General features: G+C 42.9%; 4 protein-coding genes across 14 annotated transcripts in view; 1 reads left to right on the plus strand and 3 right to left on the minus strand.

Moving 5' to 3' along the window:
- The window catches only part of si:ch211-129c21.1 (semaphorin-4E), a 29176-nt gene extending 1957 nt beyond the window's left edge, over window positions 1-27219 (minus strand). Inside the window, exons 1-14 of one of the 8 annotated variants that reach the window (XM_020492520.2) lie at window positions 27039-27153; window positions 12650-12826; window positions 11563-11695; window positions 9780-10165; window positions 7790-7932; window positions 7515-7577; window positions 4108-4206; window positions 2720-2819; window positions 2234-2344; window positions 1801-1952; window positions 1471-1643; window positions 1045-1201; window positions 685-907; window positions 146-258 (exon numbers count right to left, since the gene is read on the minus strand). In XM_020492520.2, coding sequence (XP_020348109.1) covers window positions 146-258; window positions 685-907; window positions 1045-1201; window positions 1471-1643; window positions 1801-1952; window positions 2234-2344; window positions 2720-2819; window positions 4108-4206; window positions 7515-7577; window positions 7790-7932; window positions 9780-9888 — 1443 coding nt within the window. In that variant the 5' untranslated portion in view covers window positions 9889-10165; window positions 11563-11695; window positions 12650-12826; window positions 27039-27153. Of the gene's footprint in view, window positions 1-145; window positions 259-684; window positions 908-1044; window positions 1202-1470; window positions 1644-1800; window positions 1953-2233; window positions 2345-2719; window positions 2820-4107; window positions 4207-7514; window positions 7578-7789; window positions 7933-9779; window positions 11696-12649; window positions 12827-27038 lie in introns of those variants that run through there. The other 7 variants (XM_020492519.2, XM_031833286.1, XM_020492522.2 and 4 more) reach the window with 7 other exon arrangements.
- Window positions 27220-29674: 2455 nt separating this feature from the next.
- Window positions 29675-35138, minus strand: LOC109897479 (uncharacterized). Of its 2 annotated transcripts, none has more exons than XM_031833287.1 (5): window positions 34520-35138; window positions 32609-32992; window positions 32417-32455; window positions 30553-30696; window positions 29675-30018 (listed from the first exon to the last, which is right to left on the minus strand). In XM_031833287.1, exons 1-5 carry the CDS (start codon window positions 34560-34562, stop codon window positions 29690-29692), a joined length of 939 nt encoding a protein of 312 aa, XP_031689147.1. In that variant the 5' UTR covers window positions 34563-35138; the 3' UTR covers window positions 29675-29689. The 2 variants fall into 2 exon arrangements, with proteins under 2 accessions (XP_031689147.1, XP_020347559.1); XM_020491970.2 differs by having other exon boundaries at window positions 29675-30072; window positions 34520-35125.
- A 634-nt stretch (window positions 35139-35772) lies between these two features.
- Window positions 35773-43441, plus strand: LOC109897480 (fibronectin type III and SPRY domain-containing protein 1). The gene is made up of 12 exons (XM_020491971.2): window positions 35773-36190; window positions 37125-37220; window positions 37402-37533; window positions 38907-39008; window positions 39456-39478; window positions 39913-40034; window positions 40542-40751; window positions 40952-41050; window positions 41208-41361; window positions 41451-41785; window positions 42083-42171; window positions 42305-43441. Exons 1-12 carry the CDS (start codon window positions 36176-36178, stop codon window positions 42413-42415), a joined length of 1488 nt encoding a protein of 495 aa, XP_020347560.2. The 5' UTR covers window positions 35773-36175; the 3' UTR covers window positions 42416-43441.
- A 75-nt stretch (window positions 43442-43516) lies between these two features.
- LOC109897481 (signal-transducing adaptor protein 2) lies at window positions 43517-59570 on the minus strand. 3 transcript variants are annotated; one of them, XM_020491973.2, is made up of 14 exons: window positions 59437-59570; window positions 59133-59317; window positions 51827-51898; window positions 51570-51689; window positions 51439-51495; window positions 49158-49309; window positions 48931-49062; window positions 48635-48704; window positions 47778-47880; window positions 47510-47611; window positions 47074-47145; window positions 46889-46966; window positions 44670-44813; window positions 43517-44534 (listed from the first exon to the last, which is right to left on the minus strand). In XM_020491973.2, the coding sequence occupies exons 2-14, from the start codon at window positions 59223-59225 to the stop codon at window positions 44479-44481; spliced, it is 1251 nt and encodes a 416-aa protein (XP_020347562.1). In that variant the 5' UTR covers window positions 59226-59317; window positions 59437-59570; the 3' UTR covers window positions 43517-44478. The 3 variants fall into 3 exon arrangements, with proteins under 3 accessions (XP_020347562.1, XP_020347563.1, XP_020347564.1); XM_020491974.2 differs by having other exon boundaries at window positions 59133-59560; XM_020491975.2 differs by lacking the exon at window positions 59437-59570 and having other exon boundaries at window positions 51570-51646; window positions 59133-59204.
- Window positions 59571-67716: the final 8146 nt, after the last annotated feature.

The following is a 67716-nucleotide window of genomic DNA, read 5'->3' on the forward strand; positions in this document are numbered from 1 at the left end:
AATAAAAAGTTGGTATGTTTTGTAAAATGGTGCTGCACCTTGATTGGGTGTTTAAACCAGAGGGGCTGATAAGTACTCGGTAACAAATTTGTTTAAAAGAGCTATTTAAAATCAAGTTTTAATTGATTGACTGGGTGATTGTTACCGTGCTGGAGAGACGCAGGGTCCTGATAGCCTCTGGGGTCTGGTACAGTTGTATCTCTTCAATGATGAACATCTCGCCAGCATAGTTCACTGCCTTCTGCACATAGCCGTTCTCTGTGGGGAGAGAAGGCCCATGTCATTGTCAGATCTATTCAAGTCAAATGTGCCGAAGACAACAGGTGTAGACCTTACAGTGAAACACTTACTTACAAGCCCTTAACCAACAATGAGGTTTAAGTAAAAAATAAGAAATAAAAGTCACAAATAATTAAAGAGCAGCAGTAAAACAACAATAGCGAGGCTATATACAGGGAGTACCGGTACAGAGTCAATGTGTGGGGGCACCGGTTAGTCGAGGTAATATGAACATGTAGGTAGAGTTAGTGACTATGCATAGATAATAAACAGAAAAGCAGCAGGGTTAAAAAGGGGAGGGGGGAGGGGGCAATGCAACTAGTCTGGGTAGCCATTTGATTAGCTGTTCAGGCGGGAGTCAGAAGAACAAGTCTGTTTTGGGGATGTGTATGTTCTGTTCAGTACCTGTGCCGATGAACATGACTGCGTATGTCTCCCCATCCAGAGCTAGCACGCTGTCCACCACCAGGCGTGTGAACAGGTCTCCCCTTTTGACCAGCAGCGGACGGCCGGTCAGCGGGTGCACGGCATCGTCCATGAGGGGCCGGTCCCTGATGAACTGCAGGGTCTTATCTGGCAGGTCCAGGGAGCGCTCCATCCCAAGGGTCCGTGCTGCGTTGTTAATGCACTGAAGAAAATAGATTTATGAGTGGTAATAATACATTTATTACTGAGTTAGTAGCTGAACTGTAAAAAAAGTAGATACTTTCCTTTTGTGGCCCTAAACCATTTAGATCTTCACAATTATATTAAAATGGGACATACAGCTCCAGGTCTTGGGGTGGGCACCTCTCCACTGTACATGACCCACTTCACATGGGAAGTCTCCACAGTCACTGGCGTCTTAAACTTCCCCTTATCAAACACGTCTCCGATGGCCGACACACTGTACGCACACACTGCAGACATGTCGGACGAGCTCCTAGTGCAGACAGTCAGAAAAACATGTTTGATGTTTTCAAACCTGAAGTATATCATGGTTAGGGCCCTATGTTTTTCCTGAACACGTGGGAAATACCCTAGGCCCTAGTTAGAGTTAGCCCGCCTGGGGTTTTTCCTGGTCAGGAAGGATTATGGTAAACATGTGCTTAAAGCAACCAAGTCAGAATATCACGCAGATTAGAAACAGTCCATTTCCCACTGAAACAATGTTGTCAACTCTAAAACCACTGGATTCTACAGACTACTCACGACTGGGGAGTGAACACTGCATAGAAAACACTTTTGCGCCAGTCATCGTTTTTGAGCAGGAAGACATCCTGTACAATATATGGCAGGCTGGGCTCTGGCAGGGAGCAGTCCAGGCGAGCCTTCAGGAATGACGTCCACTTCCTCTGGAGCGTCCGCTGCCCACCCATATCCCCCTACACAGTGTGAGAGACAACATTGGTTCTAGTCAAACAAGTGAATACTTCTGGAGAGAGGACACATGCACACATTATACACCTGCACTGTTTAAACAGGGTACACATACTGTCCTTTATATTTAAAAACCCATGTACATTTGGAGCAAGTTGCTACCTTGCAGACACGAGCAACTCTTGACACGGTGAGCTTGTTGTAGAAGTCATACTCCATGGCGTTCTCGCTGAAGAACAGGTAGACCTTATCATCATCCCCCTCTGGGTTGTTATTGCTCTCGGGGACAAGGTCCATGTATACAAAGTTGGGCTCTGAAATCATAAACCATAATGAGCACTTATTACGCTACCTGTCCGGACCTGTTTAACAGCAGCAGTTTAAGTTCAATTTCATAATTCAAAACACAGGGACCTATAGGATCTAGGCTATTACTCAAGGCAAAGATGTAAAATGCTATGGATACATTTAGCCATTTTAACTTCATATTCAAGTGTTAGTAGATCTATATACTATTCACGTGTGCACCATAAGGCATGGTGTATAGTAGTATACAAGTTTATAACACAAGTATGAACAGAGAGGGTGAGGTGACCGTTGAGCCAGGAGCTCTTGAACTCAGTGCGAAGCGCAGAGGAGGAGCTGCGGAGAACCACAGGCTCAGAGCCCAGGAAGTTGATGGAGGTAGCAGAGTAGAGGTCATTCCCTGGCAGACCAGAGACATGACAAGAATCACAACAGAGGAAAATTGATCTTCTAGCAAAGTAAATAATATTGTAAATATTAGTCAAACAAAACTCATTTAGAAAATTACATGTGCAATCTCTTTCATTGTGCCACTGGTAACTCAAGCTACTAGCAACACATTCAGCCAAAAAGCTAAAAAATAATAAAAAAATATATTTTTAAACTGTTCAATTCACAAAGACCCAACCCCCTCACTTTACAAACAAGTCCCATGGCAGCACTTATAGCACAACCCCACTTTGCAGTTGATGAACTTTGAACTTCACTGGGTGCACTGTTCTGTCCTTGTGTGAGAGCAGATAACTAGAGACAGACAGACAGTCACAGTACATACCGACCATGATGGAGGAGTATTTCTGGAAGGGATCAAAGGGGCATTTCCCTTTTCCCTCCTCCTGCGCTTCTTCTAGTCTCAGCTGTCCTTCAGAGTACGTCTGTCAGAGTCACAAACAAAGCAACTATTTAGATGTATTCATTCACAGCTGTTTCAGTGAGAGAGAGGTAGGAATATACTTTATACTAAACTCCAAAGGGCAAAATGAGTTACACGCAGCCACTAACAGTAGATATAAAGAGTGCAGGTGCCTGTAGTATGCATACATTTCACACTCACAGTAAATATTCAGTGTGACAACTGCCTGACTACAGCAGTCACATGATAGTTTCAAACAACAGAGCTATTCTTACACCGAGATGTCCTAGCTGTCCTGTTCAGGCCAAGCTATACCTATGCAATAAGGCACAAAGTGTTGTGGTATATGGCACGGCTAAAGGCTGTTCTTACACACAACGCAGAGTGCCTGGATACAGCCCTTAGCCATGGTATATTGGCCATATACCACAAACCACCAAGGTGCCTTATTGCTATCATAAACTGGTTACCAACGTAATTAGGGCAGTAAAAATACATGTTGTCATACCCATGATATACAGTCTGATATACCACGGCTGTCAGCCAATTAGCACTCAGGGCTGGAACCACTCAGTTTATAATGAAGCAATAAGCCCCAAGGGGGTGTGGTATATTGCCAATATTTAGATTTTATTTAACTAGGCAAGTCAGTTAAGAACAAATTCTTATTTACCAGAGAACAGTGAGTTAACATCCTTGTTCAGGGGCAGAACGACAGATTTTTACCTTGCCAGCTCGGGGATTCGATCTAGCAACCTTTCGTTACTGGCACAACACTAACCACTAGACTAACTGCCACCCCACACTATACAACACTAAGGGCTGTTCTTAGGCATGATGCAACGCCGTGGTGTATATTGGTCATATACCACAAACCCCCAAGGTTCCTTATTGCTATTATAAACTGGTTACCAACGTAATTAGAGCAGTAAAAATAAAATGTCTTACCCGTGGTATACGATCTATTATAAACTGGGTGGTTCCAGCCCTGAATGCAGATTGGCTGACATCTGTGGTATATCAGACCATATACCACGGGAATGACAAAACATTTATTTTTACTGCTCTAATTACTTTGGTAACCAGTTTATAATAGCAATAAGGCACCTCTGGGGTTTGTGGTATATGGCCAATATACCATGGCAAATGGCTGTGTCCTAGCACTCCACATTGCATCGTGTATAAGAACAGCAATTAGCTGTGATATATTGGCCATATACCACAAACCCCCAAGGTGCCTTATTGCTTAAATATACCACGGCTGTCAGTCAATCAGCATTCAGGGCTCGAACCACCCAGTTTATAATTACCATGTAATCACAGGTGGGGCTGAAAGCATTTGTCCCGCACACATACATTGTGCTGTCATCCACTTTATGCAGGGTCCGGATGTAGTTACGGCATTCGATCTGCAACAGGACAGGAATGAGAAATGTCAAGGTTGGTATAGTAATGTACAGATTTCAATGTATGCACAGTTGAAGTCATAAGTTTACATACACTTAGGTTGGAGTCATTAAAACTTGTTATTCAACCACTCCACAGATCTCTTGTTAACTATAGTTTTGGCAAGTTGGTTAGGACATCTACTTTGTGCATGACGAAAGTCATTTTTCCAACAATAGTTTACAGACAGATTATTTCACTTATAATTTACTGTATCGCGATTCCAGTGGTTAAGAAGTTTACATACACTAAGTTGGCTGACTTTAAACAGCATGGAACATTCCAGAAAATTACGTCATGGTTTTAGAAGCTTCTGATTGGCTCAAATGATGTCAATTAGCCTATTGGAGGTGTACCTGTGAATGTATTTCAAGGCCTACCTTCAAACCCAGTGCCTCTTTGCTTGACATCATGGGAAAATCAAAAGAAATTACCCAAGACCAAAAAAATGGTAGACCTCCACAAGTCTGGTTCATCCTTGGGAGCAATTTCCAAACGCCTGAAGGTACCACGTTCATCTCTACAAACAATAGTACGCAAGTACATTGCTCAAAAAAATAAAGGGAACACTAAAATAACACATCCTAGATCTGAATTAAATATTCTTATTAAAATAGTTTTTTCTTTACATAGTTGAATATGCTGACAACAAAATCACATAAAAATGAGCAATGGAAATCAAATTTATCAACCCATGGAGGTCTGGATTTGAAGTCACACTCAAAATTAAAGTGGAAAACCACACTACAGGCTGATCCAACTTTGATGTAATGTCCTTAAAACAAGTCAAAATGAGGCTCAGTAGTGTGTGTGGCCTCCACGTGCCTGTGTGACCTCCCTACAACGCCTGGGCATGCCCCTGATGAGGTGGCAGATGGTCTCCTGAGGGATCTCCTCTCAGACCTGGACTAAAGCATCCGCCAACTCCTGGACAGTCTATGGTGCAACTTGGCGTTGGTGGATGGAGCGAGACATGATGTCCCAGATGTGCTCAATTGGATTCAGGTCTGGGGAACGGGCGGGCCAGTCCATAGCATCAATGCTTTCCTCTTCCAGAAACTGCTGACACACTCCAGCCACATGAGGTCTAGCATTGTCTTGCATTAGGAGGAACCCAGGGCCAACCGCACCAGCATATGGTCTCACAAGGGGTCTGAGGATCTCATCTCGGTACCTAATGGCAGTCAGGCTACCTCTGGCAGGCACATGGAGGGCTGTGCGGCCCCACAAAGAAATGCCACCCCACACCATGACTGACCCACCGCCAAACCGGTCATGCTGGAGGATGTTGCAGACAGCAGAACGTTCTCCACGGCATCTCCAGACTGTCGCATGTGCTCAGTGTGAACCTGCTTTCATCTGTGAAGAGCACAGGGCGCCAATGGCGAATTTGCCAATCTTGGTGTTCTCTGGCAAATGCCAAACGTCCTGCACGGTGTTGGGCTGTAAGCACAACCCCCCCCCTGTGGACGTCGGGCCTTCATACCACCCTCATGGAGTCTGTTTCTGATCGTTTGAGCAGACACATGCACATTTGTGGCCTGCTGGAGGTCATTTTGCAGGGCTCTGGCAGTGCTTCTCCTTGCACAAAGGCGGAGGTAGCGGTCCTGCTGCTGAGTTGTTGCTCTCCTACGGCCTCCTCCACTTCTCCTGATGTACTGGCCTGTCTCCTGGTAGCGCCTCCATGCTCTGGACACTACGCTGACAGACACAGCAAACCTTCTTGCCACAGCTCGCATTGATGTGCCATCCTGGATGAGCTGCACTACCTGAGCCACTTGTGTGGGTTGTAGACTCCGTCTCATGCTACCACTAGAGTGAAAGCACCGCCAGCTTTCAAAAGTGAACCAAAACATCAGCCAGGAAGCATAGGAACTGAGAAGTGGTCTGTGGTCACCACCTGCAGAACCACTCCATTATTGGGGGTGTCTTGCTAATTGCCTATAATTTCCACCTGTTGTCTATTCCATTTGCACAACAGCATGTGAAATGTATTGTTAATCAGTGTTGCTTCCTAAGTGGACAGTTTGATTTCACAGAAGTGTGATTGACTTGGAGTTACATTGTGTTGTTTAAGTGTTCCATCATCCCTCATACCGCTCAGGAAGGAGACGCGTTGTCTCATAGAGATGATAGTACTTTGGTGCGAAAAGTGTAAATCAATCCCAGAACAACAGCAAAGGATCTTGTTTCCTCTAGCATCTTCACAGGTATAAAAGTATCTGTATCCAATGTAAAAAATAAATAAAAAAAGAGTCCTATATCGACATAACCTGAAAGCCGCTCAGCAAGGAAGAAGCCACTGCTCCAAAACCGCCATAAAAAAGCCAGACTACGGTTTGCAACTGCACATGGGGGACAGATCGTACTTTTTGGAGAAATGTCCTCTGGTCTGATGAAACAAAAATACAACTGTTTGGCAGTAATGACCATCTTTATGTTTGGAGGAAAAAGGGGGAGGCTTGCAAGCCGAAGAATACCATCCCAACCATGAAGCACGGGGGTGGCAGCATCATGTTGTGGGGGTGCTTTGCTGCAGGAGGGACTGGTGCACTTCACAAAATAGATGCCATCATGAGGAACAAAAATTATGTGGATATGTTGAAGCAACATCTCAAAACATCAGTCAGGAAGTTAAAGCTTGGTCACAAATGGGTCTTCCAGATGGACAATGACCCCAAGCATACTTCCAAAGTTGTGGCAAAATGGCTTACGGACAACAAAGTCAAGGTATTGGAGTGGCTATCACAAAGCCCTGACCTCAATCCTATAGGAAATTTGTGGGCAGAACTGAAAAAGCGTGTGCGAGCAAGGCGGCCTACAAACCTAACTCAGTTACACCAGCTCTGTCAGGAGGAATGGGCCAAAATTCACCCAACTTATTGTGGGAAGCTTGTGGAAGGCTTCCCAAAACGTTTGACCCAATTTAATGCTACCAAATACTAATTGAGTGTATGTAAACTTCTGACCCAATGGGAATGTGATGAAAGAAATAAGAGCTGAAAGAAATCATTCTCTATTATTATTCTGACATTTCACATTCTCAAAATAAAGTGGTGATCCTAACTGACCTAAGACAGGATTAAATGTCAGAAATTGTGAAAAACTGAGTTTAAACGTATTTGGCTAAGGTGTATGTAAACTTGCAACTTCAACTGTGCATCTGGTTGTTTGTTTTGTCTTCATTGAGTGTCTTCATAAACAACTGGCAGCATACCACTTCACAGCTGTCTGTGGGGAGAATTGTTTTGTGATTGATGGAGCCACTTACTTCGGCGTGTTTCCCTTTGTATGTGCACTCCCTCTGTTTCTCCTCAGTGACCCGCCAATACACCTGACACAACAGAGAGCTGCACATCAAAGTCTGTACTTGGTAATGGTTTGATGGTTCCAAGGCATTGGTATTAGGTCACCACAAAGAAGGTACAGCAGACCTTTTTATTGTAGTCCATTTGTGATGTATTCAAATCATGTAGGCAAATAACACAGGATAACTTATAAAGTAAACACAATAACTGAATAGCCGTAATAAACAGAGGTCCCTACCCCAGACTTCTTGATGGAGATATCATTGATGTCCAGGGCATAGACAGCCTCTCGAGCCCCGAGCAGCAGCAGGCCCAGATCCTCTCGAACCAACATAGTGGAGTAGTTCCAAATCCCTTCCTCTCGGAACAGTTTCAGATTGTCTAAAACAGGAAAGCATTAGACAACTCAATGAAAATGAAGTATCAAACGGTGTGTGTGTGTGAGATCTCATATATACAGTGCCTTGCGAAAGTATTCGGCCCCCTTGAACTTTGCGACCTTTTGCCACATTTCAGGCTTCAAACAAAGATATAAAACTGTATTTTTTTGTGAAGAATCAACAACAAGTGGGACACAATCATGAAGTGGAACGACATTTATTGGATATTTCAAACTTTTTTAATAAATCTAAAACTGAAAAATTGGGCGTGCAAAATTATTCAGCCCCCTTAAGTTAATACTTTGTAGCGCCACCTTTTGCTGCGATTACAGCTGTAAGTCGCTTGGGGTATGTCTCTATCAGTTTTGCACATCGAGAGACTGACATTTTTTCCCCATTCCTCCTTGCAAAACAGCTCGAGCTCAGTGAGGTTGGATGGAGAGCATTTGTGAACAGCAGTTTTCAGTTCTTTCCACAGATTCTCGATTGGATTCAGGTCTGGACTTTGACTTGGCCATTCTAACACCTGGATATGTTTATTTTTGAACCATTCCATTGTAGATTTTGCTTTATGTTTTGGATCATTGTCTTGTTGGAAGACAAATCTCCGTCCCAGTCTCAGGTCTTTTGCTCCATCAGGTTTTCTTCCAGAATGGTCCTGTATTTGGCTCCATCCATCTTCCCATCAATTTTAACCATCTTCCCTGTCCCTGCTGAAGAAAAGCAGGCCCAAACCATGATGCTGCCACCACCATGTTTGACAGTGGAGATGGTGTGTTCAGGGTGATGAGCTGTGTTGCTTTTACGCCAAACATAACGTTTTGCATTGTTGCCAAAAAGTTCAATTTTGGTTTCATCTGACCAGAGCACCTTCTTCCACATGTTTGGTGTGTCTCCCAGGTGGCTTGTGGCAAACTTTAAACAACACTTTTTATGGATATCTTTAAGAAATGGCTTTCTTCTTGCCACTCTTCCATAAAGGCCAGATTTGTGCAATATACGACTGATTGTTGTCCTATGGACAGAGTCTCCCACCTAAGCTGTAGATCTCTGCAGTTCATCCAGAGTGATCATGGGCCTCTTGGCTGCATCTCTGATCAGTCTTCTCCTTGTATGAGCTGAAAGTTTAGAGGGACGGCCAGGTCTTGGTAGATTTGCAGTGGTCTGATACTCCTTCCATTTCAATATTATCGCTTGCACAGTGCTCCTTGGGATGTTTAAAGCTTGGTAAATCTTTTTGTATCCAAATCCGGCTTTAAACTTCTTCACAACAGTATCTCGGACCTGCCTGGTGTGTTCCTTGTTCTTCATGATGCTCTCTGCGCTTTTAACGGACCTCTGAGACTATCACAGTGCAGGTGCATTTATACGGAGACTTGATTACACATAGGTGGATTGTATTTATCATCATTAGTCATTTAGGTCAACATTGGATCATTCAGAGATCCTCACTGAACTTCTGGAGAGAGTTTGCTGCACTGAAAGTAAAGGGGCAGAATAATTTTGCACGCCCAATTTTTCAGTTTTTGATTTGTTAAAAAAGTTTGAAATATCCAATAAATGTCGTTCCACTTCATGATTGTGTCCCATTTGTTGTTGATTCTTCACAAAAAAATACAGTTTTATATCTTTATGTTTGAAGCCTGAAATGTGGCAAAAGGTCGCAAAGTTCAAGGGGGCCGAATACTTTCGCAAGACACATATATATATATATATATATATTACACACACAAGTTATAAATGAAGCAAAACAAACATGTCAATTAGCTAACGTTTTAGTATTTGAGGAAACAGATGCAGTTTACTGCACTGTTATGTGAAAGCAGGAGAGGAGACAGAAGGGCTTACCCTGGTAGAGGACACTCTTCCGTGGGATACAACTGTGAGTGTTGTATTCACCGAGACACATAGGAAGGAACAATCCACTGAAAACACCCAGGGCAGAGAGAGGAGACATGGCTTGGTGCCCAGGTGGGAGGGGATGTGTGGGAGCGCTGCTTAGTCCTGCTCACACCATAACACACTGTCAATCAAGGACAGCAGTCTCTAGAGAGACTCCAGTCTTAGTATTCCGATGTTCAATGGCTATGTTGGTGTCAGCCTCCAACATAAATGTTTGTCGCTGCTGCTATCTCTTCTGTAGCTCAGTATAGCTTCCATGCTGTCCCAGTAAGGTACTGCCAGCTCAGCCTTCCCGATGCAGGGGATCTTTATGTTGGTCCAGAAGCTCTCATCTAGGGAGAACATAATACATGAGTGAGTGAGACAACATAGAATACTTCATGCCCTCTGAAGAAAATAAAATAGATAATGCTGATTTTATGATCAAACTAACTGAAAGGGAGAAACAACTGCCTGTATGAAATTCATATGAAGAAATCCCAACCTCCCTTACTCTCCCTTCCTGTCTGTCCATCCCCACTGATAAGGACCTGGGTGTGTGCTGCTCCATTTTGATTAACAGGATACAAGCAGCTGGGAATATGCTCAGGTTGGGGCATGCATGCAGATCACAATGATAATCTAATAGAACACTGAGTTCCCTGTAATTCACTAGTTTTAATTATCTAGCTCCTTCTGCTGCTATGACAAGAGCACTGAGTTTTTCCAAACCATAAGATCTGACTAGGACAAACACAGGGCCCCATTAGACTAAAATAGGGCCTGTACAGTTTAACCCAGAAAGGTCACACTCACAAGAAAAACCAAGGACCACATCTGATATGCAACGCAAAACACTGAGGGTTTCTTTCTTTCAAAGTTCAAAAAACACAGAAATACTGTTGAAAGGACTCAAAAGAAAAGTCCATTAGATTGTTTAAAAAGTGAGCTTTCCCTCAGCTCCTTACCTGCTGAAAGAGTCTGATAATATCCAGGGAAACTCAAAAAGTTGGGCAGACTAGGTGAGTACTACTCCACACCTTTTGTGAAAGCACCCCTTGAAACTGACATACTGGTTCCTTGTTGTTACTTAAAAACGCAGAAACGAGCTGGTGCATGCAAGGGAGTGCTCAACTGTTGGCAGAGCAGGTATGTCACACAGTTTACGCCTCAAGCCCGGGAGGGCTGCAATACAGTTGGGTTAGAATGACTGGGGGGGGGGGGGGATATTTCTGTGTTTGACAGATATTTCCAAGCAGTGAAGACAAGCAGGTATGCCAAGATTAATAGTACAGAACACTGTAGTTGCCCGTTTTACCATGTTTTCATGTGATGGTGGGAGGGTGAAACAAAGACATAGTCTATAACTACAATCTACCAAGCACAACAATGTAGCCTATTTCTTAATTAAGGCACACTCCTATCTATTCTATAATAATAGATACTTTGTTTGTAATTTCAGGGTGGAAAATATTTACTTACACATAGGTCCAAAGAACGAACACCTGAAATAAACGTCCTGGAATCACTGCAATGCCCCAAGATGTTTGCAATGATTTAAAATCCCCCCTCCAGAACAGAAAAGGAACACAACACACCAGCCACCCCCACCACACATTGAGTGTCAATACAAAACACATGTCGTCAAATGATGTCACTGGCCCTTGAGTGAAGTTTCACTATTCAGTCTTTAGATTCATAAAGCTTTTTATGACACCTAAGCCACACCCATTCACATAATCATCCTCACCTTTAGGTGCGTTTTCAAATGGAGCATGAAGTATGTGAGAAACACAATGGTGTGAAATCCAATGGTGTTATTTTATAAAGTGATGAAGCAATGCAATTTTTTCCAGTACAGCCAGCAAAACTATCTTGAAAATCTATACAACAAACAAATGAGAACAACGCAAAGGCCAAGTTATATAAATCTGTACAATTGAACAAACCTAATTCAATACATTCACTGATATCATCATGCATGAAAGAGTCAAAAGCAATCTAGAGCTCCATAATTGATGCAATCCACCTACATAAATAGCATGTGTTGAGAGTAGGCTACAGGACCTAACATCAACTTTGTCTACCAGCCACTGTGGTAGGTAGATTTTTATTTTATTTATCTACCAGCCACTCAGATTTTTAACCAGCTAAAATATTTTTTTTTAAATTACACACAAAAAAATATTTTTTAAAAGATGAACATGCTTAGTAATGTTTTTAAAACAATGAAACAATGACTGTATTACTGGCAAGAAGTAATATGGTATATTGCTCAATTAAATTAAATACTTTGTGATAAGTCTTTTTTCTCAAATATCACATTTGATTTTATCAAACTCACTGCTGCCCCTTTCAGGTTATCGCCGTAACAGGGCCACTCAAGTAATCACTTGTGCCTGTTAGAATCTGACTAGAGTAACAGAGGCTGACCACCAGGGTTGCCATGTCCGAGCATTTCTCGCAAATTGGGCAATTTTGATAACGATGTTGCGGGTGAAAATGTATTGGTCGCGGGTGAAAATGTATTGGTCGCGGGTTGCAGGTTTTTGGGCTACTTCTAAATTCCCCCGCGGTCGCCATGGCATTTCTCTTAAAACAAATATATTTCACTGTGACATGCTGCTAACTGAGGCTGGCTGTTGCGGACTGCGTGAGTGGTGGGGAGGGCCAGAGACGTGTGTGCACGGCCGGCCCGCTCATTAGGCCGGATTAAGCGGCCGCCTTTGGCAAAAGATTGAGAGGGGGCATTTTCTGAGCTAAACTGACCAAGAAGCACCTCAAACAACACACAAAACCTCACATAATTCTGCTAAAAAACAATGAAAATCTCTCACCCAGTTGCATATGGGCTTTTTCGGTGAGCGCTGATGCCGCACTTTGATAAGTAGTGTCCACTTTGTCTAAGGCAGGGGCACAAAATATTTTGCTTGTCCATTCCCAGTGCGCTTCTCCAGAGTGCTGTTGGAGAGAGACATCTCTGCAGCGCTCCACCAACGTTCTGTAAAAAAAATCTAAGTAACATAAATCATGAAGCAGATATAGGATATGGTAGAAAGAGCATGTGGCCTTTTCTTAAACCTACTACAGGCTGGAGATTAAATGATTAAATGTATGACAATGTAATGAGACGGACACTGTTTACATCATGCAGGTTTCTCCGATCAAATAGCCTAACTTAAATGGAGCTCAATCCCCCCCAAAAAATTGCTCTCATGTTAACAAACATATCCTAAAAACAGGTCAGGTCAAAGCAAAATGGAGAATAACTGTTGTCCAGGAGTTTCACCCCATTGTCATGATCAGTGGTTTCAAGTTTGTATCCATCAATTTTTGGCAAGCTGATTATAGTGAAAAATAAAATACTTTTGCATTTCCCGCTGTGCAAACACATTGCAAATAGGCTCATGACAACTCCTGATAAAGTTGGGTAGCTGATATTCAGAGCTTAAAAAGTTCCATTTTGGACAACACTGTAGGTTACACCTCAGTAAGCGCGGACAGACTCCAACGCCTTTTGAAACATACGGAAAATACCTTTTCACCTTTAATTCAGAAACTAAATTTAACCTAACTTCAATGTCTTTTCAACATCATTTTGATACTGGGACAATTCTAGTTTTGTGGGTGGGGAGGCGACATTTTTTGGTTTCGCCTATGGCGGCAAGGACCTTATCCAGTGCGATTTACAGGAGAAATTAGTACCTCGCTCAGATTTTTCACATTGTCAGCTCTGGATTCGAACCAGCGACCTTTCAGTTACTGGCCCAATGCTCTTAACCACTAGGCTACCTGCTACTTATAGTGTTCATACTATATGTGGATGGATCTGTGGAAATTCTGCGTTGTATTTTTTTGTCTGTATATTCTGTTTGTGGCAGCACCATTTCAGTCATTCCTATACATGCAAATGTATTTTGGTCAATAAAGATGATTCAGACATGTTAATCTGAGTTTAGCTGTTGAGTTTACATTTTATTATTTGGGACTAGTTATGTACTGGATGAATGGTAGTAGGTTCTCTCCTTTGTGTCTTCATATAATTCAAAATCCCCAATGTGCTGTGTGTGTGTGTCCTTCCCTGGGCTCAACCCTCCAAATACATAACCGACCGTCTCGACCTTATGTAGCAAAATTGGAATATATATATTTTTGACCTTGGATAAACAGTAGAGACTCAGAGCTAGAAACTTGTATATCATACACTACAGTTGAGGAACAATGGGAAAGTAATTCTGCTTTGAAAGTTGATAAACCTTGATTTTGAGAAAATGGCCCTTGAATGTTCTGGTACCTACTGGAGAGCTCTTCTTTGTCTACACCCATTCAGCATCTTTCACACCCTCTTAAACTTTAGCCCCACCCATCTCTTTACAGATTCATATGTGATTCATATGTGCTATGTACTAAACAACCAAAGACTTCAAGACTAAAGGCTGGCTTATAATACAGGTGTGGTTGTAAATTTAATCTGGAGTGCCAGAGTGTGCTCTGGGTGTAGAGTTAATCTGAGTGTTCTGCCCTAACAGCAGCAGTCAAGCACCCGAGCTAACGTTGGCTAGCTTGCTAGCTACTACTTCCAGACACAAATGAGGGAACAGCTCACTCTGACCATTTTAGTCACCCTAGCAGAGCTGGTTAGGCTGTTATGTTATCCAGTGCATTGGTGATTGTAACTGTACTGCTGGTAAAAATGTAATTACGCTTTTTTGCCAACATTTACTGACACCGCTCATACTCAACGGGTGATGAACGTTCATAAATCAGTCAGTTATTCTGCGCTCTGGCACACTCAGACGAGAGTGCTCTGAAATTGGAGTAGATAGACGTAGCTGGTAAATTCGCCCTGGCTCTCGACAGTTGTCGCATTGACAAACATTCTATTAAAATAGTGACTTGCATTGTGGAGTCTTTTGTTTAGATATGTAGCTAACTAGCTAAACAATAAACCATAATCCCAACTCATAACATTACTACCCAGCATGAATCTGCAGGTAGCTAACCAACCAGGTTCAATGTTAGTTATCTAACGTAGAAACTAGTTCATTGCATCCACCGTGGAGCCCGGTTGCATAATATGACTATATTTCCCAGCTGCTTGCTGTAGTTTTGAAGTAATCATGAAAAAACAGGCCTTATTTTAGGGCATTTTTTACCCTGCCAGCACCTATTGAGCACCAACTCGCCTTCCGAACATTCTATTCCCAGCCCATTGTTCTACGTCACAATGTCTGCTTCGCTATTGTTGGCAATGAGACCTGCCCACGTTGCTGGTAGTTAAAATGTAAACAACAAAATATTACTCATGGAACTCGAGGTTGTCCTGTTTATATAGGCGAAATACAGGTATGTCGTCTATTTTGCCAAATATCTCGCAATGTGTATATTTTTTTAAGTCGGGCACCATTTTCAAATCAGGAGAATCTCATCTTTGTAATTATGTAAGTCTGGGCAGCGAGCTCAGTTGTCACCGATCACAAGGCCATAAAAAGTCAAAAGTTCTCATTTTTCCCTACCTTCTCATTACACAGACATAAGCACAGTTGACACCATCGAGGTGCGGATGTTACTTTCTACACAAGTTGTTTTTTTCCAGTTTCATCCGACGAACAGATTGTAGTGGTAAAATAAAAAGGGATACATTATTTTGTGCCATTTAGGCTAAATGGAATTCTAAGCATCACTCAAAACAGGCTCTGCGAACATTAGATTCCATTAATTTGCTATGGGCTCACTCGGGTGAATTTTGACTCGTTCTATTGTCCATCCTACTAACAGTACACTTTAACTTGAAATGAAAATGTACAAAATTTGTAACCTGTAATATCAGAAAATGGAGCTAGCTAGACTCTCCCTCTGTCACGGATGCCATGGTTGCCCTTCGTTTGAAGATGCAATCTGGACAGGTGTTTTATACAAACGGCCTTCTGTGTTCCCTTTTCGGCTCTCGATTGCAAATATGCAGACAAACGCCAGAATTTTCTCCATCTCCTCAGCTATCATACTCTAAATCCACTGATTTCAAATCTCGGCTCTCCAGAAAGTGAAGAGCAACCCTTATGCAGCTCTACTACGTGATATCTTTTTTTTTTAAGTCGCGTTAGAAAGGATTACCTACACATACTGACTAGCTCATATTATAGACAGAAGTGTGCTACATGACACACCAATCCGAACTCGTCGCTCGGGATGTCCAGCCTACTGGAGGTTGCTGTCTTTTTCCATGGCTAAACCAACTAGGCTCGTAATTGCATTTACTAAATGGCATACACATTTGTTATTAAGGCACATGAAAGTTCACATGTTCCAGAAGGCATTTCTGCCAAAAAACGCATTTTGATCAAAATAAAGGTTACGTTCAAATGGCGCTCATGTGAATTAGTGATGCGCAACATACGCCTAGTTTCCTGAAACGAGACACATATTGGATCCTGCCTGCAATTAGTGGACTTGTTTTATGGTGTTTTCTAGAGCTGACTGTCTGCTTTTCATTTTGTGCAGTGCATCGCAAATAAAAGGTTCATAATAGTAATCACAACACTGGACTGGCCAATGGCAGGAATTTGTCCATCACTCCCACATCAGCCGGATATCCAAACCCAAAAGGTGCCTAGACTTGGGAGAGAGCAATTTGAGAGATTGAGAACTTGACAATGACAAGTGACTATGGCTGGTGGACAATTTAATGTGTTCAAATAAATTAATCACGTTTCTTTGCTTAATGTTCTACATGTACTGTTTAAGACATTTTTAATCTGTGAAAATGATGTTCTACTCGCTCAAAGTCACACTTGCAAGCTATTAAATTTAAATTTGCGCACGACTGGCCTGTGCACTCGCGGGACCGGTCCTCTCGCTCAACCATTTTCTTCTCTCTCGACTCAGTGTTTGCTCGCGCAATGATGTTTCATCTCGTGCTCGTTCAACTTTTTCAGATTTGACACCATAAACATTCTACCCGCATTTGGCAGGTGTTAAAGGCATATTATGGGATTTTGGCAAGGATGCCCTTTATCTACATCCCCAGAAGCTATCTGCTAGCATGCCCTAATAGACTAAAATGTGTAACATACCTGCGATCGATCGACCACAGGTATGTTACACATTTTAGTAATCCCAAAACTTTGATAGATCGATAGATCGTGTTGACACTTAACAAATGTCATTATCTATCGGCCTAGAGGGAGAAAAGTGGGAAAGGGTTCAAAGGCTACCTGTAAATACCAGGAAAGTCTGAGTGAGAAGAGAGGTGATCATACAGAGCGCCATGCTCTCTAAACAGTTCAGGACTCTTATGTTATGAAGATATGTTTAACGCAGATATTAGGTTCAACCACTGGCATAGTTCAATGTGTAGAGCTCCACTACAGCAGGCAAAGGGCAGTGTGTAATGTCAGAAGGCAATGTGTACTTTGCAGAATACCTGATATGGCAGCCCCCAAAACAAACTTGCACTGACCATCCACTCCAATATTATCATCTGGATTTGGTGCAGATGGTCTGAGAATAGGCCTACAGGCCTGAGACTTAGTAGTGCCTCTACATTTGACTTGAGCTAAAATGCACTCTCCTAATCTGTAGGCTACTGCTGTGCATAAAGAAGTTGTTGTACTATAACTGATTAACCAGCACAGTAAATGGCAGAGACCGTGTGTTCCATGGGGCTGGGTATGAACAGGAAACTGTCTATGGGAGGGAGGTCACATCCGACACTCCTTGTGTCATAGCCACTGTTGTAAAACCCCATTCCGTGGAACACACACACACACAGTTCAGGACTAGGTTGTTTTCACTAGCTCAGATGAATAAATTGTATCAAAATGACAATAGGCCACCAGATTAGTTTTTAGGGTGAGAAAGTTAATTAGCTGGAATAATACAATTCATTGCAAAACTTTTTTCTGTGAATGGCTTCCTTGTCAAGGACCAGGGTTGTTTGTGGAGAACAGCCACTGGGGACTTCATATTAGGCTAGAACAAAAAAACATTTGTGTGAAACATATTTTATATACAATGACTTCAGTATAAACAGGCAACCTGTCAAACTCCTGCGCCTCGACCGGTTGTTTATGACGTTTTATTTTGTTCATAAGTGTTTGTGTCAACACCTGCTACCGACTAGCTAGCTAGGTTGCAATGGAGCCCGCTTTGCCTGGAATAGCTAATGAACATTTCCAGCGCGTAGAAGCTAGCTGTGTTTATTACGCTCTTGTCCGGGACAATATTGACAATCCAGAGTATCAATGCGGCAATTGTTTGCGGAGGATTACAGGAATGAGTTGGCCATCCTTAGCAAGTAAATTTCAATTCTGCACAAAATTATGGGGAAAAAGCTAATTGGAAGGTCCTCGTTCTCAACTCCTGTGGCTGGATGCCGCTCGGGCTTGATGGATGTATCCCCTCCTTGTCATCTATCCCTATCCGAACGGCCTGTGCTACCTGGAACTTACCAGCCAAGGAAGTCATCTCCATCGGCTTCTCCTCCATCTTGTAATTGGAGTAGACTGAGAACAGCAAGAGGATTGTTTCAAATCAGCGCTTGATTTGAAACCAAAGGCAGCATCATGCTGCTAAGCAGACTGGAGTGTCTGCGACAGGTCCAGAGCAGATTGACATGAGGAATAGCGTCGCCACCCTGGTGTCTGATCTACCTGCACCTTCGTCGCTGGGACTGCGATGGCTGTGCTGACTCCAGCTACACTGACTCTAGCAATGGCTTTGTCGTAGAGTTCGGCTCCTTTCCCGCTCTCTGGACCTGATGGGGCACTGCCTGCTGTGAGAGGTCTGGACCCATTGCCAGGAGCTGCGGGCGTATGGTATCCTGCTTCTCTTGGGCCTGTGAAAGGTTCCACAAATTGTGTGAGGGGTAGGAATGGGCAGATTTCTCCATCCCCGTCGCACGCCGTTGTACTGGGCAGTTCAATGGTGAGAAATGTCTCAGTCCCTGGAGCAAAAATGTTGTGCTATCCAGGAGCAGAGGACCTTAATAAACTGCTCCCAAACATTTTAAAACGGCATCAGGAAATTGAGTCTATCATAGTTAATGTGGGATTGAATGACATTATCAAAAGGCAGCTCAGAACAGCTGACGATCAATTTTAAAGAACTTATTGGGTCTCTGCTTTACACTAACAAAACGCTCCACAATATCTGGCACTGGGCCCTCCCTTAATCGTGGCATTGAACATTTCAGCAGACTCTTAGCCCTCCATAACTGGCTACGTGACTATTGCAGCTCTGCGGGTATAACGTTTTACAATTTTGATACCTTCTGGAAACAAAGAGTGTTTTATAAGGAGGATGGGATCCACCCAAATCATTTGGGTTCCTGGATCCTTTCACAGCATCATAAGCATTTCACAGCATTGAGACAATGACTTATCAATGACCCAAGCCCAGATCCATTAATTCATACCATTGTGTCACTGAGTTGTCATAATGCTTGAACAAATGTACATTATCCCAGGGGCTTTGGAAGACAATGTAAGTAACCTCATATGTCCCTCCAACTCCCCCAAATGCCTCTGCTGATCCTACAGCTATTTTATGCAGTAATCATGTCCCTATGAAGCAGAGTTATACTGTTATCACTGAGGCGGTGTGCCCTAGTAGGAAGTCCACTGTGTGCAGCTCACCCTGCACTAACATAAATAACATGAGCATGTCTACCTCTGCTAAGCTTCCCAGTAAACCAATGAAAACTATCAAGCATCCCAGAAAAGTGCTAAGTTAACATATGTAGCTTAAAAAACAAGGTTAATGAAATCACTCATTTGCTAGTAACAGATTACATTCATATTGTCATCTCTGAAACAAATTTAGATAATACCTTTGATGATACAGTGGTAGCAATGCATGGCTATAACATCTACAGAAAAGACAAATGCCAATGGTGGAGGTGATGCCATTTATATTCAGAACCATATTCCTGTGAAGCTTAGAGAGGATCTCATGTTAACTACAGTTGAAGTAATGTGGCTACAGCTTCACCTGCCTCACCTAAAGCCCATTCTTGTGAGAAGCTGCTATTGACTACCAAGTGCTAACAGTCAGTATCTGGATAATGTGTGTGAAATTATTGATAATGTATGTGCCATCAACAGAGAGATATATTTTCTGGGTGATTTCAATATTTTCTGGATTTCATCAAGCTGCCCACTCAAGAAAAAGCTTCAAACTGTAACTAGTGCCCGAAATCTGGTTTAGGTTATCAATCAACCTACCAGGGTAGTTACAAACAGCACAGGAATGAAATCATCAACATGTATTGATCACATCTTTACTAATGCTGCAGAAATGAACTTTAATGCAGTATCCAAATCCATTGGATGTAGTGATCACAATATAGTAGCCATACATAGGAAAACCAAAGTTCCAAAGACTTAGTCTAATATAGTGTATAAGAGGTCATACAATAAGTTTTGTAGTGATTCTTATGTTGTTGATGTAAAAAAAAAAAAAAGGTCTGTGGTGTGTAATGAGGAGCAATCAAACGCTTCACTTGAATAAGCCATTTCATAAGTGTGTCCAGTTACTAATAAGCATGCATCCATTAAGGAAATTACAACAAAAAACGTAAATCCCAATGGACTGATGGGGACTTGAAAAACGTTATGGTTAAGAGGGATGAGGCAAAAAGAAATGGCAAATATGTCTTGCTGCAGAACCGATTGGCAAATGTATTGTAAAATTGAGAAGTCATGTGACTAAACTGAATATAAAGATTAAGAAAGTACACTCTCAAACAAAGATAAAAGACAAAAGAATTATAGTAAAAACCTTTGGAACACCTTAAATAGATTTCTGGGCAAATAGATAAACTCAGCTCCATCACTCATTGAATCAGATGGCTCATTCATCACAAAACCCACTGACATTGCCAATTACTTTAATGATTTTTTTCTTTGGCAATATTAGCAAACGCTGACACTATACATCCAAGTATAACTGATCAAATTATGAAAGACAAACATTGCAATTCTGAAATGTTATTTATTTTACCAAGTAAGTTGACTGAGAACACATTCTCATTTAGAGCAACTGTACCATAAAGGGAGTGTGGAAGAGGTGAAAAAAATGGTTGTCTATCAATAATGACAAACGACCAGGGTCTGATAACCTGGATGGAAAATTACTGAGGATAACAGCAGATGATATTGCCACTCCCATTTGCCATATCTTCAATCAAAGCTTACTAGAAAGTGTGTTCCCTCAGGCCTGGAGGGATCAAAAGTCATTCCGCTCCCCAAGAATAGTAAATCCCCCTTTACTGGCTCAAATAGTCAACCAAAATCAGCCTGTTACCAACCCTTAGAAAAGTTTTTGTTGTTGTTGACCAGATAGCATTTTACTGAAAACAAATTGATAAAAACAGACTTTCAGCACGCTTCTAGGGAAGGACATTCAACAAGCACAGCACTTGGCTGATAGAAATTTATGATAAAAAGATTGTGGGATATGTTTTGTTAGACTTCAGTGCGGCTTTTGATATTATCGATCATAGTCTGCTGATGGGAAAAAAATGGTGTTTTGGCTTTACACCCCCTGCTATATTGTGGATAAAGAGTTACCGGTCTAACAGAACACAGAGGGTGTGTTCTTTAAATGGTAGCCATTCCAACATAATACAGGTAGAAATCAGGAATTCCACAGAGCAGCTAACAAGGCCCCTTTTTATTTTTTACCTCCTTTTTCTACCCAATTTTGGAATATCTAAATCGGTAGTCTCATCGCTGCAACTCTCCAACAGAATCGGGAGGCGAAGATTGAGAGCCATGCATCCTCCAAAACATGACCTGCTAAGCCGCACTGCTTCTTGACACACTGGTTGCTTAACTCCGGAAGCCAGCCTCACCAACGAGTCAGAGGAAACACCATCCAACTGATGACCGAAATCAGCTTGCAGGCGCCCGGCCCGCCACAAGGTGTCACTAGAGCACGATGAGCCAAGGAAATCTCCCGAGCCAGACCCTCCCCTAACCCGGACGAAGCTGGGCTAGAATGTTTATAGAGCTGTTATCTTCCGAATAAACTCTTAAAGACCTAGTAATATTTTACATCAATAGCAGTCAATATTAATCGTCACCTTATTTCAGTCTCAACCAAGAATTTACAACTTTCAGAAATCTTCACGAACCCTGGCTAACAAGTTGAATCAGCAATACAAACGTTGGTTTAATTATTTATTTACTAAATAATCACACAGAATTACATATACAAATGATGCAAATGATGTCATACAGAAAACGTCCCTGGTGGACGGAGCCGACATTGACGGCTGGTTACACAAAAGGAAAGGGGGTTGGGTTTGAGTGAAAGAGCGGGAAGCCTGAGGAACAAAGGGAGAAGCTATGCTATCGTAAATACAGTATCTTATGCAATCTAAATTACCGCACATTTGGAAAAGGAAAATGCAATAAATATTTACTCTGAGCTGCGCTTCGGTAGGTTGGTCTTAGATGCTGGCCGTGTTGCCCAACAGAGATCTTCCTGTCCTCGGAAGAATGTCTCTGTTAGTAAACTGGCTCGTTGTAGTATCGACGTTGTGTGTTAGACTGGATCCGTCGTCCGTCCTTTCCTAGCCCACGTTTACAGCGGCTGCTGCTAACTCAATGGCTAGGAGGTATCACTTCTGTAGTGAGTAAGAGTTCAAAGTTCATACCATTCGCAAACCAAAGCTCACTCTGAGGTATGTTTAGTTCTGTAGTTGACATGTTCGTCCTTTTAACGTGGGACCATTGTCCTCACGTCCTCGGAACCGGAGGTTACATTTTCGTCAAGGGCTTTATATAGTGGTAGGAGAGAGGGCATGTTCATAGTTTTACAACCAATGTCTCTTCACATGGGCGGGCCCCTGAGTGAGCAGAGCTTTACCCTTATGAAAACCAAATTCTCTCATTTGGAAGCTAAAATTTCATTTAATCTTTTCACAAATAGTTTCATATTTAAACATTTAAATTGCACAACAATTCCATGTGTATCTGATAACTATAATGTGTAGACTTTCCAGGATACAGTTTGTCATCCTATCTTTAATAAGAATGTCTCAGATGACAACCGAACTGACATCATATTCATTAAGTACCAACACATATTTTCAACTGGTTGGATTACCTAAATATGGTTCCAGCCAACATGTCAGATTTCAAAAAGGCTTTTCCGCGAAAGCAAACAATGCTATTATCTGAGGATAGCACCTCTGTAAACAAAGAGAGAAAAGCATATTTCAACTCTGCAGGCGCGACACAAAACGCAGAAATAAAAATATAATTCATGCCTTACCTTTGACGAGCTTCTTTTGTTGGCACTCCAATATGTTCCATAAACATCACAAATGGTCCTTTTTAATTCCGTTAATATATATCCAAAATGTCCATTTATTTGGCACGTTTGATCCAGAAAAACACCGGTTCCAACTTGCGCAACGTGACTGCAAAATATCTCAAAAGTTACCTGTAAACTTTGCCAAAACATTTCAAACTACTTTTGTAATACAACTTTAGGTATTTTTTTTACGTAAATAATCGATAAAATTGAAGACGGGATGATCTGTGTTCAATACAGGAGGAAAACAAACTGTAGCTAGCTTTCTGGTCACGCGCCTCTAACATTACACTACAAGTGACCCTCGTTCTGAACAGGGTTACTTCTTCATTACACAAAGGAATAACCTCAACCAATTTCTAAAGACTGTTGACATCCAGTGGAAGCGGTAGGAACTGCAAGAAGGTGCCTTAGAAATCTTGATTCCCAATGAAAATCCATTGAAATGAGAGTGACTTAAAAATAAAAAATCTGAATGGTTTGTCCTCTGGGTTTTGCCTGCTACATAAGTTCTGTTATACTCACAGACATGAATCGAACAGTTTTAGACACTTCAGAGTGTTTTCTATCCAAATCTACTAATAATATGCATTTCTTATCTTCTGGGGATGAGTAGCAAGCAGTTGAATTTGGGCATGCATTTCATCCGGATGTGAAAATACTGCCCCCTGTCACCAAGAACTTAAAAACATCCTAAAGATTGATTCTATACTTCGTTTCACATGTTTCTACGACCTGTAATATAACTTTTTTGACTTTTTGTCCATACTTTCCGCTGGACTTGCACTCGTGTCATAATTTATCGAACAAATCAAACATTTATTGCGGAACTGGGATTCCAGGGAGTGCATTTAGATGATCATCAAAGGTAAGTGAATATTTATAATGCTATTTCTGACTTCTGTTGACTGCACAACATGGCTGATATCTGTTTGGCTTGTTTTTGTCTCTGAGCGCAGTACTCAGATTATAGCATGGTTTGCTTTTTCGGTAAAGCTTTTTTGAAATCTGACGCAGCGGTTACATTAAGGAGAAGTTTACCTAAAGTTCCATGTATAGCATGTTTTTGGAACTACTGAACATAACGCGCCAATGTATACTGTGATTTTTTAATATAAATATGAACTTTATCGAACAAAACATACACAATACATGTAACATAAAGTCTTATGAGTGTCATCTGATGAAGATCAAAGGTTAGTGATTAATTTCTCTATTTCTGCTTTTTGTGACTCCTCTCTTTGGCTGGGAAAATGACTGTTTTTCTGTGAATAGGCACTCACCTAACAATCGTTTGTGGTGCTTTCGCCGTAAAGCCGGACACTGTGGTGGGATTAACAAGAAGTGTATCTTTAAAATGGTGTAAAATTCTTGTATATTTGAGGAATTTTAATTATGAGATTTCTGTTTGAATTTGGCGCCCTGCACTTTCACTGGCTGTTGTCATATCGATCCCGTTAGCAGGATCTCAGCCAGAAGTTAACCACATGAAAGGCATGAACTCTGCTTTGTTTTTTTGCGCAGGCTGTACACACTTCAGTCTCTCGTTCACAATTTGGCAAGCACTTGATAATGACTCAAATTTCCTGGCTGCATTCTTTGTGTGGCGGCCACAATGCCCCCTAAAAAAATCCATGCCTTTTGTGGCTAGTGGCCGTTGTGCCCTTCGGCTGAATATAATAATTATAATTCCCTTCTCCCGGCTGCATGCCAAAGCACCTCTCACTCATATGGCTCTGTCACATGATCGGGTCTTTCTCACAGGCTGCAAGTAAAGACAGACATCTGGGACACAACTTAGAGCGTCCTTATCCAATTCCAAGGCTCATAAAAGCACTAGACCTAGAGTTGACATGTACCAATTGCACTGGGCTTTGACATCATGTTACCACAACAGCTGTGTGTCAATACACAACATGCACATTGGGAACCCAATTCCCCATCACAAAGCATAACATCTTTGAATAAATGTTAAATATAGCCTATTGTTCAGCTTTTTAAAGTCAGTCTGTGTTGACATCTTTGGGAGAATAGTCAAAAAGAGGTTCCATCTTTGAGTGAAAGCACTAATCTTACAGTTCAGAGCCTTTGTATGATTATCTTTAGGATATCTGGTCAATGTTTCTGACTTGACTGTGATTCACCTGCTCATTCAACCATACACCTGGACTAAGTCTATAGTACAGTGCCTTCAGAAAGTATTCATACCCCTGGACTTATTCCACATTTTGTTGTGTTACAACCTAAATTCAAAATGGATTAAATATATATTCCCCCACCCATCTACACACACACACACACACACACACACACACACACACAAAATACCCCATAATGACAAAGTGAAAATCTGTTTTTAGAAATGTTTGCTAATTTATTGAAAATGAAATACAGAAACATCTCATTTACATAAGTAAGTATAACCCTGAGTCAATACATGTTAGAATCACCTTTGGCAGTGATTACAGCTGAGTCTTTCTGGGTCTCCAAGAGCTTTGCACACCTGGATTGTACAATATTTGCACATTATTCTTTTTAATTTCTTCAAGCTCTGTCAAGTTGGCGATTGATTATCGCTTGACAGCCATTTAAGCCTTGCCATATATTTCCAAGCCAATTTAAGTCAAAACTGTAACTCGGCAACTCAGTGACATTCAATGTCATCTTGGTATGAAACTCCAGTGTATATTTGGCCTTGTGGTTTAGGTTACTAACCTGCTGAAAGGTGAATTTGTCTCCCAGTGTCTGTTGGAAAGCAGACAACCAGGTTTTCCTTTAGGATTTTGCCCATGCTTAGCTCCATTCGGTTTCTTTTTATGAATAAATAAAAACTTCCTAGTCCTTGCCGATGACAAGCATACCCATAACATGATGCAGCCACCACACGTTAAAATATTAAGTGGTATTCAAGGATGTTTGCCCCAAACATGAACTTCGTCTTGAAACGTTAAGTTAATTTCGTTGCAGTTTTACTTTAGTACCTTATTGCAAACAAGATGCATGTTTTTTAATACTTTTATTCTGTACAGGCTTCCTTTTTTTCACTCTGTAATTTATGTTAGTATTGTGGAGTAATTGCAATGTTGTTGATACATCCTCAGTGTTCCCCTATCACAGCCATTAAACTGTATAACTGTTTTAAAGTCACTATTGGCCTAATGGTGAAATCCCTGAGCAGTTTCCTTCCTCTGCCTTTCTTTTCGAGGCATTCGAAAACATCTCTGGTCTTTGTGGTTGTATCTGTGTTTCAAATCCACTGCTTGACTGAGGGACCATACAGATAATTGTATGTGTGGGATACAGACATGAGGTAGTCAATTCAACAATCATGTTAAACACGGTTTTGCACAGAGTGACTCCATGCAACTTATGTTACTTGTTAAGCACATGTATGCTCCTGAAATTCTTTAGGCTTGCCATACCTAAGGGTTTCAGCTTAACACTTTTAAAAACATAATTTCACTGACATTATAGACATTTTTTGTAAGCCAGTAACACAAAATCTCAATTTAATCAATTTTAAACTCAACACAACAAAATGTGTAAAAAGTCAGGGGGTGTGAATACTTTCTGGGGGAACTCTGGGTGTGTTAATACGAGTCATGAGACCTGTAACATAGAACATTTCTGGGCAAAAGGTGAGTTATAAAAATAACTTGCTATAACTATTTACTTTAATAGGGCTAATATCGAGGATGTATTTATGACTAACACTACACCTTAAAACTAATCAAAGAGTGCATGCCGAATATAGTCTTGTCCCACCACCCTACCTGCTACTAAAGGTGGCTGGCTAGTTAGTTTACTAGCGGGCTTCACTTGTTTATGACTGACCTCACCCATGAAGAACAACTCAACAGTGAATGCTCCTTGCCCAAGTTGAAATACCAATACACGACTTACCTGGTTGTAGTGGTATTTCTTTTTAGTCTACACCGTTAGAAATGTATCCAAAGTATATTTGATTTGATTCCATATGATTTTACGGCTCTACCTGTTACGTGTACTGACTAGTGAGCGCGATAATCCATGCAAACTGGCTCCACCAAGTACCTGGCTGCTGCGACTGGTTGAGTAACACGTGACCATAGAGATCCTATTAAATTACTAGAGTTAATTAAACCCTCAAAAATTCCAGAATGGATTGTGATTTGAGGGAATACGGCCATGACTGGTAGACTTTTCGTCGCAGCGATTATACTTTATATTGACCACGCAAGTGGCCGCTTTAACAAGGAAAATAAATGTATTCAAAAATGGAAGGCAGTCGGGAGGAGGTAAGATCAGGTGTTACCATTCTAGCCAAAGAGAGGGCAGATATGCATGTGAACAACAGGCACATTTCCGATATAAAGTGTTTTATCTCAAAGTTGGCGGAATGTCAAGTGTCCTACTTGTATCAGTACACTCTTAACACGTATCTATCTGGTTTGTTTACCAATGACACTCTCTCATTGACCTCAATGCAAAAACTCATCGCTTGGTGAGCAGAAAAAAAGCCACCTGCTGGAGAAGACAGATTTTGGACCTAGTTACCCCTCTTGCTTCGACTCTTCCTCTCTGCCCTACCCCTAACCCTTTTCTTGACCTTAACCTAAGTATCGTAACCTCCCACGTTAATTATTCTAACCTGCTACGAAAAAGTCACTGTAGTTATATTCCCTCTAGTCAGAGCCTCCAGAATGGTGTGAAAATGGCAGCTATATTGTTCAGGGAGACAACCAAACCAGTCTAATTTGAATTAGTGTGAACCTAAAATATTGTCATATGGGTTGTATACTTATTTTCTATATAAATAGCCTCTAATATATATGTAAACCGATAATGAATGTCTACATTTGTGTTTTCTTGGAAAGCTGTAAGTGTTATTGTATGATACAATATCAGAACCTATTGCATTTACAACTTGTGTAGTTAAATCCTATCATTAACTGATTTCAGCCAGTCTGAATGGATTAACTGAATTGTGGATTGACTGAATTGTTTGACTCGAATGTTGACATATTGGCAGTTAATAAGAGAAATGTATTTATAGCCAGCCAGTTTCAGAGGAATTATTCTATCTACCAAACATACACTGCAGATACTTTCTTCAAATTCATTATTTTACACTATCTTATCACAGCACTGGCAAACCATGGTTGACCAACTCCCTGACCAAAATGGCTGACCTTTATTCCATCATAAATATTTTATCCCATCATTAAAAATGTCATGAACATTCTAGTATTCTAATTTCTAATTCAATGTGCTTTTCTATTTTTGAATGTTGAACATTGATTGACAGATACATTTTATTTGTTCTGTAGAGAAGGCCCATGGAGTTGATGGAAGAATCCTTTAATTCATGGCCACTTGCTCAGCTGGGCCAGGGGCGCTTTAATTAGGTCAGGTGGAAATGGCCGACAGATCTCAACTTCATAAAAGGAGGAAATCGCCATCGCCCGATCTCGTTGCTTTCTCTTCCTTAGCTCCGTCTAATCCAGACGGTCTCTGCGTCCATGAATCCACCACAGACTACCCAGTAAATATACAATTTTATGGTTAAATTTAATTCCTGCCTCAGTCTCATCCTTTCCTGTCACCTGACCTGTGACCACCTGTTCACCTTCACTGTCAGTCATCCTACCTGTCCAGCTACCCACTCAGATTCCACTAATCTTTAATGTTCATTTGACTGAAAATGTTGGCACTGTTATTTAAGCAATAAGGTCTGAGTGGGTGTGATATTTGGCCAATATACCACGGCTAAGGGCTGTTCTTATACACAACGCAACGTGGAGTGCCTGGACACAGCTATTAGTCATGGTATATTGGCCAATAACACAAACCCCCGAGGTGCCTATTGCTATTATAAACTGGTTACCAACATAATTAGAGCATAAAAATACATTTTTGTCATACCCATGGTATACGGTCTGATATACTACGACTTTCAGCCAATTAGCATTCAGGGCTCGAACCACCCAGTTTATAATTGGGATTATAACATTTGAACTGGTTGTCTGGTAGACTATCATTTTAAAGACATTGTTTAAAATGAACTTGATGTATGTATCCGATTTTGTGTAAATTTATAGCACAATTGCCAGTCACATACTTTATTGGTTCACAATATTTGCGCTACCATTACAAGAAAAGATTGAAATATGGAATTTTATGAATGCACTATAAACAGCTATAGATATGTGTTTCAAGACCAATATGTGTTGCTCAAAGTCTTTTACAAAGGCTACCTATACAAATTACCTTCCAGAAAATAGCACTTATTTTCCTTATTACTAAATGATGCTTTACTGAACTGGGGTAACTTTTTAAATGACCCTGAGAATAATATTTAGACAACGATAATTTATCCTAATTTAGTAGGCTACCATAGCATGCCATCTGCTGGAAAATTAACAGCAACCAAAAACAATACTGAAGTGATAGCTCTGTAAGATAGGACAGAGTTGCACTACACTTACAGGATTAAATTACTTGCTGAGATAGTTTGATTTGTTGGAAGATTCAGGATAGGAAATATGAATCATAAAAAGTCAAGGTTTTAAGCTTTATTTGCTGTCATGGGCCCTGGATGGAGTTGGGGTCCTGAGGTCATGTGCCCTGGCAGGAGTTGGAAGATGTTTGCCATCATGGGCTCTAGGTGGATTCGGGGTCTCGGTGAGGGGTTTGTTGTTAAGGGCCCTGGGTGGAGTTGAGATCTCGGTGAGGTGTTTGTTGTCATTTGCCCTGCGTGGAATTGGGATCCTGATGTGTTTGTTGTCATGGATTCTGGCTGGAGTTGGGATCCTGATGTGTTTATTGTCGTGGGTTCTGGCTGGAGTTGGGGTCCTGATATATTTTAAAGTGGGAGAAATCTTCTGTTTGTCCATCTGTAGTCCTGGACGCGGAGAGGGTTGTTTTATTGCAGGCATATTGGTATAGATAGGATTCTCTAGAAACACACAAGAAAAACTAAACAATTTACTCCACAGTAATTGTCACAGAAACAATTACATCAGCCTGAACTCCCAAGAAGGTCATACACTGGGCAGAAAGGACAAGGCACAGATGAGAAGCTGCAAAGAAAGAGGCTGTAACCACATGGAATCTGATGTACACCGCCACATGTCATTTTCTGAGCTGTTAACCACATCACCTCTTTCAGCATACGAGCTGCTCTATAAATGAGTGCACAGGGCTTGCTGGTTTTTTTTCACTGCTTTCTCACTCTCTCAGCGCTATGCTATTTATCTTTATTACAGAGCTTTCTTTCATTTTCTTTTGTCTGTTTCATATGCTTTGATCGTCCTCTACCTCTACAAACTGCTCTTCTCTGCCATAGAATGTCACAAGATCTGGTTTAAGATTAATACAGGTAAAAGTGTGTATACTACTGGCTAAATACATTTTTATAGCACAAACATCTTTGTACCTCTTTGTATTATGCTTCTCCTTCGTTGTAGTAAGATCCAGATGACCACTAGCAGTGAAACCAGTATGGCACTTGCTGCTCCCACTGCTACCCACAGCTTCCAGCCTAGAAGCAAACCCTCATTGGAGTGGGTAGACCGAGTTACTGGTTGGAGGGAGATCAAGGGGAAAATGTCATTGATTTCTTCAAAGAGACAATTTTATTTATTTTGTAAATAGTTATAAAATGTATGGAAATCAACATTGTCATTTTGAAAAATATTGATACAACCACACATGCATGCAGGCACACACGTACTGTACACGCTGACAAACATATATGCACTACCAGTCAAAAGTTTGGATATTTTTACCATTTTCTAAATTGTAAAATAATAGTAAAGACATCAAAACTATGAAATTACACACATGGAATCATGTAGTAACCAAACAAGTGTTCAAAGTAGCCACCCTTTGCCTTGATGACAGCTTTGCACACTCTTGGCATTCTCTCAACCAGCTTCATGAGATAGTCACGTGGAACGCTTTACAATTAACAGGTGTGCCTTGTTAAAAGTTCATGGAATTTCTTTCCTTCTTAATGCGTTTGAGCCAATCAGTTGTGTTGTGACAAGGTAGGGGTGGTATACAGATGATAGCCTTATTTGGTAAAAGACCAAGTCCACATTATGACAAGAACAGCTCAAATAAGCAAAGGAAAACGACTGTCCATCATTACTTTAAGACATGAAGGTCAGTCAATACGGAACATTTCAAGAACTTTGAAAGTTTCTTCAAGTGCAGTCGCAAAAACCACCAAGCGCTATGATGAAACTGGCTCTCATGAGGACCACCACAGGAAAGGAAGACCCAGAGTTACCTCTGCTGCAAAGGATACATTCGTTAGAGTTAACTGCACCTCAGAAATTGCAGCCCAAATAAATGCTTCACAGAGTTCAAGTAACAGGCACATCTCAACATCAACTTTTCAGAGGAGACTGTGAATCAGGCCTTCATGGTCGAATTGCTGCAAAGAAACCACGAATAAAGGACACCAATAATAAGAAGAGACTTGCTTGGGCCAAGAAACACTAGCAACAGGCATTAGACCAGAGGAAATCTGTATTTTGGTCTGATGAGTCAAAATTTGAGATTTTTGGTTCCAACCTCCGTGTCTTTGTGAGATGCAGCGTAGGTGAATGGATGATATCCACATGTGGTTCCCACCGTGAAGCATGGAGGAGGAGATGAGAGTGCTTTGCTGATGACACTGTCAATCATTTATTTAGAATTCAAGGCACACTTAACCAGCATGGCTACCACAGCATTCTGCAGCGATATGCCATCCCATCTGGTTTGCGCTTAGTGGGACTATCATTTGTTTTTCAACAGGACAATGACCCAACACACTTCCAGGCTGTGTAAGGGCTATTTGACCAAGAAGGAGAGTGATGAAGTGCTGCATCAGATGGCCTGGCCTCCACAATCACCCAACCTCAACCCAATTGAGATGGTTTGGGATGAGTTGGACGGCAGAGTGAAGGAAAAACAGCAAACAAGTGCTCAGCATATATAGGAACTCCTTCAAGACTGTTGGGAAAGCATTCCAGGTGAAGCTGGTTGAGGGAATGCCAAGAGTGTGCAAAGCTGTCATCAAGGCAAAGGGGGTGGCTATGTTGAAGAATCTAAAATCTAAAACATATTTTGATTTGTTTAACACTTTTTTGGTTACTACATGATCCCATATGTGTTATTTCATTAGTTTTGATGTCTTCACTATTATTCTACACTTAACTCTAATTGCTCCTGTAATTTGCTCTGAATAAGAGCATCTGCTAAATGTCTAAAATGTAGAGAATGTCTATGGTTGAAGTTTGAGGATTTACCTGTCATCAATGGAGGGGTACTTTCTGTCGTCTTGCCAGCTGCATTATAAAGAACACAATGAGTTAAAAATATATACTGTATATTAGCAGTGCTGCCAATGATGATAAATATTACCATTATAACCACGATACATTTATGCACATGCTGAAGGGAAGAGGATGTATCAGATGAAAATGTTATTTTGTACTTACTAATAATAACTTGAGTTTCATTGCTGTTACTGTTTCTAAGGTAAGGGATATCTGCCAAAACCTGGCAGAAGTACCACCCACTGTCATTGTACCGGACATCTCTCACAGTCAGTCTGGACCAAGCTCTCCCAGACTCCTGAAGGACATGACCTCCATCGTTCTGCTCCACAGTCTTGTTGATCGATATCTTATGGGAGGAAAGTTGACTGGAACTAGAATCACTGCATGATTGGTTTATGTTGAAATACCACCTCACCCAGGCACTAGTCTGGGGCTCAAAACTGCAGATGAGGATCAGAGAGGAACCAAGAGGAGCTTCCACTGTCCTTTGGGGTGGTTCCGTGATCACAGCGCTGAGAGCAGACGTCACTGTTGCCATGAGTGCTAAGGGGTAGGGTAATATAAAACACAAACGATTTGTTTAGTTTTTTAGAAACAAAGAGAAGTTGCCCATGTTGACTCCAGTGCTTCCCACAGTTGTGTCAAGTTGGCTGGATGTTCTTTGGGTGGTGGACCATTCTTGATACACTCGGGAAACTGTGAAAAACTCAGCAGCGTTGCAGTTCTTGACACACACAACCCGGTGCGCCTGGCATCTACTACCATACCCCGTTCAAAGGCACTTACATTACATTATGTCTTGCCCATTCACCCTCTGAATGGCACACATGCACAATCCATGTCTTAAGGCTTAAATATCCTTCTTTAATCTGTCTTCTCCCTATTATCTTCTCCACTATTATCATTGCGTTTACTTGATAGCTACCTACACAAATAGCTAGCTAGAACAAAGTGTTAATAAGGTAAATTAATTTAAAAAGATTAAAAGCAATACAAATAAGTTATCTCCGTGCTTCTACACCTGCATTGCTTGCTGTTTGGGGTTTTAGGCTGGGTTTCTGTACAGCACTTTGAGATATCAGCTGATGTACGAAGGGCTATATAAATAAATTTGATTTGATTTGATTTGAAGTTCAATGAATTCAGACTAGGGGGAAAGCAGAGTAAGACAATGGAGAACCATAATTGCATCATGTTGCACATGCAATAACTGAACATACACAGTGTACAAAACACAAGGAACACCTTCCTTATATTGAGTTGCACCCCCTTTTGCCCTCAGAACAGCCTCAATTTGTCGGGGCATGGCTTCTACAAGGTATCGAAAGCATTCCGCAGGGATGCTGGCCCATGTTGACTCCAGTGCTTCCCACAGTTGTGTCAAGTTGGCTGGATGTTCTTTGGGTGGTGGACCATTCTTGATACACTCGGGAAACTGTGAAAAACTCAGCAGCGTTGCAGTTCTTGACACACACAACCCGGTGCGCCTGGCATCTACTACCATACCCCGTTCAAAGGCACTTACATTACATTATGTCTTGCCCATTCACCCTCTGAATGGCACACATGCACAATCCATGTCTTAAGGCTTAAATATCCTTCTTTAATCTGTCTTCTCCCCTTCATCTACACTGATTGAAGAGGATTTAACAAGTGACATCAATAAGAGATCATAGCTTTCACCTGGATTCACCTGGTCAGTGTATGTCATGGAAAGAGCAGGTGTTCCTAATGTTTTGTTCACCCCATGTACAGTACAGTACTTTTATTGGGGACCTGTTTGTCCAATGTTGTCACTCAAATGCGCAAACCATATATGTCAATATACAGTTAAGACCTCTTATTTACCCTTCCACGAGACCTACATTGTAATAGTATTGCTTTTATTATGAAGGCATCGTCACAATAGGAGGTCAACCAGACATGTGCATGCAGTTTGTCAGTCAGTATACAACCCATTGAAAATCAAGGGGCTATGAAAAATGCAATTCCAAAAAGCAAATGCAAATGTTTTCATGGTTATATTGTTTAACCATGCATGTGTTGTATAGCAAGAAGTAGTAACCCTACCTATAAGAAACAGCAAGTTGATCACTTTGTTCCAGATGTCCATTTCATGGGCTCAAAAGTTCTCACTCTGTCTTCCTGCACATCATAGCAACAGTACCTTCCTGAGTGAGATGATGAAGGACTCTATCTGTGGGTGGAAGGAGGTGCATAACATTTACCGTATTCTGAAACCAGACATAAGGGGTGAGGTGTGGCAGCTGCACAAATAACCACACAGACTGGTAGACTACATACATAAAAAACTTCTGCTGTGCTAAAAGTTGTTCTGCAGTCACAGGTGTCCTCAGAGGTTGGTACTTTGTGCACTGTAGTGTAAGGGCATATGCCACCTCTCAATGAGTAAGTCTGTGTGGTCAAATTGTAAATGTGGCTCAGAGAAATTGAAGGGGCTTCGAGAGCTTGTGGGTTTTGGTCCAAATGTGTTAACACACTTTGTCACTACAGTCAACGTTCCCGAGAATATCCGTGTGACTTCCTGTGGCAAAACAATACAAAGCTCTAAAGTTTATGATGAAAGTTGTTTATATAGCAGCATGAACAATTAAGTAATGCAAGTAGTATACATAGACAACCATAAAGTTAACCCAGAATGTGTAGAATGTGATACTACCTTAACATTGATAGACACATTTCGTCTTTTACTTTTTGTGGTAGGAAGAAGAAAGGGGTCAACCACATACAGCTCACTGTGCAAAACAGTGGGGGCTGCTGAGGGGAGGACTGCTCATAATAATGGCTGGAATGGAGCAAATGGAATGGCATCAAACACATAGAAACCATGTGTTTGATATAATTCCACTCCAGACTTTACCACGAGCCCGTCCTCCTGAATTAAGGGGCAACCAAACTCCTGTTGCTCAAAAATAGTTTGAATCGTTGTTTCCATGTCATTTCAACAACAAAAATTAAATGTTATGAAGTTGAAGCAACAAGGAAAACTGATTGGATTTGCAAAAAGTCATCAAGGGAGTTTCGTCTTTTTTTCACCTAACTTTCAACATAAATCCAATGGCATGGTGAATTATTGTTGTTGTTTTCACGGTGAATTACTATAGCTCCCTTGGGCCAAGCCTTGTAATTTTGTAAATGCCGGATCTCTATGGCAAGACGCACCATTCACCAAAGTTTAATCAAAATCGGGCAAGTGCTGTCTGAGATATCTTTTTGACTAAACGAATCAATGCTTGGTCCGAAATGCTCCATGTGGAGGATGTGACGCAATTGAGAAACCTCCGTGGCTTGAGGAAGCCAAATCTACCTCTGTACTGCCGTTCGCCTCAAATTTGTTAACAATGCGGAGGGCCCCATATAGCTCCACATTGACATGATTTAATCATCATTCTAATTTATTTTCTGGTGATGACCTAATTGCTTTTCATTTACAAAGGAAAGAATACCTACCTGAATGGAAACAGATTATACCAACGATTACGTAATATGGTTCATATTAAAACCACACTACCCAGATTTCCCTTCTACTGCATCTGCGCAAAACACAAGACGGCCCTAAACGTTGGATAGGAGATGCAATGCACTCCAGCAGCATCAGTACCAGACCAGTAGTCAGTGTGCTCCAAATACATCGAAAAGAGTAGACGCGAAAGAACAGTATTTATAATTCCTGATACACCGGCACTGGTTCATTGGAACAGCAAGATGGGAGATCAGAAGGTAGGAACAACCGACCGAACAGGTGTTTTGTGTTTGCGGCGGTCGCAGGGCGTACAAAGAAAGGAGGAGTAGCGCGGAGGACCGGAACTTTGTTGATGTCTTACATCATTGTTTGAATGGTTACATCTTGTAATTGATTTAAAAGACAAGGCGTATTTTATGGAGGCACGTCGACAGCAAGGTTTGCAGTCCCTCAACCAATTACTACTCTGAGCATTCGTTTTCGAGAAAACTACGCCTTGCCATGACAGGTCCCAGAATAGTGTTTATTGATTAAACTTGTAAATGCATACCAGTCCACGACACATTCACAACTGTTTGTTTTTATTTTGTATCGCTCTACAGAGACCTAGGTTGCGATAATAAACAGGTGGGTGCAGAGAGTGTCCCATTATCCCTATGATTTGGGCCTGGCGCATAGCCTATCGCATCAAAGAGCATATCAAATGCTTCTTGGAGTGTATGAACTGAACTGACAGGTTGGGACTGGACTGTTGACATAATTTGCCTGGATCTTTTTTAATGCAGTATCATTAATTCAATGTGTGTGTTTGGCTGCTTCAGAGATGTGGTGCCTAGTGTAGGCTTTATGAGGAGTTAAACCCAACAACTGGAGACGCATTATTACATTATGGATGCGCATACTTCCGGTCAAGTAGCAAGATGCCCGCCCTGGTCACAGTTTACACAGAAGTGGAAATTTACTCCCAAGAAATGCAGATGACCAAGTACTGACCATTTGATTCACCCTTACTAATTTGAATGTAGGCTATTGTAAGGAGGGTGATCTGTGTAATCCTGAAGCAAGGTATTTCATGAAATATTCGACTGTTTTCTATTCTATAATTGAGAACTTGTTCCAGTGTCCTAATGCGATACAGATTATTCTTAGGCAGATGCTTGGCTACTTTTAACTTTGTGTTACATTCTGCAGGAATCACTGCGTAAGATCACCACTACCCTGGCCCTGAAGAATGATGAGATCACAAACTTCATCTGCTGTCTGAAACAGAGCCTGGAGAACCTGGAGGTACTGTACACACCATCTGGGCAGGTCTAACATTAGGTTACAGTCTGAAGCAAGATTGCAGCATGTGTGCGACACAATGGTTTTATGAACTTGGCATAGTGTACATGCCGTACTAGTCTGTCTGACTGGATGGGCAGAGAGTCTATCAGTGAACTGATTCCTTCCCTATTGGCCCCTGCAGGGGAACTCCAGCCGTGTCCAGGAGGACCTGGACACAGAGTTCAGCTCCCTCCACTCAGTACTGGATGAGCTGAAAGACAGTATGGTCACCAGGATCAAACAGGAGAGGGCCAGCCACACCTATGAGCTACAGGTCAGTTCATCTTTATTGGGCTTTTACTGGATAAGGATTTTACAGGCTTTTGCTTTGCATTTCTTGATCTTTTAAGATTTCAGTCATTAACATTCAGCATTGAAACATTTTTATGACTTCCCAGGCTATCCGATCATAGGATCGACTTATGATCAGTTTAGCATGACTCATTCTCAGGTTTAGAATCGGGATAACTTTTTTGTGAGTAAAGCCATGTGCATAGTGATTCAGTGTTGCTTAGAAGTGTTGCTTAGAAATGTTGCTACAGTATGAAAGACTGTGTGTGTTGGGGTCTGCAACATTAGTATTCCTAGAGGATTATTGTGTCTGTGTACTGTATAATCCTGTTTACCTCTCAGCATCTGAGTGTCAGTTAGCCAGTCAGTCAGACAAAGCAATGGCATGGGCAGCTATACATAACTACATTGCATTGTGATAACATAACTACACTGCATCCTGCTTGATTATGTGAGTGGGAAGTGTAGAAACCAAAGTGATATACTGAACAGCCAATTACAGTAGGTAAATTTAAATTTAAAAAAAGTGGCTCATGACAATTCAACTCAAATAACTCTTCCTGTGATGGAAAGAAACCTCAATGACACAGTAAAGAAGACGCTTGTTACATTAGAAGGAAACATTGTCTGGACTGTGATTAAATATATTCTTCTCTCTCTCTGCCTTTCTCTCTGGTTCTCCCTAAATTCCATTCAATTCAAGGGCCTTTATTGGCATGGGAAACATGTTTACATTGACAAAGCAAGTGAAATGGATAAACAAAAGTGAAATAAACAATAAAAAGTGAACATTAAATATTACACTCACACAAGTTCCAAAAGAATAAAGACATGTCAAATGTCATATTATGTATACATACAGTGTTGTATCAATGGGCAAGTATTTAAAGTATAAAAGGGAAAATAAATAAATATGTGTTGTATTTACAATGGTGTTTGTTCTTCACTGGTTGCCCCAGGTCACACATCTTGCTGCTGTGTTTTCACACTGTGCTATTTCACCCAATAGATATGGGAGTTTATCAAAATTGGATTTGCTTTCTAATTGTTTGTGGGTCTATGTAATCTGAGGGAAATATGTGTCTAATATAATCATACATAATATGGTCATTGTTCTCTCTCTGGTTCTCTCTATCTCTGGTTCTCTCTATCTCTGGTTCTCTCTCTCTCTGTGGTTCTCTCTCTCTCTGGTTTTCTCTCGCTCTCTGTCTCTGGTTTTCTCTCGCTCTCTGTCTCTGGTTTTCTCTCTGTCTCTGGTTCTCTCTCTCTCTCGTTCTCTGGTTCTCTTTCTCTCTCTGGTTCTCTCTCTCTGGTACCCTCTCTCTCTGTCTCTCTCCCTCTCTGGTTCTCTTTCAGAGTCAGCTGAGTGCGTGCTCCAAAGCCCTGGAGAGCTCTGAGGAGCTTTTGGAGGTAGCCAATCAGACTCTCTGCTCCTCGGAAGCAGACGACTTCACTCAGGTAACGGCTGGATGAAAAGCTTCCACAACCTAGCTATTTCATTTCCATATCTTATGCAATGATGCCATTGGCATTTTGCATGAGGATATCCATAATGGTTTTATTGGCATAAGTGTTGTTTTACATTTGACATTTTAGTCATTTAGCAGACGCTCTTATCCAGAATGAATTACAGTAGTGAGTGCATACATTTTTGTACTTTTACAGACTGGTCCCCTGTAGGAAACGTTGCAAGCGCCAGACTTTACCAACTGAGCTACACAGTTACTGTTTCTTATCTTTATGTACCTTTATTGTAAAGCAGTACAGTATGTTGATCTGATGTGGTTCGTTGTGATGTATGTTTACTGTGTAACACAAATGTAAGGATGTGGCTGAAACTGAGTTCTCTCTCGGTCCATATCTCCCCTCCTTTCCCTTCTGCTTTCCCTGTCTGCTTCTCTCCAGGCGGCCAAAGACATTAAGGATAGGTATTGTTCATTGCTCTCCATTTCTCAAAGTATCTTCTTAACTCACTAACCATCTGCTCACCCACACACATTACAACAAAATATAGATTACATACAATCACGCTGTAGCACACCTTTTTAATCACCACTCTGTAGTCTTCTTTCTCACCTCACCTGCCCTCTCTGTCCCAAACATGTGTCAGTCCCCCATGGCACATGCTCCAATCTATCCCCTCTCTGGCTGTGTCAGTTTAGTTTTGGACGTTTCGTGTGTGTTCGTTCATGATTCACAAATGTGTTTTTTTAGAAAAATAGTATGTTATTATAGCTCTGTGTAAAGTGATTACTAGTTACAGTAGTATTACAGTACAACACTCACGTGTCCTGTCAGTCCTTCAGTGGGTTGAATAATGAGACATGTCTCACTCTGTGTGTCTTTGTTTGGGGGAGAGCAGTGTGACAATGGCCCCTGCCTTCCGTTTGTCACTGAAAGCCAAAGCCAGTGACAGCATGAGTCACATGATGGTGGACTTCACCCAAGAGAGGGAGATGCTGCAGGCAATCAAGTTCCTCCCAGGTCAGTGTGGGACCCATTATGTCTGTCTATTGGTTTCTCTTTAATAACAGCAATGGACAATGCTCTTACAACCTAAGAATTAATAGAATGGGCGTCGTCTCCATTCAAGTCAATAATGACTGGCGGCCATTATGAGTTTACCCATTGGAGCAAAGCAGGAAGTAAAAGCAGGAAGTGTAACCAGCAATCTGTGCTGTGATTTGTTGAATCAACTCAAATGTCATTTACAAATTGCATGAGCCACATAAGTTAGCATAATTTGAATGAACATTCTACATTACCATGGAAATTATTGCCTCATGAGTGTACCCATGAGTTTACCAGTCAAATTGCCAATGTTAGAGGTTCCAAGCTCGTTCTATTCATCCTTATTTCTGTGCTTGCAACATTCTTTACTGAAGTTATATTTCAATTAACTGTTGTGACCATGTCTTTTTGGTACCACCCATGTTGACCAAACCTAGCCCTCTCAGTATGAAGGACGTAAGCCCCAATTTCTCTCCCCAGTACCTGCCACCCCAGAGATTCTGGTGTCAGAGTGCCAGGTCTGTGACAACACGGTGACAGTACAGTGGGCTCTGCCGGAGCCTGACACCAAGATAGATCACTATGACCTGGAGCATCGCCGCACCAACTACGAGGGGCCGCCCCGCGCCCGGGAGGACTACCCCTGGATGGTGGTGGAGGGCATTCGAGAGACAGAGTACACCCTTACAGGTAAGCGTGTCAGGCTACGGGTTAGAGTTAAAGCTAGGGTTAGGGTTGAGCCGGGGATGTGGACATGAAACTAGGGTTAGGGTTATGGCTTGGGTTAACTAGTAAGAGGAGAGCCTGTCTTTAGATGCAGTAGCCTAGGAGTAATACGTTTAATTAAATTGACCAACTGTGATTATCAAGTACCTGTTATGTGATTTCAGGGCTTCGCTTTGACACACGTTACATGACGTTCCGTGTGAAGGCGTGTAACAAGGCTGTGGCAGGCGAGTTCTCTGAGCTTGTAACACTGGAGACACATGGTGGGTGAACTGGACATTGTCCTCCACTCAGGAGGGAGAATGCATGTACACGGTATCTTTTTGTCCTAAATATCTTCTGATGTGATAAGAATCAATGAGTCAGCACATCAATATCAAGCCTGTCTCTATCTCGCCACCCCTCTACTCCTCCCTGCAGCGTTCCTGTTCAAGCTGGATGCAGGCTCGTCCCATCAGAACCTGAAAGTGGAGGACCTCAGTGTGGAGTGGGACAGCTGTGGGGGGAAGATCATCCAGGACATCCGCAAGGACAAGAACAGAACCAACCAATCTCCCATGCACTCCCCAGCCAGGTCAGAAACACTTTCTGACATATCCTTTGTGCATGAAAGTTGAGGTTCAACTTTGGCGTCCTCTGACTCTCCCTCTTCTCCTCTCCTAGGACGGCCATGAATTCACCGAAGAGAGTGCCGTCTGCTCGGGTCGGCAGAGACCGATTCACGGCTGAGTCCTACACTGTACTGGGAGACACCTTTATCGATGCAGGCCAGCAGTACTGGGAGGTGCGGTTCGATAAGGAGAGCAAGGCGTTCGCTGTGGGCTTGGCCCTGCGGAACCTGGGCCGCTTTGACCAGCTGGGGAAGAGCAACGCCTCTTGGTGCATCCACCTGAACAACTGGCTGCACCAGAGCCTCACAGCCAAGCACAACAACAAGGCCCGCACCCTGGACTGTCCCATCCCGGACCGCATAGGGGTCTACTGCAACTACGAGGAGGGTGAGACAGACCCCCAGATACACCTCAAATATATCTCCTCTCCACCTTACACTGGAGCAGCTTTTCCACATTGTCAGGGGGACCACTTAACTGAGACTGACAAACAGTACATAGTGATTTGTATTTAAGACCAATCTTCATTAAATAGGTCTGGATTAAGGATTGGATCAGGAGTGGGTTAGGTAATGTAATCAAATGAACATGTTCACTTGAGCCTGTCTGCACTCTGTCTGTGTTCTGTTGCTATGCTGCTGTATCAAATCTTTAGCTGCCTTAGTTACATTTCTCTCCATCCAGGAGCACTGTCCTTCTACAACGCCAGAACCAAGACGCTGATGCACACCTTTAGAACCAAGTTCGCTCAGCCTGTCATACCAGCATTCTCGGTGAGAAACTTTGATTTAGTTTACTTTGTGGGTCACTATCTCTAGGCAAGTCACAGCAGAAAGAAATTAGGCCACTGTCTTCGAGAAAACACACCTTTATATGTTAAGTTTGTGTTCTGTGGAACCCCTGCAGGTGTGGAACGGGAGTTTCTCGGTGCAGACGGGTCTGCAGGTGCCCAGTGTGGTGCAGAGTGGCCAGAGGAAGAACAGTGGTACCAGCAGCTCCAACGCCAGCCTCACCTAGACCCATCCAGGCCACACCCGAACATTACCCCACTGAGGCTGTGTGGTGCTAGGAGCTCAAACTGGCCCAGTGCTGCCCACTGCTCATCCCAACACCACCATACACACCATGCCTGCCTGCTTGCCTGGGGTGATGGTTCTTCTCTGCCTCATCCAAATCACCTCATTACACTCCCTGTGCCTTCCAGAGAGGTGCCCTCATCAGTATACTCACTTAGGCAGAACTGAATCAGTCATTTAATTCAAATTCATAATTAAAGGCAAAATGACAAAAGCCTAGTTACCAGTATATTAGGAGCTAGGCACATATGTTTATATTTAAATACAGTCAAAGACCCCAATGCAACGAGAAACAAATAGTCCATATAACTTGGTTGTAGTACAGTAGTCATTAATACTGAATGTTCAGAATCCTCTGCCTATAATTTAGCTAGTTGCTCCTCAGTACAGAAACACCTAATTTATCTGTATAACCCAAATAACTTTGTAGCAAAATGACATGCTTATAATCAAGATATAAACACTAGGAATGTATTGAATTCTACATCGCCAGCAGCTGTCTGGGGACCACTGGAAACAGAGTTGGAAATACAGTACACCTGATTGTTTTGTAGAAGTGTTTGTATGGGGGAGCATGGGTCTGAATATGCGTGTGTTGGTTTGAAATGTACTGTTGTGTGTGTCCCTAACTTGTCACCATTTAATCACCTGCAGTGAGAAGATAAGCCATTTTATGAGCTGGGTGGGGACTCCCTGGTTAAAGAGATGTTGCTGAAAGTGTTTAGTTCAATGTTAACACCATTCCTTATTCATGTCACCTGATGTTTAAACTCAGTGCTGGTGTGCTATTATTTTAAATACAGTTACGTTCTTGTCATGTTGATGGTATGCATCATATGAATATAACCTGCAATGCTTTTTTCTTTATTTCATGGGTGAACAAATTTCACATTGTAAATATGTCCCTTTCATTTTTCCACTACAGTATGCATCTGTCTCACTGAGTTTAATAAAGCAGTAAGACAGCCCTGTGTGTCTCTCACTGTGTACATTTCCGGAGTAAAGACTACTACATTTTGTTCTCACAAGAATATAGACAGGATATAATCCATGTAATTCGTTTTATTTCAATCAGGACACATTGGCTTCATTACTTTTCTGACATAGAACAGAGAAACAAATATAATGCTCCCAGTAAAGATTGTAGTGTTATATCAGAAGACAAAACTTAAGAGCCAAACAACACTGACCGGTATAGACAAATATTTGATACTGTAGGCCTATTGGATTATAGAAAAAAATACATGGTGTGAATAATGTGACATTTACATGCCGATTTACAGTCTTAATTTGCTAGTGTGTGGTTTGGATGAAACGATCCAGGAAGGAGGAATCGATAAGGCATTCATCTTCTGAGAGTCTGAGCTGACAGCGAGCTCGGGAGAGACCCAGGCACACAGCCCAGGGAAACACAGCCCATGTCGGTCTGTTAGAGACATTAGCTTTGTTTACACGTTGTGCTAACATGTGAGTTTCATGATCTGATCAATATGATCCAATCACTATCTGATCAAGGTTTGTCATGTTTACACATTGTCTTAAATGTGACCAGATTCCCTGTATGCAAATTATTCTAAAGGTTCTAACGGTCAACAACACTAGAGGATGGTGTAATAATTATTTCAATTGTTTGATCATCCAGATCTGTTTACACTTGATTGATATCAAGACAATGCATGCCTGACTACAATGTGTCTTTTAATCATCAACACCAGTCTAAAAATGTGGGCAAGATCAGGACAAAGGGTGCGTGTTAGCACCAGGTATAAATGGGACTACAGACAGATTCTCTGGGAGAATTTGACCCAACGGCATTCGGCACCCATCCGTCATTCTTTGAACTGTAATTCACATAAGCGACAGCTCTTAACTGGCCCTAGTCGGGCCAATTTTAATCAAGCTTTAGGGCAGTAGTAGGGAGTTGAGGGTGTGTTCCCAATTTGTTGCGAGGCCAGTGTTGTAGTCGGTTTTTTCACCTGCAGATGAAATAGCTGCCAGGAGAGGTCACTGTTGATACGCCAACCTCTTCTCCAACTTCAGTTTCAGCTCTGCAGATATGGCTGAAAGGAAGACAAGAGAGTCAAGAAACCAGCATTTAGGGGTTTAAATTCCCTGAGCAATTACTTCTTATAATCATATTGTAGATGGTTGGAACTCTTCTAAATGAAAAGACAGAACCAAAACGGTTGACCTACTCTGAGCCACAACGTCTAGTGGGACAGAATTTACAGCGAGGCGTCTCAACCTGGCGTCAGGGGTATCTGTAGAGGTGCTGGGGGAGGTACGAGGTGTCGGAACAGGGGGCATCAGTGGTGGCTTCAGGGTCTTCCTCTCAGCTTCTACAACACAAGGGAGAAATGTTTTCATTGATTGATCAATTCCAAAAGGGAAGATTTAGTGTCACACAAGCAGCTACCCAAAAAAGAAACAACAAAAAACAATGAAACAAAGTACCATAATAAGGGTGGTTCCACAAAACGAGTCCCTTTCGCGTCCCTTTGATATTTTAAGTAAAAATTGTGCACAAACATTGTATTTAGTGTTATACCGAAAGGTTGCTGGATCGAATCCCTGAGCTGACAAGGTAAAAATCTGTCGTGCCTGCCCCTGAGCAAGGCAGTTAACCCACTGTTCCCGATGACGTGGAGGTCGATTATGGCAGCCCCCCCCCCTCTGATCCAGGGGGGTTGGGTTAAATGCAGAAGACACATTTCAGTTGAATGCATTCAGTTGTACAACTGATTAGGTATACCCCTTTCCCTTTTATATGTTTTCCTTGTCTTTCATTTGCTGTTTTTCAGCTTTATTGCCCTCTACTTGAGAGTATAGGTTCCTTATGCTAACACCACATTCCCTGTGTACGTGTGGTTTGTTCTAGTAGAAATACATCTATAACGTTCTGTTCTATCCTGTATTTCTATCTGATATTACATCTAGTGGCCCTTTTGGGTACTTTAGATTACATCAGGTGTTTGCCATTACCTCTGGCTCGCTGTCTGGCTTTATCTTTTCCATTATTGTTTGTGGTGAAGGTCGACTAACCGTAAGCTCAGCTATAAGTGGCTGAGTCATTGTTACTCCAATAGTTCATGAAATGCCTTTCAGTTTGTTATTGACTGAGGTTGTTAGAGTAGTCGGGGAGAGTGGAGACATTATCTACATGATTCAGCATCCCTACGACAAGGGAAATATAGTATTCTTTCTAACAAAGATACATTACATGACCAAAACCCAGATACATCCGCTGGACTGCCAGATGGTGAAGCGGGATTCATCACTCCAGAGAACGTATTTCCACTGCTCCAGTGGAAATGAGCTTTACACCAGTCCAGCCGACGCTTGGCATGGTGTATGGTGATCTTAGGCTTGTGTGTGGCTGCTCGGCCATGGAAACCCATTTCATGAAACTCCCGACGAACAGTTATTGTGCTGACGTTGCTTCCAGAGGCAGTTTGGAACTTGGTAGTGAGTGTTGCAACCGAGAACAGACCATTTTTACACGTTACGTGCTTCAGCACCTGGCAGTCACATTCTGTGAGCTTGTGTGGCCTACCACTTTGTGGCTGAGCCATTGTTACTCTAAGACGTTTCCACTTCACAATAACAGCACTTACAGTAAACCGGGGCAGCTGTAGCAGGGCAGAAATTTGACAAACTGACTTGTTGGAAAGCTGGCATCCTATGACGGTGCCATGTTGAAAGCCATTCTACTGCCAATGTTTGTCTATGGAGAGTGCATGGCTGTGTGCTCAATTATATACACCTGTCAGCAACGGGTGTGGCTGAAATAGCCGAATTCACTAATTTTAAAGGGTGTCCACATACTTTTGCATCCATAGGGTACCTACATACAGTGGGGAGAACAAGTATTTGATAACCTGCAAAATCAGCAGTGTTTCCTACTTACAAAGCATGTAGAGGTCTGTAATTTTTTTAATCATAGGTACACTTCAACTGTGAGAGACGGAATCTAAAAGAAAAATCCAGAAAATCGCATTGTAGAAAAATCGGTTTGACACTTCAATTTGCTCGACATTCCAATTCCTCAATATATTAGCCCACACAGCTACAATGATGCACTTTCATGCTAGGTTTAGGACCTCATATTGTAGGTTATAGAAACCCAATCTAAAGTACAGAACAATTTTAAAATGATATACTTTTGTTTTGATACAAGCATCAAAAAACTTGTGAAAATTTGTGAAAATCAGTTTATTGGATCTAACTTGCTTCCCACATTTTCCATGTGGTTTCTTCCTTCAGACTCCATGAAATGATGACCTCTTCCTAAATATTTGGTCAAATTATAAAATGCATGGTTTCCAAGAAAAAAAAGGGGTCTCAACTCACCCTTTGGCTCAACTCACCCCAATCTCTCCTAAAGTACCAGTAGTCTTAAGATAGTGGGACTCACTTGGCAGACGAAAAGGTGTGGGAGGAGGCTGAAGGGGGTGAGCAGCCTGCACTGCAGTGCCTTCTTCCTTTTCTTGCTCTAGAAAAGCACACAAACAGGAATAGCAACAGAGGGTGAGGAATGGAGTCATACCTGAAGTGTGTTGGAAGATGGAGCGCAGGGGACAGAGGAATGATAGTACTCACGGGTGTCATTGAGGTAAAGGATCTCCCCTCTATCTGACTCAGACTCTGGAGTTGGCACACGCTCTCTTGGACCTGGGATTAAAACACAATATTCCTTTTATGTCCTCTTTCCATTACAACTCATTGAATCTGGTCATTACTAAGGAAAAACATTGATAATTTGAAGCTTGAGAAAGAAGTTGCCAAGTAGATCTAGGATCAGATCCTTTCCCATGGTCTTACATCATATAGTCGAACACCACGCAAATGAACTACCGGTCTTGTCTACCTGTTCAAAAATGTGTGTTAGCGGCCAATTCCTTATTTTAATGAGAGCTATAGTTGTAAAGTTCGTTAGAGAGGATACTCTTGATGTAAAGCCAACATGGTGCCATTGTAAAGGTGTGTGTGATTGTTAACAGGGTCAAGGAGGTCCCAGTAAGTGAGGTCTGTATACCTGGTTTGGGAGGGAGGGCAGGGACTGGCACAGGGGGCATTGGAGTACTGGGGGCGCACTGCAGACTCTTCTCTCCACTCTCCTCATTTGCCTGAACAAACGCTGCATAGACAGCGGGTATTAATGTTATGACCAACACGACTGATAAGCCAGAGCCATATTTAACTTAAGATGGACAATTAACAGAAACACAGGGAAAAACTGAGAATTAGAGAGAGAGAGCGAGAGAATAAATGGTAGTAAATGGGGTGTGTGTGCTCTTTCTTACTGATGCTCTCTTCGTAGGGTCCCTCCATAATGAAGGGTGTCAGAGCTCCATTAGTCTTCTCCACAAGACAGTTGATGACACCATGCAGTGTGGCACAGGGGATCTACAGGCAGAACCCATATCATTAACAAACTGCATACACCACAGCTGAAAACAGCCTGTCAATATGGCTGCATTCAGACAGGCAGCTCAAATTGGATCTTTGTTTTCACTAATTGGTATTTTGACCAATAAGATCAGCTCTGAAAAAGATCTGCTGTGAAAAGATCTGATGTGATTAGTCAAAAGACCAATTAGTAGAAAAAAATATCAGAATTGGCCGGTATCAGAATCAGTCTGCCTGTGTGAGTGCAGCCTATGCCTGAAAACAGACCGAGTCAACATGACTCATTTAGAGAAACATTTAGTACACACTGTTCCAGCAATCAATCAGAGTTAAAATCTCAGAGATCGCCTACAGCGGAACTCAGGCCTTGTCACGCTCATCACTTCAGAAAGGATTAATAAAGGTAAGATGTATTATCATACTGATTGAGTTGTCTGTAAATCAGGAGAAAACGGGGGGCAGGCAAAGACAATCTGTTATGGTTTATTGTCCTGTGAGTACCTGTGGAATATTTGATCAGTCTCCCTTATCACGCCCTCCTTTTGGGTTAACCTGAGGTTCAATGCCTCTAGGGTCATAACGAGAATTCACTTTCATAAGTTTAGATTGAGGAAAAGTGCAACATTGTTATTTGCCATAAAGAAAATAACTTTCTTTAAATGTATTATTTTGCATTAAAATATTGTGTGTGGCAGTTGACAAGCATGTGTATTTAGGAAGGAGGAAGCAGGAATCCCTTTGAAATACTCACTGGAGTCTCTACATCGAATGTGTATCCTCCGTCATGTTTCCTATCCACGCGATAGTGTCTGAATACAGACCTGACCGAAGAGAGATATGTTATCAAAGAGTGGCACATTAATGAATTATAAGTAATAATCAATATACTGGAATCTGTCACATCAACAAATAAGTATGCACTTCTCTTCACGTGACTCAGCATGTGTGGCCTATCATGGACTATTAATCAAATGATCATGTGACATGCATTTTCTTTGACTGTACTGCAGATATCATTGTCGGGAATTGAGGGGAAAGGGGGCATACCCATTGAGGTCCTGTCGAGTGGTGACAGCCAATGAGACTCCGTCCCTGCTGGGCCGCAAGAGCAGGTTCCCACGGTCAGAGTGTCTCTCCAACATAATCTCTGCCTCGATACGAGACACTGGCTGGTAACACCTGCACACAGACCATCCACATATAACACATCTGAACAGAGGAAATCAAAGCCTATACAGAGTTAGGCAAAATCCATTAGTTTAGTGTATGCTTACGCAGGCATGTCCTCAACGAGACTGAGGTTGGAGCTGGACGCTGCAGCAAGGGTAAGGGACAGGTTGTTCCGTCTCTTCCGCTCTGTCTCCACTGTCTCCCTCATCATGTGGATCTGGCCAGGCAGCAGGTTGAGTGAGCTGGGTACTGACAGCTGGAGGGAGAGACACACAGGGACTGTTTAATACTGTAATTTAGACCAAAAACCATGAAACACAGCATTTCTGAGACAATATTGGCTGAGCTATGTTGTATAATCCTATCAAATTCCCCACATATATAATTATACAATGCCAATAAACACTGACATTATACTGTCTGTGAATGCAGAGAGATAAAAAGAACTAAGAAGAGAGAGGAGGAAGGAGAGAGAGAGAGGAGGAAGGAGAGAGAGATGAGGAAGGAGAAGGAAAAAGAGCTAGAGGAGGGAAGAGAGCGAGAGGAGGAAGGAGAGCGAGGAGGAAAGAGAGAGAGATGAGGAAGGATAAAGGAGGAGAGAGCGAGAGGAGGGAGGAGAGAGCGAGAGGAGGGAGGAGAGAGCGAGAGGAGGGAGGAGAGAGCGAGAGGAGGGAGGAGAGAGCGAGAGGAGGAAGGAGAGAGCGAGGAGGAGAGAGGAGGAAGGAGAGGAGGAAGTAGAAAAAGGAGGAAAGAGAGAGAGAGAGGAGGAAAGAGAGGAGAGAGAGGAGGAAAGAGAGAGAGAGAGGAGGAAGGAGAAAGAGGAAGGAGAGCGAGGGGAGGAGAGAGAGAGCGAGGGGAGGAGAGAGAGAGCGAGGGGAGGAGAGAGAGAGAGCGAGGGGAGGAGAGCGAGAGGAGGAGAGCGAGAGAGCGAGGGGAGGAGAGCGAGAGCGCGAGGGGAGGAGAGCGAGAGCGCGAGGGGAGGAGAGCGAGAGCGCGAGGGGAGGAGAGCGAGAGAGCGAGGGGAGGAGAGAGAGAGCGAGGGGAGGAGAGAGAGAGCGAGGGGAGGAGAGAGAGAGCGAGGGGAGGAGAGAGAGAGCGAGGGGAGGAGAGAGAGAGCGAGGGGAGGAGAGAGAGAGCGAGGGGAGGAGAGAGAGAGCGAGGGGAGGAGAGAGAGAGCGAGAGGAGGAGAGAGAGAGCGAGAGGAGGAGAGAGAGAGCGAGAGGAGGAGAGAGAGAGCGAGAGGAGGAGAGAGAGAGCGAGAGGAGGAGAGAGAGAGCGAGAGGAGGAGAGAGAGCGAGAGGAGGAAAGAGAGCGCGAGGAGGAAAGAGAGCGCGAGGAGGAAAGAGAGCGCGAGGAGGAAGAGAGAGCGCGAGGAGGAAGGAGAGAGCGCGAGGAGGAAGGAGAGAGCGCGAGGAGGAAGGAGAGAGCGCGAGGAGGAAGGAGAGAGCGCGAGGAGGAAGGAGAGAGCGCGAGGAGGAAGGAGAGAGCGCGAGGAGGAAGGAGAGAGCGCGAGGAGGAAGGAGAGAGCGCGAGGAGGAAGGAGAGAGCGCGAGGAGGAAGGAGAGAGCGCGAGGAGGAAGGAGAGAGCGCGAGGAGGAAGGAGAGAGCGCGAGGAGGAAGGAGAGAGCGCGAGGAGGAAGGAGAGAGCGCGAGGAGGAAGGAGAGAGCGCGAGGAGGAAGGAGAGAGCGCAAGGAGGAAGGAAAGAGCGCGAGGAGGAAGGAGAGAGCGCGAGGAGGAAGGAGAGAGCGCGAGGAGGAAGGAGAGAGCGCGAGGAGGAAGGAGAGAGCGCGAGGAGGAAGGAGAGAGCGCGAGGAGGAAAGAGAGAGCGCGAGGAGGAAAGAGAGAGCGCGAGGAGGAAAGAGAGAGCGCGAGGAGGAAAGAGAGAGCGCGAGGAGGAAAGAGAGAGCGCGAGGAGGAAAGAGAGAGCGCGAGGAGGAAAGAGAGAGCGCGAGGAGGAAAGAGAGAGCGCGAGGAGGAAAGAGAGAGCGCGAGGAGGAAAGAGAGAGCGCGAGGAGGAAAGAGAGAGCGCGAGGAGGAAAGAGAGAGCGCGAGGAGGAAAGAGGAGGAAGGAAGGAGAGAGGATGAAAAAGAAAGAGTGAGGAGGAAGGAGAAAGAGCGAGAGGAGGAAGAGAAATAGAGAGAGGAGGAAGGAGAGAGAGAGGTCATGCTTAAAAAGGTATTATCGTAATCACTGCCAGGAAAAGGAAAAGTCCCTTTGTGATAGCATAATTCGCTTTTGATATCATTGTTTGTTGTTCACCAGGGCAATCAGAGCAGAGATAAAGGTATTATTCTCAGTTTACTGACCAGGTATTAGCAGGAAAAACGATCATACTGAAAATATGCGGTATGGTTGTGAATGAACTGTATTCTGATTCACTAACCTCAACTACACAATAGATGAAACCTTTCCATAGTTCTCGAGCCTCTTGACTTGGAGCCTGTAGAGAGAGGGACACAATTAAACACAATAATGTTGCATAAAGACGATGAAAACGGTCCCCTATGTCCTTACAGTGATTTGGATCTCTTCGTCCTTCATGTACAGGAGGAATCCTGCTGCCTCCAGGTTTCTGTCTCCACTGCAGTCATCTGTCAAGGACATGACGTCACTGAGATCCAGTTTCTCAACATACTATTAAAAACACACACACAAGTAGGTGAAATATTGGATTGTCCTCAACTGCAATACATTCACCACTGTTCTTTTCTCTATTTAATGTACCACTGTCCCATCATAGCCCCCTTCTCCATTACATTCAGGTAACTCACATCGTTGTCTTTAGTGTTGTTGAAGAAGAAAAGAGTGTTCCCACACAAGCATGTCCATAGTCTCCGAGATGCCTGGACAGACAGACAGATTTAAGACTTGTTGGCAAAGAGATGGTGAAAGATACCCAAGACAATGACAATTGACAATCATTTCTGATTCAGATAACCTTTAACTCATTATCCATAGTTCATGTCATACCGTTGTGTAACAGCTGGACTACTGACATTATAAAGAGTGTTGACAGTAATCATTGGAGCTGACTGAACTGGTTTGCTAGTTCCAATCAGTTACGGAAATCACAGTATGTTTCTCAGTAAGGAAAATGTGCATCATTTGAGCCATCAGTCTATACTCTCGACACAAAAATTTAAATTAAACATGCACTTGATTTTTCCTACTAGCACTGACTTTGCTGATAACTCCTTTGAGGGGAAATGTACTTGCTACGACTGTGATGTGTGGTCGTCTCACCTAACTATATTAAGATGAATGCACTAATTGGAAGTCGCTCTGGATTAGAGCGTACGCTATATGGCTCGAATGTAAATGTTATTGAGGTAGGCAGGTGGCTTTCAGCACAAAGTGACACATTCAATTATTTTTGAGAATTGATCACCCAGTAATTTATGCAAATCCTGTTCGGGGCAGCAGGGTAGCCTAGTGGTTAGAGCGGTGGACTAGTAACCGGAAGGTTGCAAGTTCAAACCCCCGAGCAGACAAGGTACAAATCTGTCGTTCTGCCCCTGAACAGGCAGTTAACCCACCATTTCTAGGCAGTCATTGAAAATAAGAATTTGTTCTTAAATGACTTGCCTAGTTAAAGATAAATAAAATTTAAAAAGCCTAGTTCCCATCAAGCCTACCTTTGTGAGTTTTATCCTGCAACTAAAAAGTACAAACTGGGAAAGATTTGGTGAAGTGTAAACGAAACGGTGGTAAACAACATATTTGTCTTTCAGCTTCTTCTGTTGATAAAACAACCATATACTATCACGCGATGCCAATGACCCAGAGCAGAGCCTCAACACTGTCAACTTATGTCTGCAAAGAGAAGAATAAAGGTTGGTCAATATCTCGATCTAATCTGTCACAACAGCCTGGTCTTATCTTAAAGATGTTCTCCGGTGATTTTTGAACTTTTTCTGTTGAAAAAACTAAATCCAAAGTATAATGTTATGTTGTGGGGTGCATTTTCCCGGCATGGTTTAGGTCCACTTGTAGAATCTATGCCAAGGCGCATTGAAGCTGTTCTGGCAGCTTGTGGCCCAACACCTTTTTAAGACATTACTATTTTGGCAGATACTTGTATGTGCTTGTGATAAAACTTAATCCACAGTTATTTTTTATAAACTATTTATCCTCTGTGGCTAAATGATGCTCTCTGCTGTATTGTGAACATTGAGAGCAGGCTCCTGTGGTTGGTAATTGTATGTTTTTTGCCTCTTGGACCCCAGCCCAACTCACACAATTGACCAGTCACATTTATTTATTATGCAGATGATTTAAAATGTTGTATTTATAAGTTACCCAATCAAGACAGGTCCCCCAGTTCCCCATGTGGGCCCCCTACCTCCCCCCATCTGATGAATAGTAGAGTAGCAGTATATAAATGACTAACATGTACCCCCGCACATTGACTCGGTATAATATTTTCTCACATCTATTTTCTTAAAACTACATTGTTGGTTAAGGGCTTTGTAAGTAAGCATGTCACGGGAAGGTCTACACCGGTTATATTCGGCGCATGTGACAAAAAATTAGATTTGATTCAGTTTTTTTTTTATAAAAAAAAATATATACAAATGTGGACACGCCTTCCAATTAGTGAAATTGGCTATTTCAGCCACACCTGTTGCAGACAGGTGTATAAAATCGAGCACCCAGCTATGCAATCTCCATAGACAAACATTGTCAGTAGAATGGCCTCACTGAAAAGCTCAGTGACTTTCAACATGGCACCATCATAGGATGCCACCTTTCCAACAAGTCAGGTCGTCAAATCTCTGCCCTGCTAGAGCTGCCCCGGTCAACTGTAAGTGCTGTTATTATGAAGTGGAAATGTCTAGGGGTAACAACCGCTCAGCCGCGAAGTGGTAGGCCACACAAGCTCATAGAACGGGACCGCCGAGTGCTGAAGCGCATAAAAATTGTCTGTCCAGTCTCAACGTCAACAGTGAAGAGGCGACTCCGGGATGCTGGCCTTCTAGGCAGAGTTTCAAAGAAAAAGCCATATTTCAGACTGAATAATTACAAGAAAAGATTAAGGTGGGCAAAAGAACACAGACATTAGACAGAGATATGGCGTTTTCTTTGCAACTCTGCCTAGAAGGCCAGCATCCCGGAGTTGCCTCTTCACTGTTGACGTTGAGACTGGTGTTTGCGGGTACTATTTCATGAAGCTGCCAGTTGAGGACTTGTGAGGTGTCTGTTTCTCAAACTAGACACTGATGTACTTGTCATCTTGCTCAGTTGTGCACCGAGGCCACCCACTCCTCTTTTTATTGTGGTTAGGGCCATTTTGCGCTGTTTTGTGAAGGGAGTCGTATACAGCATTGTATGAGATCTTCAGTTTCTTGGCTATTTTTTCTAGCATAGAATAGCCTTCATTTCTCAGAACAAGAATAGACTGAAGAGTTTCAGAAGAAAGTCTTTGTTTCTGGCCATTTTGAATCTGTAATCGAACCCATAAATGCTGATGCTCCAGATACTCAACAAGTCTAAAGAAGCCCAGTTGTATTGCTTCTTTAATCAGGACAACAGTTTTCAGCTGTGCTAACATAATTGCAAAAGGGTTTTCTAATGATCAATTAGCCTTTTAAATTATAAACTTGGATTAGCTAACACAACGTGGCATTGGAACACAGGAGTGATGGTTGCTGATAATGGGCCTCTGTACACCTATGTAGATATTCCATTTTAAAAAAGTACCTGTTTCCAGCTACAATAGTAATTTACAACATTAACAATGTCTACACTGTATTTCTGATCAATTTGGTGTTATTTTAAGGGACAAAAAATGTGCTTTTCTTCCAAAAACAAGGACATTTCTAAGTGACCCCAAGCTTTTGAATGGTAGTGTAAATCAAATCAAATTTTATTGGTCACATTCACATGGTTAGCAGATGTTAATGCGAGTGTAGCGAAATGCTTGTGCTTCTAGTTCCGACCGTGCAGTAATATCTAACAAGAAAACTAACAATTTCACAACTACCTAATACACAAGTGTAAAGGAATTAATTAGAATATGTACATATAAATATATGAATGACCGATGGCCGAACTGCATAGTCAAGCCTTATATACACTGCTCAAAAAAATAAAGGGAACACTTAAACAACAATGTAACTCCAAGTCAATCACACTTCTGTGAAATCAATCTGTCCACTTAGGAAGCAACACTGATTGACAATAAATTTCACATGCTGTTGTGCAAATGGAATAGACAACAGGTGGAAATTATAGGCAATTAGCAAGACACCCCCAATAAAGGAGTGGTTCTGCAGGTGGTGACCACAGACCACTTCTCAGTTCCTATGCATTGTGGCTGATGTTTAGGTCACTTTTGAATGCTGGCGGTGCTTTCACTCTAGTGGTAGCATGAGACGGAGTCTACATCCCACACAAGTGGCTCAGGTAGTGCAGCTCATCCAGGACGGCACATCAATGCGAGCTGTGGAAAGAAGGTTTGCTGTGTCTGTCAGCGTAGTGTCCAGAGTATGGAGGCGCTACCAGGAGACAGGCCAGTACATAAGGAGACGTGGAGGAGGCCGTAGGAGGGCAACAACCCAGCAGCAGGACCGCTACCTCCGCCTTTGTGCAAGTAGGAGCAGGAGGAGCACTGCCAGAGCCCTGAAAATGACCTCCAGCAGGCCACAAATGTGCATGTGTCTGCTCAAACGGTCAGAAACAGCAACATCCTCCAGCATGACCGGTTTGGCGGTGGGTCAGTCATGGTGTGGGGTGGCATTTCTTTGTGGGGCTGCACAGCCCTCCATGTGCTCGCCAGAGGTAGCCTGACTGCCATTAGGTACCGAGATGAGATCCTCCTCGTGAGACCATATGCTGGTGCGGTTGGCCCTGGGTTCCTCCTAATGCAAGACAATGCTAGAGCTCATGTGGCCTGGAGTGTGTCAGCAATTCCTGCAAGAGGAAGGCATTAATGCTATGGACTGGCCCGCCCGTTCCCCAGACCTGAATCCAATTGAGCACATCTGGGACATCATGTCTCGCTCCATCCACCAACACCACGTTGCACCACAGACTGTCGAGGAGTTGGCGGATGCTTTAGTCCAGGTCTGGGAGGAGATCCCTCAGGAGACCATCCGCCACCTCATCAGGAGCATACCCAGGCGTTGTAGGGAGGTCATACAGGCACGTGGAGGCCACACACACTACTGAGCCTCATTTTGACCTCTTTTAAGGACATTACATCAAAGTTGGATCAGCCTGTAGTGTGGTTTTCCACTTTAATTTTGAGTGTGACTCCAAATCCAGACCTCCATGGGTTGATAAATTTGATTTCCATTGCTCATTTTTGTGTGATTTTGTTGTCAGCACATTCAACTATGTAAAGAAAAAAGTATTGAATAAGAATATTTCATTCATTCAGATCTAGGATGTGTTATTTTAGTGTTCCCTTTATTTTTTTGAGCAGTGTATATTTAATATTTTTTGCACTGCAACCGCAAACCACATGAAGACTCAGGAGCTGCTCTCAATGAGTGTAGACAGCCTGATGTCGCTCTGCTCATCATCAGATGGGGAGGAGAGGAGGTAGGGGGCCTACGTGGGTAACTTACCTATACAAAATAAATTATAAACTGCATAATAAATAAATGTGACTGTTCAAATGTGTGAGTCAGGGGCTGGGCCCGCAGACTCGGTCGACCTTTAAGTCTTTATTGAAGACTCATCTCTTCGGTAGTTCCTATGATTGAGTGTACAGTCGTGGCCAAAAGTTGAGAATGACATGAATGTAAATTTTTACAGTCTGCTTCCTCAGTTTGTATGGTGTCAATTTGCATATACTCCAGAATGTTATGAAGAGTGATCAGATGAATTGCAATTAATTGCAAAGTCCCTCTTTACCATGCAAATTAACTGAATCCCAAAAAAACATATCCACTGCATTTCAGCTCTGCCACAAAAGGACCAGCTGACATCATGTCACTGATTCTCTCGTTAACGCAGGTGTGAGTGTTGACGAAGACAAGGCTGGAGATCACTCTGTGACTTTACCCCAGATAACTAAGTGGCTCGGGAACAAAACATTGATATTTTGGGTCCATGACCAGGAAACTCTCCAGACCTTAATCCCATTGAGAACTTGTGGTCAATCCTCAAGAGGCGGGTGGACAAACAAAAACCCACAAATTCTGACAAACTCCAAGCATTGATTATGCAAGAATGGGCTGCCGTCAGTCAGGATGTGGCCCAGAAGTTAATTGACAGCATGCCAAGGCGGATTGCAGAGGTCTTGAAAAAGAAGGGTCAACACTGCAAATATTGACTCTGCACTTCATGTAATTGTCAATAAAAGCCTTTGACACTTATGAAAGGCTTGTAATTATAAGTCAGTATTCCAAAGTAACATCTGACAAAAATATCTAAAGACACTGAAGCAGCAAACTTTGAAAATAAATATTTGTGTCATTCTCAAAACTTTTGGCTACGACTGTAGTCTGGCCCAGGGGTGTGAAGGTGAACACAAAGGCACTGGATTAACGAACCACCCTTGTTGTCTCTGCCTGGCCGTTTCCCCTCTCTCCACCGAGATTCTCTGCCTCTCACCCTATTACGGGGGCTGAGTCACTAGCTGGCTAGGGTCAGTCTTATGTCTGGAGTATTTCTCCTGTCTTATTCATTGTCCTGTGTGAATTTAAGTATGCTCCCTCTAATTCTCTCTCTCTCCCTCCCCTCCCAGAGGACCTGAGCCCTGGGACCATTGCTCAGGACTACCTGCCCTGATGACTCCTTGCTGTCCCCAGTCCACATGGTCATGCTGCTGCTCCAGTTTCAACTGTTCTGCCTGCGGCTATGGAACCCTGACCTGTTCACCGGACGTGCTACCTTGTCCTGGACCTGCTGTTTTCAACTATCTACCGCACCTGCTGTCTCTAAATCTGAATGCTCTTCTATGAAAAGCCAAATGACATTTACTCCTGAGGTGCTGAACTGTTGCACCCTCTACAACCACTGTGATTATTATTATTTGATCCTGCAGGTCATCTATGAATGTTTTAACATCTTTGCCATGTACTGTTATAATCTCAACCCGCACAGCCAGAAGAGGACTGGCCACCCCTCATTCTGAGAGTCTGATTCTCTAGGTTTCTTCCTAGGTTCCTGCCTTTCTAGGGAGTTTTTCCTAGCCATCGTGCTTCTACATCTGCATTGCTTGCTGTTTGGGTTTTTAGGCTGGGTTTCTGTATAGCAATTTGTGACATTTTTTTATTATAATTTTTTATACAACCATGCTCTCAATTTTCAAAATACACCAGAGAGCATAATTTAGCCACAGAGGATCAATAGTTTATAAAAAAAATATGTGGATTAAGTTTTATGAAGCACATACAGGTATCTACCAAAATGAAGGAAACACCAACAAGTGTCTTAAAAGGGTGTTAAGCCACCACAAGCTGCCAGAACAGCTTCAATGCACTTTTGCAAATATTCTTACAAGTGGACCTAAACCATGCCAGGAAAATGCACCCCCCACCATAACATGTACTTTATATTCTTGTTTACTCATGTGTTTCCTTTATTTTGGGTGTTACCGGTATGCCTACAGTCAGAAAGACCGCTGTGTGGGCAGCATGCGTGCCATGATCCGTACACTAGCAAAGTATGCCAGTCATGCCATATGTGGAATATATTTCTATTGCTGGTTGCAGCTGTCAGTTTGTCTTTTGGAGATTTCAAAATACAATACTGTGAAAAATGTAGGTTGAAAAGCACATGCCTAACTGCTGAAAAGAGAAGACTAATCTGCTTGTAGAAACAACAACAAAAAAATCTTCATCAACCTCCAATTTGAAGCTAACCGCAGCACTGTTTTTCAAAGTAGCTCATCTTGAGATACTCTATTATCACGATAAGCACATCGACCATCCCTGTGAGTAGCCTATGGCCTCATATTCATCATTAGGCTAGTCACAGTGTGCCAAATCCGGCCCTGCCTATATATCACGGAGTATGAACTAAACGGGCATAGAGCAAACAACGCAATTACCCCAGTGATTTTACCCACACACCGCTACTGACAACAAACATAGACGAAATGTATCTATCACAAAATCCTTATACCGTGTCGTTGAATAATCTCTTCTCCAGGTATCCTTCGTAGTAGCAGTGTGTAAGATGGTTGCTCCGTCGTCTGGCTCGCTTGGGGGTCGCCATCTGTCGTGCACGGACGCAGAGTTTACGCACGGGGACAATAGTTTCCTGCTCTCCTGGTTAAGTGATTTGACAACACCTGGGTGGAGTAATGGCTTCAAAAAAAGTGAGAAATTGTAAATATATATTTTCAGTGCGAGAGTTCCTGTCACAGTAGCACCATAAGGTTTGGTTAGTAGTCCAAGGTGAAATTTGGAAAAGCTTTTGTTTTCACCTCAATTATCATCTGAGATTCCTCTCGACTGGAAACTATTTTTGCTGGTAATTGCACTCTCCGTTGATCTGTAGTAGGCAGGCGACTGCAGGTGACACTCGACTCAAGGCAATTGTCTGTCTCCAAACACGCCCACAACAGGCTAAACACTCCTTGGTCTATTTCACACATTGGGCCATACACATTTTCCAGGTAAGGACGGGCTCTGACATTTTAACAAAACGTTTCCGCGAGTGCGGGAACTACCGTAACAAAAAAAGCCATAAATGCAGGGTATTCCCACTTTCTACACCCAGTCAAAGGGTTGGAATTCAAATAAAATTTGATTTGTCACATGCGCCGAATACAACCGCGAAATGCTTACTTACAAGCCCTTAATCAACAATGCAGTTCAAGAAATAGAGAAAATAAAATATTTACGAAATAGACTAAAGTAAAAAATAAATAAAAAAGTAACACAATAAAACAACAATAACGAGGCTATATACAGGGGCTACCTGTACCGAGTCAATGTGCAGGGGTACAGGTTAGTCGAGGTAATTTGTACATTTAGGCGGGGGGGGGGGGCATTTTGGATCTAGACTTGGTGCTCCAGTACCACTTGCCGTGTGGTAGCAGAGAGAACAGTCTATGACTTGGGTGGCTGTAGTATTTGACCATTTTTTGGGCCTTCCTCTGACACCACCTAGTATATAGGTCCTGGATGGCACGAAGCTTGGCCCCAGTGATGTACTGGGCCGTACGCACTACCCTCTGTAGCGCCTTATGGTAGGATGCCAAGCAGTTGCCATACCTGGCAGTGATGCAACCGGTCAGGATGCTCTCAATGGTGCAGCTGTAGAGATTTTTGAGGATCTGGGGACCTATGCCAAATATTTTCAGTCTCCTGAGGGGGAAAAGGTGTTGTTGTGCCCTCTTCACGACTGTCTTGGTGTGTTTGGACCATGATTGTTTGTTGGTGATGTGGACACCAAGGAACTTGAAACTCTCGACCCACTCCACTACAGCACTGTTGATATTAATGGGGGCGTGTTCGGCCCCCCTTTTTCTGTAGTCCACGACCATCTCCTTTGTCTTGCTCATGTTGAGGGAGAGGTTGTTGTCCTGGCAGTGTGATCTCCTAACCTATAGGCTGTCTCATTGTTGTTGGTGATCAGGCCTACCACTGTTTAGTTGTCAGCAAATGTAATGATGATGAGGGAGTCGTGCTTGGCTACGCAGTCGTGGGTGAACAGGGAGTACACCCCTGAGGGGCCTCTGTTGAGGATCAGAGTGACAGATGTGGGAGCAACCTGTAAGGATGTCCAGGATCCAGTTGCAGAGGGAGGTGTTTAGTCCCAGGGTCCTTAGCTTAGTGATGAGCTTTGTGGGCACTGTGGTGTTGAATGCTGAGCTGTAGTCAATGAACAGCATTCTCACATAGGTGTTCCTTTTGTCCAGGTGGGAAAGGGCAGTGTGGAGTGTGAGTTTGGAACTGTAATAGGCCCAAACTGAATGTATGGTGCCAATAAGTAGCCTAGGCCTATTGTCACAGTGAGGGTTTACTTGTAGGTGGTTTTGCTGGCCTCCACCTGATTTGTTTGGTTAATTTTCTTCTTTTAGAGCTGAAGGAACATCGTGAGGAGGAAAGGCCTGGTTTAGATCTTATCTGTCGGAAAGATATCAGTTTGTCTCTGTGAATGGTTTGTCCTCTGACAAATCAACTGTACATTTCGGTGTTCCTCAAGGTTCCATTTTAGGACCACTATTGTTCTCACTATATATTTTACCTCTTGGGGATATCTTTCAAAAACATAATGTTAATTTTCACTGCTATGCGGATGACACACAGCTGTACATTTCAATGAAACTTGGTGAAGCCCCAAATTGCCCTCGCTAGAAGCCTGTGTTTCAGACATAAGGAAGTGGATGGCTGCAAACTTTCTACTTTTAAACTCGGACAAAACAGAGATGCTTGTTCTAGGTCCCAAGAAACAAAGAGATCTGACAATTAATCTTAATAGTTGTACAGTCGTCTCAAATAAAACTGGGAAGGACCTTGGCGTTACTCTGGACCCTGATCTTGATCCTTCCTGTTTGGCCCTGTCCAGGGGTGTCCTCGGATGGGGCCACAGTGTCTCCTGACCCCTCCTGTCTCAGCCTCCAGTATTTATGCTGCAGTAGTTTATGTGTCGGGGGGCTGGGGTCAGTTTGTTATATCTGGAGTACTTCTCCTGTCCTATTCGGTGTCCTGTGTGAATCTAAGTGTGCGTTCTCTAATTCTCTCCTTCTCTCTTTCTTTCTCTCTCTCGGAGGACCTGAGCCCTAGGATCATGCCCCAGGACTACCTGACATGATGACTCCTTGCTGTCCCCAGTCCACCTGGCCATGCTGCTGCTCCAGTTTCAACTTCCACCTGACTGTGCTGCTGCTCCAGTTTCAACTGTTCTGCCTTATTATTATTCGACCATGCTGGTCATTTATGAACATTTGAACATCTTGGCCATGTTCTGTTATAATCTCCACCCGGCACAGCCAGAAGAGGACTGGCCACCCCACATAGCCTGGTTCCTCTCTAGGTTTCTTCCTAGGTATTGGCCTTTCTAGGGAGTTTTTCCTAGCCACCGTGCTTCTACACCTGCATTGCTTGCTGTTTGGGGTTTTAGGCTGGGTTTCTGTACAGCACTTTGAGATATCAGCTGATGTACGAAGGGCTATATAAATACATTTGATTTGATCTCTCTTTTGACGAACATATCAAGATTGTTTCAAGGACAGCTTTTTTCCATCTACGTAACATTGCAAAAATTAGAAACTTTCTGTCCAAAAATGATGCAGAAAAATTACTCCATGCTTTTTTTACTTCTAGGTTCGACTACTGCAATGCTCTACTTTCCGGCTACCTGGACAAAGCACTAAATAAGCCTCAGTTAGTGCTAAATACGGCTGCTAGAATCCTGACTAGAACCAAAGAATTTGATCATATTACTCCAGTGCTAGCCTCCCTACACTGGCTTCCTGTCAAGGCAATGCTAACCTACAAAGCATTACATGGGCTTGCTCCTACCTATCTCTCTGATTTGGTCCTGCCATACATACTTACACGTACGCTACGGTCACAAGACGCAGGCCTCCTAATTGTCCCTAGAATTTCTAAGCAAACAGCTGGAGGCAGGGCTTTCTCCTATACAGCTCCATTTTTATGGAATGGTTTGCTTACCCATGTGAGAGACGTAAACTCAGTCTCAACCTTTAAGTCTTTACTGAAGACTCATCTCTTCAGTGGGTCATATGATTGAGTGTAGTCTGGCCCAGGAGTGTGAAGGTGAACGGAAAGGCTCTGGAGCAACAAACCGCCCTTGCTGTCTCTGCCTGGCCGGTTCCCCTCTTTCCACTGGGATTCTCTGCCTCTAACCATATTACAGGGGCTGAGTCACTGGCTTACTGGTGCTCTTTCATGCCGTCCCTAGGAGGGGTGCGTCACTTGAGTGGGTTGAGTCACTGATGTGATCTTCCTGTCTGCGTTGGCGCCCCCCCTTGGGTTGTGCCGTGGCGGAGATCTTTGTGGGCTATACTCGGCCTTGTCTCAAGATGGTAAATTGGTGGTTGAAGATATCCCTCTAGTGGTGTGGGACTATGCAAATTCATTCAAATTGTAAACCATTGGCCATTTTGTAACTGTGCTCTTCTTACTGTATTCAATTATTGTTCCACAGATGCTGCTGGTGGACTTCTACAGGGCAGCTCCTGACCTGGTACAGTTCCATCAGTTCTGGTGTCCTGATACCACCACGATGGACAAAATCAAGGTCTGTGAAACATAAGCCATTTACAACAGGAAACTGCTATGTAACACAAGTAGCATAGATTCCACACCATGTTAATCACTTAGGGCCGGATGCTAACTTGTGATCTGCGCATGATACCCAAATGATCTCACATCTCTCATTGACATCGATACATTTGCGTGAAGTTCGAGTCATGCATGTTATCTCCAGTTAGGAATTGTCCCTCAGAGATTTCCTCCTCACTTGTTTGGTTTCGCTCTCCCTCTCTTTCCCCCAGGGCTCTCTGAGAGGCCACACACCCAAAGACCAGACCTACTCTCAGATCCTGGAGCTCGTCTACAACCAAGTCATCAACACACACTAAGGTGGAAGAGAAACAAGTTTGTGTATAATGCACTGATCTCAAATGAAAATCTCAAAATGACACCCTATTCCCCATACTGTAGTGCACTACTTTTGTAGGGAATAGGGTCTACACAGATAATAGGTTGTCATTTCTGTCCTTTGTCTGTGGTCTTACAACTGCCATGGCCTCAGGCATACTGTAAGCTGAATGTGCACTGGCCTGAAGGAGGAGATGGTGACTCCAGAGTCCGGAGGGTGAGTGTACTGGTCTCCATGGGATTTTCTGACTGTGAGGTCTGTATAACTGACAATGTTTGTACAGTATAACGTGATGATTTGTGTGCTGTGAATGTGTTCCCTAGCGTCTGCTGCCAGTGCTTGGCATCAGACTGTTGTTACAGAAGTCGACATGGAAATAAGGGTCTTCCTCTTCTCTATTACCTGTGATATATTTATCGAAACTGTGGTCTGTGACATGTGGAAGTACTGATATGAGAACAATGCCTTGAACCTGCTAAATACACAGAACAGGATGGCACACTGACATGGCAGCTCTGCTTCAAGCTCCTAAGCAACTTTGCAGCACAAGCATTTCGCTTCACCCGCAATAACATCTGCTAAATATGTGTATGTTACCAGTGTGTATGTTACCAATACAATTAGATTAAAAACACATAGTGGAACTACTTCTGTGTTTCCGTAATAGTAGTAGATTCTTGTTTTTTTGCAGTCATTAACCATGTTTCCATCTACAGTTTTATGCTAGTGAAGTCATATGAACAAAAATCACTACAGCTGTGATGGAAACAGGAAGTTTTAGTACAATTTAATAAATGCAGACAAATAATTTGTTTGTTTTACATGGCGGGATCTTTTTGTGTTGGTAAAATTGATTATGCGAGAAATGGAAACGACTCTATACGCAAATATTGATATAATAACCATCACATCGAAGTCAACTTGGAGTCACGCGATGACATGGTGTGTGGCCCTCCCACTACAACTCTGGAAACTATGCAGTTTATTAGGCTACATATTATATAAATTATGATGAACTTCACAGGCTGTTGAAAGCGCAAGGTGATGAGCTTTCTGCTCCTTTCCAATAAATATTGAGGGTCTTATTCTGGTGACACAATGAGCAATGCTTGATTGCATTTTGACAAATATAAATATTTTTGTTCTTATCCATTATAATTGAGTGTAGACTAGCCTACCAGCACAGCCTACCTCAGCATCCCTACTGTACTTCCCACGGCTATAGGTCCACTAGTTGATAAAACCAATATTTTTTGTTATTGAAAAGATATTTCACAACAACTTAGATGGTACAATGATTCCCTACACTATTCAGTGCTTGTTTTCTCACAAACTGAAATCGAGTGAACGGTGTAGAATTTTAGCAACCAGGAAATTACAGAGCGATTTCCACAACCTTTTTTGAGAGTTATTTAAGATACTCTTCAGGGTTTCAGACGTTTTCGGAAAATGGGCAGGGTCTGCGCTGTCTTAATAATAGGGGGAAGCTTGTTCCACCATTGGGGTGCCAGGACAGAGAAGAGCTTTGACTGGGCTGAGTGGATGCTGCCCTGCCGTAGGGGTGCAAGGGCCAAGAGACCAGAGGTGGCGGAACAGAGTGCTCGGGTTGGGATGTAGGATTTGAGCATAGCCTGAAGGTAGGGAGGGGCAGTTCTCGTTGCTGCTCCGAGTGAGTAAACCATCACTGCCTGTATTATTGGCCAATGTGCAATCATTGGAAAACAAACGGGACAATCTACGATTAAGACTATCCTACCAATGGGACATTAAACTTGGCTGATCGACGACACGTATAATATAGAGCTGGCTGGTTTCTCCGTGTTTCGGCAGGACAAAGCAGCTACGTCTGGTAAGATGATGGGCGGGGGTGTGTGTCTATTTGTCAATATCTACTGGTGCGCGATGTCTAATATTAAAGAAGTCTCGAGTATTTGCTTCGCTTGAGGTAAAATACCTCACGATAAGCTGTAGACCACACGATCTATCAAGAGAGTTCTCTTCTATATTCTTTGTAGCCGTCTATTTACCACCACAAACCGACGCTGGCACTAAGACCGCACTCAAAGAGCTGTATAAGACCATAAGCAAACAAGAAAATGCTCATCCAGAAGCGGCGCTCCTAGTGGCCGGGGACTTTAATGCAGGCAAACCTAAATCAGTTTTACCTAATTTCTACAAGCATGTCACATGTGCAACCAGAGAGGAAAAAACTAGACCACCTCTACTCCATACACAGAGATGCATATAATGCTCTCCCTTTCCCTCTATTTGGCAAATCTGACCATAATTCTATCCTCCTGATTCCTGCTTACAAGCAAAAAATAAAGCAGAAAGTACTAGTGACTCGCTCAATACGGAAGTGGTCAGATGATGCGGATGCTACGCTACAGGACTGTTTTGCTAGCACAGATTGGAATATGTTCTGGGATTCATCCAATGGCATTGAGGAGTATACCACCTCAGTCACCGGCTTCATCAATAAGTGCATCGACTACGTCGTCCCTACAGTGACCGTACGTACATTTCCCTTCCAGAAGCCATGGATTACAGGCAACATCCACAAGGAGTGGGACACTAATCCGGACGCTTATAAGAAATCCCACTATGCCCTCAGACGAACTATCAAACAGGAAATACAGGGCTAAGATTGAATCCTACTACACCGGCTCTGACGCTCATCGGATGTGGCAGTGCTTGAAAACTATTATGGACTACAAAGGGAAACCCAGACGAGAGCTGCCCAGTGACGCAAGCCAACCAGACAAGCTAAATGTCTTTTATGCTCGCTTCGAGGCAAGTAACACTGAAGAATGCATGAGAGCACCAGCTGTTTTCCGGACGACTGTGTGATCACGCTCTCCATGATCATGCTCTTTGTGAACATTCACAAAGCAGAAGGGGCCAGACTGATTACCAGGACGTGTACTCAAAGCACGTGCGGACCAACTTTCAAATGTCTTCACTGACATTTTAAACCTCTCCCTGGCCGAGTCTGTAATACCTGCATGTTTCAAACATACCACCATAGTCCCTGTGCCCAAAAAAAGCAAAGATAACCTGCCTAAATGATTACTGCCCCATAGCACTACCACCCCGTAGCACAACACAATCATGCCAGAAACCCTAGACCCACTCCAATTCGCATACCGCCCCAACAGATCAACAGATGACGCAAACTCAATCGCACTCCACACTGCCCTTTCTCACCTAGACAAAAGGAACACCTATGTGAGAATGCGGTTCACTGACTACAGCTCAGCGGTCAACACCATAGTGCCCTCCCACAAAGCTTATCACTAAGCTAAGGACCCTGGGACTAAACACCTCCCTCTGCAACTGGGTCCTGGACTTCCTGACGGGCCGCCCCCAGGTGGTAAGGGTAGGCAACAACATATCTGCCATGCCGATCCTCGACACTGGGGCCCCTCAGGGGTGCGTGCTTAGTCCCCTCCTGTACTCCCTGATCATCCACGACTGCGTGGCCAAGCACGACTCCAACACCATCCATTAAGTTTGCTGACGACTAAACGGTGGTAGGCTTGATCACCGACAACGATGAGACAGCCTATATGGAGGAGGTCAGAGACCTGGCAGTGTGGTGCCAGGACAACAATCTCTCTCTCAATGTGAGCAAGACAAAGGAGCTGATTGTGGACTATAGGAAAAGGAGGGCCGAACAGGCTCCCATTAACATCGACAGGACTGAAGTGGAGCGGGTCGAGAGTTTCAAGTTCCTTGGTGTCCACATCACCAACAAACTATCATGGTCCAAACACACCAAGATTGTCGTGAAGAAGGCTTGACAACACCTTTTCTCCCTCAAGAGACTGAAAAGATTTGGCATAGGTCCCCAGATCCTCAAAAAGTTATACAGCTGCACCATTGAGAGCCTGGTATAGCATCTGACCGTAAGGCGCGACAGAGGTACTGGGCTGTTCACACTACCATCACTGGGGCCAAGCTTCTTGACATCCAGGACCTATATACTAGTGGTGTCAGAGGAAATGGTGTGCAATTAAGAGGAAGGCCCAAAAAATGGTCAGACTCCAGTCACCCATGTCATAGACTGTTCTCTCTGCTACTGCACGGCAAGCAGTATCAGAGTGTCTAAGACTGCTGAACAACTAAT

This window comes from Oncorhynchus kisutch, linkage group LG10, assembly GCF_002021735.2.
Source record: "Oncorhynchus kisutch isolate 150728-3 linkage group LG10, Okis_V2, whole genome shotgun sequence".
NCBI lineage: Eukaryota > Metazoa > Chordata > Actinopteri > Salmoniformes > Salmonidae > Oncorhynchus > Oncorhynchus kisutch.

Coding starts and splice junctions, on each gene's coding strand:
- LOC109897480 (XM_020491971.2), top strand. Junction 40,035..40,541: donor GGCAATCAAGTTCCTCCCAG/GTCAGTGTGGGA, acceptor TTCTCTCCCCAG/TACCTGCCACCCCAGAGATT. Junction 41,362..41,450: donor CCCATGCACTCCCCAGCCAG/GTCAGAAACACT, acceptor CTCCTCTCCTAG/GACGGCCATGAATTCACCGA.
- LOC109897479 (XM_020491970.2), bottom strand. CDS start 34,562: ATGGACATCTGGAACAAAGTGATCAACTTGCTGTTTCTTATAG. Junction 30,697..32,416: donor TACCCCTCCATTGATGACAG/GTAAATCCTCAA, acceptor CCCTCCAACCAG/TAACTCGGTCTACCCACTCC. Junction 30,073..30,552: donor GAGAAGCATAATACAAAGAG/GTACAAAGATGT, acceptor GTGTGTTTCTAG/AGAATCCTATCTATACCAAT.
- LOC109897481 (XM_020491973.2), bottom strand. CDS start 59,225: ATGGCGACCCCCAAGCGAGCCAGACGACGGAGCAACCATCTTACACAC. Junction 51,690..51,826: donor ACAACACTAAAGACAACGAT/GTGAGTTACCTG, acceptor TGTTTTTAATAG/TATGTTGAGAAACTGGATCT. Junction 47,612..47,777: donor ACCCTACGAAGAGAGCATCA/GTAAGAAAGAGC, acceptor CTGTCTATGCAG/CGTTTGTTCAGGCAAATGAG.